This window comes from Olea europaea, chromosome 8, assembly GCF_002742605.1.
Source record: "Olea europaea var. sylvestris chromosome 8, O_europaea_v1, whole genome shotgun sequence".
NCBI lineage: Eukaryota > Viridiplantae > Streptophyta > Magnoliopsida > Lamiales > Oleaceae > Olea > Olea europaea.
This window is the reverse complement of record NC_036244.1, coordinates 8,384,579-8,456,667: the sequence shown is the minus strand read 5'-3', so window position 1 is coordinate 8,456,667 and position 72,089 is coordinate 8,384,579. Positions and strand designations below refer to the sequence as shown.

Below are 72,089 nucleotides of genomic sequence, written 5' to 3'. Positions count from 1 at the left end.
GTGTTACAGATCTCCAATATTTTGTTCTCTTAATAAAATATCCAGTCATCCATTTAAATGTTAGCTACTCACTTCATAAGGGAGAAATTCCATACGTGCTGATTTATCGAAAATATCGATACTTATTTCTTGTTGCAGGTCTTCAATATTCAGTCATATGTAATTTATTTCTCACAATCACAATTCATTGTGATTACTAAGTTATCAAAATTTAAATCTATTGACTCTATCAATTTATTTTTTCAGAATAAAAATTCAATTAAATAATATATCTTCCATAAATAATGTGCATTAATCATATTACAAGTGTTTACATATAAAATCAATTGGACTTAGAACATAATACTTACACGGCCATTAAGCACATTTTTGTACATGTTTATTGGAATTAAATTTGGAAATACTGCACTTATATTAGTTGGAATACGTCCTATAAATTTATTATTTAGAAATATCAAAAGTCTTCATATTGAGATTGATACTTGCCGGCAACTTGAGTTACTCTAAAAGCATTATCTCTAAAGTAGGCTCCTTTGAATCTAGTGTTGTTTTTCAAGAACCAAGTTGGCAAATTTCTGCACAAGTTGTTACGTAAGAGATCAAGAATTCTCAAAATGTGAGATAGAGTTATATGGCAATTTAACAAATTGAAAACCTCTTGTTGGAAGCTAGGGACCCAATTTCGTAACTCACTACAAAAAAATGCAGTTTCAAAGACAGAATTGTGTCATTGAAGTCCCAAAATCCGTTGGTAATAACCTTTAGAGATGGAATCCATCCGTCGGTAAATTCGACGATAAACATCTTGCCGATAATTGTAGTGACGGATTTATATTGGCCGTTGGTAATAGCGACGGGAAAAGTGTGTCAATGTCCACTAGTAAAATTTGTCGTAGTAATTGGTGACAGAAATTTCATCACTAATCCGTTTGTGATTGACGACTGTTTAATTACTTGTTCCTAAAATAGCTACACATCTTCTGTTCTGGTTTCCATCACTAACTACCAACATACTTCCTGCGGAACTAATTGTTCTTATATAGCTTCGAATCCTCCGTTTCTATTTCCTCGCTAATTGCCAACATATTCCCTACGGAACTAATTGTTCTTAAATAACTACAAATCTTCCATTTTTTCTGTCGCTAACTACCTACATATTTTGTACGAAACTATTTGTTCCTAAATAACTACGAATCTTCGTTTTTTTTTGGTCGAAAATTTGGATTACAATTTTAAAAAAGAAATCCATTAATTATTATATTAGTAATTTCTATTGTGAATTAAAACTATTAAGAAAGTTAAAAAATATAAAATAAAATCATAAATAAACAAAAATGAAATACAAATATTTTCATTCAATTAATTCAAGGTTCAAAGTCACAAAAAATTAGATTAGTTTTGCTTCCATTTCAAAAGTCAATTTTAAAATCATACGCCTGATCAATTAGCAAAAGGAAGTTCTACACACATTCGATGGTAAATTTTTATAAACAAAAGAAACATTTACTATGCCCAACCATTGAAGATCATTGTGCTCAAATCGACTAATCTCGTGATCGATTCCATTCTCCTAATGTTCGAAGTATGGCATTTTGAATTCAATGCACTTTTTTCTCTTCTTCTTGCCTATCATCTTCATTTTTTTAAGTAATCCATCATTTTCCCTTGTAAGTTTATCTATCTTCTTACAAGCAGAACGAAATTCCTCTTGTAAAGTGATGAAATCAGCTTGTGCCATCACATGGAACATTAGGTGAACCAGAGGAGGTGTCATCTTTGTTCAAAGATTTTCATTGAATACCAAGCCCGTACAAGCGACCACCTTTACAAGGATCTTGAGTTGCTTCACACCATGCTTCATGTCAATTTCAGGTTGTGACACATTCGAACCATATTTTTCATGAATTGTAGTGTCATATTTTTCCTGTAAAAGAAGAAGTAGCTCGACTTTATAAAAGGAAAGAAGGCATGAATTATTATATATTAGAAGCGAAATTAGTAACATTGCTCAGCCTGTTTTCAGTACCACAGTAGCTAATGTTGCTGTCCTTGCCAATGGCCAGAATGTAGACAATCCAAAGCCATAAAAATTGAAGGGTCATTCAAGCCAAAACCATCATGTTTTGTGCATTACCAATCAATTCTGGATACATGCTGATTTTCATCAAATATCAATGCCAAGGAATCAAAATGCATTAAATAATGCTATCAACAAATCATCCAAATTTCTTTAGGCCCAAAACCAGAATGGATTAGAAGTTATTTAGTGCTACGACAATATATAACTTCAGTTAGCTGGAAGATACAATATAAAGTTCTTAACTACACATATATTAGACCCTAAGAAAACCAACAATAAATAGAAACATGACGGAACAAATGAAGAGGTGACACTACTACTTCTAAGTAACTTAATGTACACGAGCTAATAATGAGCCCATGAAAACTCCAAGGTAATCATCCAACCACCATTTAGTGTCTAGGACTAGCTAGCTAATAACATGAAATTTAGAGTATAGAGTCTAAAGAAACTGAATTTATTTCTTCTTACTCACAAAATCCATGACTTTCTGTCTACGAAGTCTACTTCTCCTTTGTTTCGATGGTGTACACGTTCAAATAACTTTGAAGCAGTAGGTGGCTTGCCTAACTTCTCATGCTGAAAACAATCAATAAATCAAGAGTTCAGTTTAAAAGATCCTTGATTAGGAATGAATCAAACAGGACATCATGATTTCTCTATCATTATGTGGATAAAAAATGGCATTTGATTCGTGCATATGAAGTACTGATGTAGAAAAAAAGATTAGTTAAAATCTCTGTGCAAGGAAAAGAATTAGCTAACTGATTTCTACCATTGAAATTGATGATAGAATCAGCTAGTTGTTTGTGTCTCTCGCTTTGTAGGTACAATAAATCCTCAAATTTTTTCAAGACTCCTAATGGTGGGGTAACTGCAAGCAGTTATATAGCTGACAATAGTGTAAAAGTTGCAAAGTGAGTCAGTCTCTAATATACAAGCTCAATCAACTAAACATATTCTGTATCAAATCTAAAATGGAGTCAGCAATAACATAGATATAGGCTCCTCCACCACTAAGCTTTCAACAAACCCACCAATCGTGAAAGATGAGTTTGAAATAACATCTAGAATTATTGGTTTGTATCCTTCTGCTTTCAGATCTGTTAAATATGACCAAAGATGCACCAAACAGCGACTCAGTCGAGTTATGACTCATGACATGCAACCTACATCAAATTTAGCTCCAGTAAGGGGTTTGCACCAGGAGTTCCAAAGCAGGTCGTTCTTATGGGAAAATCAACTCAAAAACTAATTCATTTGAAAAAAAGAAGTGATGTCTACCTTAGTAATCTATACTTCTACTTTTAAACAAAAACTGAATTGAAGGAATTGATGGCTTAACATTATCTAAATCTAAGCCATGGGTGCTTTTAGCGGCTGGCATACTGATGTTATGAATGAGCTTGGTCCTATTATCACAATAGATTTTCAGATGATTGGAAAATGAAAATCTAACCACTTCAATTCTTATTTTGGTGTTGAATTCCATACATACTCCTCACCCTATTTGACTGACTGAATAGAAGCCTATCATAGAGCAATATTTGATTCAGCTGAAGTCCTCATAGGTAGTTTCAGGAATTTCAAACCAATAACATAGAAATAGAACTAAAGAAATAAAACTAACACTTCCAAGGCAAAAGAGGTCTCAAATACAATACAAGATTGTCCAATACAATAAAAGGGGCGTCCAACCGAACAAATTGTGTCCAACATGAGTTTAGGGAAGCACTCAATACTTCCAGCTTGATTAAGGAAACGAAAAAATTTAAAAAATTCAATCTTATCCAACAGATTACAAGGGGCAACACTCAGGTTTGGTTACGACATTATGCTGATTATTGGCATGGATCCAGCTGTTGTAGTAACTCCAATTCCAATTTTCTTGAACCATTACCCCGTCTCTTGAACCAAAACATCATGAGTTGGCATACAACACTACCCCGTCTCTTGAACCAAATAACTTCAGCCAGCTCATACTTAAGCATTCCAACTCTGTAAGCACTTTTTGCTCTTCATCAAGCACAGAGCTTTAATTTATATGGTTTTTTTCTCACTTTAATCAGAATTCTTTTTGAATTTTTCTTTTGTTGGTTAAGTTTTTGGTTTTTATAAAGTTGGTTTCTTGTTTTTTCCACATGCAATAGAAGTTTTAATCTCCGACGATAAATTATGCATGTTGTGATTTTTGTGCACATTTCAAGATCAGGATTTGTGGGTTTAGTGATGGGGATTGTAAGTATAAATGCACGATCTTGTGGTTTCTAAATATGGGTTTTTATTCTTTTTTTCTCTTTTCGTTTGTATTTTCAAGATTGGCTGGTTTTGTGAATTAATGTATTTGATTTCGTGATGACCTAATTCATTCTTTTGCTTCATGGATTTTAAATTTTCATAGCTAACTCTTTTTAGTATAATCTACATTGATTGATTTATGTCGTTGAGCAATTATGTCGTTTATATTCTGATATACCACACGTCAAGCATTGTATTGCAGTGGGTTACAGGATTCAAAACATCATGAGTTTCCAGTATGAGTTGGCATACAACACTACCCCGTCTCTTGAACCAAAACATCACCTAGCTTCTTGTTCAGCCTGGAATTTTCCCCTTTTCCATAAGCATGTCAAATGTTTCCTAAATTTTTGGCTATCAAATTCTGAATTTATTTGAACAGGTTTCTTGGAATGCAAGTTCCGCCCATACATTACACTCTTCATTCTCCGATATGATTCCTTGTATGTTGGGAACATTTCTTGCTTTTGTTTTCACAACCGCCCACCAATCAAATCTATTTCTAGCCTTCATTGAAAACATGTGTAATATACATGTTGAGCAAGTATAAACACGTCATTTCTTTGTAATTTCTTCTTATGATTAAGTTCGACAAGCAAACAGCATAAGAAGAGCATGAGAAAAATTAATAAATCTGAAACTAAACTAGTTAAATTTCCCAGGTTATTAAATAGACAGATTATTAAATAGTGAAAACAAGAGATCATCAATAAAATGAAGTAACTCTCTACTCACGATTTAATATTTTGTTCCCAGTTCCAGAACTATGCAAGTGTATATTGCACTCTACAAGGTAAAAATAGATGTCCATTCTTCCACACCACTACAAATTTCTATGCATTTTCTTTACTCAAATTTTCCCTAACACACTTCTTAATTTACTCACCTGCAGGGGCCGATCCAGGAAGTTCACACAGTTAGTGTACATCGAGATAACCTGATATTCCACTCTATAATTTCAGTATAGCCTATCAATCTTAAATTAACAATGGAGTATCTAATATGTCAGTCAACGAAAATTATGCATTCTAGTCTCATTATTCAAAGGTTGTACTTTGCCATTTACTAATCAGAAGCTCCATCATTTAAAGCAAGCCCAAAAAAGCCTGATCGTCCACTACAAATGCAAACTCACCGATTCAAATGTTGTATTTTACCATTTACTAATTTAAAGTTCCAACATTGAAGGTAAGTCTCCATTAAAAAAAACCTGATCTTCCACAACAAATGCAGCATAACCCAGTAATCCTAACTTAAAATCGAAATAGGATACTAGCTATCAACAAAAATATGAATTATAATGGATTATGCTTTACCTAAATATAAGTTCGCCCGACACCCAAGTTTCAGTCTTCTTCCCTCCACCACAAAACTCGCACAAATTTCAGCCAAATGCAGTCTAATGAAATCCCCAATACAGCTTTCTGGAAATAGCAAAAAGGTAGCAATAAAAATAATGGAGAAGAAAAAAATCTAAAAGAGTTAAATCTTATATGGCCTACCTCCGAACAATGAAGAAGGAGATTCCCAATAATTGATGATGTATCAATCAATTGAAGGCTGGTGTCGGCGATGCCGAGTATTTCAAGAGATAGAGACGAGAGCGAGAGAGGGGATGAGATGAGGCGTGGGTTTTGCCAGCTTGCTTTCATATTTGATTTTGATTTATTTTTAATTCTAAATCATTTTCTAACAAAAAATGTTGTAGGAAACATTTTACAGTTACATAAATTAATATGAATAGATTACAAACAGATATTTAGTGCATTAAAAAAAACAAATCTGTTGGTAAATTTCAATTAATTTTTTTTTATCCTTTCAATCAACAATTGGTAGGTTGGTAATTTATTATATATATATTTTTAAGAAAAATTACCCACAGATTAAAAACGAAATCTAAATGACAGCTACATTTTGCTAGAAATGTATATATATAAAAATAGAAATAATTGAAGAAAAACATACATAAACATAGAGAGAAACTTATATATGTCATGGTCCTTGCGGATATATAAACAAAACCTTTAGAGACTGGGAATTGAAAATTTTACCTTGTTGGGAAGTCGCAAAGATAAATGCTTTAGAGAAGTCACTACTCCAATGCTTTGAAGAAAGTTTGCATCCAGAGAAGAAGAGTCCAAAAATGATCCCTCCAAGATACAATTATTTTTCTTAACAAGAATAACAAACTGAATAATTGGTTGCACGCACTCTCTTTGACAAAATGTGATTCAAAAGTAATGCACAAATTCTATAAATGGACTAAGGAAAATGAATAAATAAAGAAGCTCTAATATAAGTCTTTTTATTAAACTAATGTTTGATACTTGCTATTTTAGAAATCAAATGCCATGTTACTCATTATTTTTCTCAAACAAAAACATTTAGCTGGGAAATAAATCACATTCCTATATACTAATGCAAGTACAGAATTGAAAGTAATTTCACATTTGTATGACTGAATATGAATACACATGGCCATCTTCACTCCCCACCATGCTGTTATATGTGGCTTCACTGCTTCGTAACTTCCGAATTATCAAATGTAGAAAAAAAAGGACAAATGATTAGACTGATTTTAAATATATATTAGTTATACAAGTTAGTATATTATATAATGATCTTCATGCAGAATTAAAGCAGATACCTTGTTTTGTCCAACACACATGGCCTCAAAAATGGATTATATAAGCCTCAATGGAATGAAACCATGCTTTTCTCCAGTGAGGATTTATGCATAGAACTATAGCAATGCAAAGCACTACACATAAATAAGATATGATGAAGCTTATGTAGAAGAAATTCATGTCCATGAAACCGCGCTCCTCACTTTCATCATCAACAGATGGCAAGACAGGTGTTGATCTAGTGCTAGTACATTCGTTAGGTAATGGACGGCCACAAAGATAAGGATTTCCTTGATAGCTACCTTCGTCAAAAGTCCCAAACTGACCTTCCTCTGGTATCGTACCTTTTAAATTGTTATGCGCCACACTGAAGACTTCCAAAGTGTTCAACTTGATTAAACCAGTGGGGATCCTCCCACCTAAGTTGTTATAGGAGAGATCTAAACTCTCGATCTGACGTAGGTTTGAGAAGGTTTCTGGAATTGTTCCAATAAGATAGTTGTGTGACAAATTGATCGAGTGAATCTCGCTTAAATTTCCAAGGCTGGCCGGAATTTTACCATGTAATTTATTAGAAGAGAGATCAAGTCTTGACATGTAGTTGAGGATGCTACCTTTGTAAGTATAAGAATTTCTCTTTGTCATGAACGTCGCTGTAATTGGTACAACAAATATACTGAGATCTCCAGTTCCGTTGTAAGTCACGTGATAGGCCCTTTCTAACTTAACCTTATACATGTAAAACAATGGTGTTGAATATGAAGACATCAATGGTTCTTCAAACCTTCCAGACTTCTCCCAGGTGAAGTTACCAAAGCACTGCGGGATTTGACCAGAAAGAAAATTAAAGGAAAGGTCTATCATCCTTAGTTTGTCCATCTCACAAAATTGGTGAGGGATTGTGCCTTCAAAATGGTTATGGTTGAGAAGAATGACACTCAGGCTTGATAGATTGCCAATCCATTGAGGGATATTTCCGATGAACTTATTCCATCTAAGATCCAATGACGTCAAAGAAAATCTATTATAAGATGCATATGAGAGTTCACCTTCCAATTGGTTATTGTTCAGATAGACATAACGTATCCATGATGAATTGAAGCAAGATGGGATTGAACCACATAACTTGTTCTCAGATAAATCTAAGAGCGTAAGATCATCGAGATTGAAAATTTCCACCGGGATTGGACCTTCAAACTGGTTGTTAGACAGAGAAATTTGATACAATGTTGTCATATTACCCATTGATGTAGGAATTCTGCCCGATAAACTGTTGTTACTAACGTCTAACACTACAAGAGGGATGGTAGACAAACTCTTTGGAATGGTGCCTGAGAACTCATTGCTATCCAGAAATAAATATTCCAAGTCCTGTAGGTTGATAGATTCTGGAAATATTTGTCCTTGCAATTTATTATTCGATAATTTGAGAAAATGCAAAGAAAAGCATCCCATAACTAGTTCTTGCGGTATTGTGCCTGACAAGTTATTGCTGGACAAGTCTATGTATTCTATAGATTTTAAGTCACCGAAACTAGAAGGTACACAACCATCAAACATATTTGTTGACATGTGTAATTCAACCAAGTTTGGAAAAATTGAAGTTATATTAGTTGGAACATGTCCATTGAACTTGTTATTAGATACATCAAAAGTCTCCATGTTGGGATTGGTTCTTGTCGGCAACTTGAGATGTCCTGTAAAAGCATTATCCCTCAGGGATAGTACCCCAAGTCTTGTGTTGTTCTCCACCAACCAAGTTGGAAAATTCGGTCCTATGTTGTTATTTGGGAGATAAAGAATTCTCAAATTGGATTGATAGTAAAGGAAGTTGGGTAATGATGGATGACCTCTTGAATTCGACATAATAAAAACCTCCACTTGAAAATTGGGAACCCAATTTCCCAACTCGTTGTCGTTTATTATTTCATTATTTTCCAAAAATAAAAACTTAAAGTTTGAATGATTAAAGAATGCCTTGAAAGAAATTGGAACTTGAAAGTTGTTATTTGAAAGGGAGAGATATTCAAGTGATGTGAGTTTGGAAAGTGGAGGAGAAGCGATATTTCCAGTGAATGTATTGTCTGACAGGTCAACCAATCTAAGAGATGTCATGTTTGCAACACATGAAGGAAGTATTCCTTCATACTTATTTCGACTAAGATCTAACTCTTGGAGGTTTTTAAGTTCACACAACCCTGCAAATCAAACGAATACAATTACTTCTTCAAACCATCAATGAAATAGGGAATATAAAGGCTTTGCTTATGAAAGAAAGCAATTTTTTTCCGTCTCTGACCTTACTTTCAATTAAGAAAGTTTCCTTTTTTAAAAGTGATTTATTTTCATTGGTAAGATGGCAATAAGTTAATTATTTTGAATGCAACTAATAACTTACTTATTTCCACTCTCACCAATAAAAAAAGCTATAGATTGTAAAAATATAATTACTTTTAAGTATGTAAGGTTAGCCGAACTTTTTTAAATTATATTAATTATGAAGTCCTAATTGACGAAGTTAAATACTTCGTTTGATCCAAAAGAAATGTTCTGGTTTATTTTTATTTTCCCAAATTATTTTCTGTATTTAATAGTGAGGTAATCAATATCTATTGTATTTTGAAAAATCGTATAGTAATTTTGCATCCATTAAAAGAGAATTGTGAGGTGACCTTGCATTCATTAACCAAAAGTTTGATTGAGATGCAAGGAAAGTTTTCAAATTGTGAAAATAGAAATAATTGAAGAAACATTTCGTTAATCAGCATGCGAAGTCATGAAAAACATTGTTCACCAAACAAGCCATTGACATTTACCTTGAATGGGAAGGGTGCCATTGAGTCTGCATCTGGACAAAGATAAAATCTTGAGGGAAGTTATTGCTCCTATACTTTGTAGAAAGTTCCAATCCACGGTAGAATTATCCAAGAACAATCCCTCCAACCGTCTTAAATGTCCCAACTCTTATACATGCAAGCAATGGAATGTGCATGAGAATTGGAGTTCATATTGTAATTAGTATTATTATTTATGGGACTAGGAATTACAGCTCTTTTGGCTTACCGTAAGATCCAATACTTCCATTTACAGAATTGCGCCGAAAATAGAAGTGCTTGAGGTAAGAGAATGCCCTCAAAGATTGCACCATATTGCTAATGTTGGAGAGATATAAGGAATCTAATTTTAGCACTTGGAGACTATGTATACTTTTAATGCCTGAAACGTAGAACTGTCTAGGGTAATATTCAAGTATAAGCGTATCGAAGTTCATTATTTAGAAAATATAAACTTGAAAAACCTAGTTGAGTACCTTTTAGAGTCGTGAAGTTGTCGACCTCGTTGCCACTTAGATCAAGCTCCTCCAAATTACTCAAAGCCCGTAAATCTTGATAGAGGTGGAGAAATAAACATGTACAAGCAAAATATGAAAATGATGATTGAGAACTCAGTTTCGATTGACTAAAAATAAGAAAAATAAGGAGCTCTAAACTATGGAACTAACCTTTCATTTGGATGGTTCCTTTTAGTTTATTGTAAGAGAAATCTAGAGACTTGAGTGATGATAGCCCATGAAGTGAGGAGAAAATGCTATTATTGAAGTAATTTGATTGTAAATTAAGGACCTTCAAATATTTTAGACCTGTTTGTATAACCAAATCCACAATAAGTTACAATATACTATATAATAAACCACAAACTACTATTTAGCGAGAGGAAGGACTTGGGAGCAAAACACCATGAATGCTTTTGCTCTTACATAATAAGGCACAAGTGAAGTAATGAAAGAAAAGGAAACTAAAAATGAACGAGGATAAAGAATGAAATGAGATGATATACCGTAAATGGTACCCAAGCTTCTAAGTTTATTTTGACTTAGGTCGAGCTCCTTCAAATTGATAAAATCATTCAGATCTATCGAAAAACACAAAAAATAAAAAAAAAAATAATATTAAAAGGTCCTATGACCTAAAAGCAATATATCAGGCTTGCGGAAAGAAAACTCACTTAGCACTAATAGAATGTCACCGTCGATAATCCCATGATTAGATGCAAAATTAAGAACTTCCAACTTGGTTAATCCGAAGAGTCTTTCACGACCTACATAATGATTTTTAGTAAAAAATAATTATATGTTTCATCAATGCTATTCAACATTGAAATGATGCCCAGAGACAATAATTAAACAAAAAGAAAGGTGTATTCCATAATGAAATGCTAAATAATATTATGGCTACTGTTCCATCAATCTACTAAGACTTGAAACAAAATCATAATGGACGAGAATCATGAAAATAATATTATTGCTTTTGTGGTAAGGAGTATTTGAATATTAAAGATGAAAATGTCTTATTTGTTGTACTTTCAATTACTAAGCATGCCCTTACTCTTTTCCATTGGAATTACTTAGGTTGATTTGCACAATTAATATATATCTCAATACGATTAACATATACAATAGTAATGCTAAACTTATTAGGAAGGAACAAATGACCAATGTTTTTATGTAATAGGAGAGCAATTTGCATAATTTTCAAGTTACACTACGGTAAGTAGATTTATCTAAAACGAAACCAAGATTTCTTTTTTACAGACAACTTAAATTAATGATAAAATCTCAAGTTAAGCTTCTGGCTTTTGTATTGTTTTTTTCGATGGACTCTGTTTTTGCATTCATAGAATTAATGAAAGTTGGAACTCTGTTAACTTGTCTTCACTCCAAAAATTCTTGAACTTATATGTTTCTTCATAAAAGCGTTTTACTGTTACTGTATTTTAAAATTATTTACTCTCTTTGCTTTTTTCTCATAATACAATAATAAGGTTAAATTGGTTGTTTGATCTGCTCTTCTAATAGAGAAAATTAAAGGTTTAGGAAAATCGCTTATCTGATTCTGCAACAAAAAAAAAGTTTAATAAGAACCTGTTTGGGCCAGATTTTTTCACCCAAAAAATTTATTTTTTGATCGTTATTTCACTATTTCAGTCGTCATATTTGACTTTTTCTTTCACAGGTGGACCCCACTTTTTCCTAACGGTCAAAAAATCAATTCTCAAAATCACTCCCAAACAAGCTCTAATAATAACTTGATTTATTTTCTAAAGGGTTGATTCTTCGGTAATTACATGATCTACAAAATAACCACCAGAATATGAAGTATATTGAACTTACTATTGCCGTAAATTTCTCTATTTGAAAAGCAGCCCCAAAGTCCCAGAAGCTTGAGTGAAGAAAGCTGACTAAGAGATGACAAAATTTTGCGATCAAATGAATTGTCCCCCAGATCAAGGGTCTCCAAATTTCTCAACGTTGACAATTGATCAAAACCTACAACAAAGCTCAACGTATCTATAATTATCACTGAAACAAAATAGGAATGATAAAATTGAAGCTACCTAATTAAGGAGAGATGTCATCATACCTTCATTCTCAATCCAACCAACTAACTGATTCCCCCACAAAGAGAGAATTCTGAGCTCTTGAAAGGGAAGAAATAGAGAGGCATTAAAATACCAATCTCCAGAGTTCAAATCCCTAGCACCATCAAGATTAATTTTGATTATTCGTTTAGTTGTGTTACTGCATTCAACCCCTTGCCATTGACAACAGTCAATTCCAATCTCATTAACCACCACCCATGAAGGTAGCGATTCTCCATTTGGAAAGTTTATATTTTCTTTGAGGTGCAAAAGAGCAACCCTCTCTTCCTCCCAATACCCTAAACAATACCGTCCATTTAGTAACAAAAGCAGCATCATCACTAACATTACCCGTAACTTTATTCCCATCTTTCTTAATTATGAACACACTAATTCTGGCTTATCTGAGTTATTAGCAGCGCTGTAAAAATTTCCTATATATGTTGCTTGGTGGATTTTTAGCCTTGGTAGCATCCCTTTTTAAAGGATAAACTTGGTGTAGAGTTGATTGACTGGAACTACTACTATTCATTTTTATGACTTTTTCAATGTATAAAAATATCGTCCCTAAGTTATTGTCCAAACTCTAGGAAATTTCCTATAAATTCCAGATAGCAAATAAGACATTTAGATTGATTGATTGATTGAATTTATTTTATTTTTTATTTTTTTTAAGGGACCACCAAAGGAAAATGGTGCAAACTAAAATGAGGAGACTATGACTTGGGATTACTAAAATGGTTAATTCGACGGAGACTTTGACAAAAGCAAGTTAGTTTCAATCTATTAGTAAAAACATTGAATTATAAAGTTTTAATAGACCAGTTTTTCCCTGTTAGATCTTTAATCAATCCCAAATCCAGTCACAATGTTAAAAAAACAACAGTAAACTAGCTCCCTTAACCAAATGCCATTAACAAAATATTGAAAATACGGTGCCTAAAACATTTTTGGCACAATTTTTTTGATATCATATATATTTACTCAGTGTTGAAGGTTAATTGAGAAGATAACAAATGCCTTTGAGAAGGTTTATCAATTATCGAAGGTTTCTCACGATATAGTATACTAATATTCGAATTGAAGTAAAGAAAAGTAATGAAATTTTAGTCAAATAAAAATCATAATTGGCCATGATGAAAATTTGAATTACAATCTCTATTTTTTGTCCTAATCCAAATAAAAAAGTTAGCCATCAATAACTTTAAAATCAATAACCAACTTAATTAAATACCCATAAATAATGACTTAAGTAAAAATAAATATCTTGGGTCTAACTTAACTGAATTAAATTTTACTTGACTAGAAGATTTTTAATTAATTATAAGCTACAAAAAGAGTCTAATATTGATGTAATAAAGCTTGTTTTTATCAAAAATCTAATTATTTGACACACACACACACACACACACACACGAATTTAAAATATATTTCACTTTAGTCCCTCAATTTTTTAAAAGGTGCCATAAGAATTTTGGGATGTTACCAAAATTAAAATTCATGATATTTTACAATCAAGTCTTGACTACCTAATGGCAAAATGAACAATAAATAATTTTTATATTCTACTATACATTTTTCTATCAATAATGTCAATAGTTAAGGGACCACCTAAGGAAAATGGTGCAAACTAATGTTAGATTAATAGAAATTTCAAGGCTCCATCACGTCGTTTTGTAAGTAGCGACATCAACATTAGAACAAAAGATGCAAGTTAAAGTTAGCCATCATTTTTATACTGACAACTATGTCCACCAAAATGAGGGGAATTTGACTTGGAATTTTTAAAATGTTAAAGCCATTTAATTTGACGGGAACTTTGACGGAAGCAACACGTGTTTCAACCAATTGAATTATTATCCACTCGTTTTTTCCATATATATATATATATATATACACACACACACACACACACATACACACACACACACACTTGCTCAATGTTTAGGGCTTAATTGAGAAGATAACAATTGCCTTTTGGGAAGGTTCATCAATCATGGACTGTTTCTCACGATGCAGTATACCGGTGTTACAATTATCTCTTTCTTTTCCTAATCCAAATAAAAAAGTTATCTATACATGTTCCATCAACGACTTTAAAATCAATAACCAACTTAATTAAATACTAATAAATAATAACTTCTTTAAACTTAAATATCTTGGGTCTAACTTATCCGAATTAAATTTTACTCGAGTCGAAGAAATACTTAATTAATTACAAGCTACAAAAAGAGTCCAATATTGATGTATTAAAGCTTGTTTTATAAAAAATCTAATTATTTGATCCAAAAAAAAAAAAAAAAGAATCTAAATATATTTGACTTTAGTCCCTCAATTTTTTAAAATTTACCATAAGAATATTGGGATGTTACAGAAATTATGATTCATGATATTTTACAATCAAGCCTTGACTAACTAATGCAAAATGAACAATGAATAATTTCTATATTCTACTATACATTTTTCTATCAATAATGTCAATAGCTAAGGGACCACCTGAGGAAAATGGTGCAAACTAATGTTAGATTAATAGAATTTTCAAGGTTGCAGCACATCTTTTTGTAAGTGGCGACATCAACATTAGAACAAAAAAGCAAGTTAGCCATCATTTTTATACTGACAATTATGTCCACCAAAATGAGGAGACTTTGACTTGGAATTATTATCCACCAGTTTTTTCCCTGTTAGATCATTAATCAGTCTCAAATGCAGTCTCGATATTAAAAAAAAAAAAAAAACTCTAAACTAGCTCCCCCTCACCAAATACCATTAACAAAATAATGAAAATATGTGTGTATATGTGCGTGTGTGTGTTGATCTCGAAAAATGTACCTTCAACGTGGCCGATCTCCGGTGGTGGGGGAGCCGGCCGTAGGCACTCTGATATATATATATATATATATATATATATATCATTTGGGAAGGTTCATTAGTCATCAACTGTTTCTCACGTTGTAGTATGGGTGGAAATGTGGTATTCTCCAAGGAAGCTTCTCAGAATGGCTAGATTGCATCATGAAAATGAACACCAAGATGGGGTAAAAAAAATTAAAAAGTATACCTTGCCATGTATGGCCAATAATACAATGTCAAGAAATTTTTTTTTATTGCATCTTTCTTGAACAAAATAATCAGCGAAAAGGAAAATCAAGAAAAAAACTCTTCGATCATCTGAAAAACACACCAACAGGAAAGAATAATTGCCATTTATGTAGCAACCAAAAATAAATTTTTATCTATTTCATGTTGACATGTTTCGTCAGTTGAGATACCAAGGGACAAATTTAAAAATTAATCTTAGTGTCAAAATTTTAACTTTTGGTCAAATAATCAAGTATTCTTCTAGCTAGAAATTTCATATTAATATTGGGCTTGTTTCGAAGCTCATAGTAAATGGCGAATTTTGTACTTGAGAAAAAGTTATTGGGAAAATTACCTAGAAACCTAAGTTTAAAAACTAGTTTTCATAAATAAAGGAGGTTAAGTTTAATTTCATAATTCAGGTGGTAATTAAGAATTATTAAACAAATATTATATTAAATTCATAACTACCACACACCACACCCAATTTGCTGTCTCTCGCCCCCCTTCTCTCTCTATGTTTTCTAGTTCCCCGACTCCGGCGAATACATCCACCACAATGGCGCCGTGAGAACAGCTGACGGCTACTCCACCTAAAGACATATCAACGCTGACTGTCGCCTCACAGCTATGGTTTGGATCTCCAGTAATGGTCGGGGCTGTTAAAGGGCTCGAAAAATTTGGGGAGGTGGTGAAGCCCTAATCATCCTCTCTCTCTAAATTATCTCTCCCTTCTCTCTATCACAAACCACCTTCGGTGATGCTCACGATGTCGCCACCATCAACGACGCTCACTATGTCACCACCATCGGCGACGCTCAGGGTGTCGCCACCGCCGACGACGCTCACGGTGTGTAGATCTGCGCGGTGTAGAGCATTATTGTGTGTTGTCTTCGTCGCCGATATGTGATCTCCGGTGGTTGTGGTGTCTTCGTCGTTGGTATGTAGAGCATTTATGCGGTGGTGTAGACTGAGATTTGTAGTCTTCTGTAGTTAACTCGATTTTTACATCATATTCTTGCAACTTGCTGGAAGATGTCAAGGAAAGTGGTGTAAAGACAATTAAGTGTTCTTGTTGTATATATGGCCTCAAATTAATTGGTCACAGCGGCAAATGAATCCAAGAAATTTCATCCCACCTCATGTTTGTCTGTAAGTGCACTTACACCTTACCTACAGGTGTAAGTGCGCTTACACCTTACCTACTGATGCAAAACTGATCTTTCTCTCTTTTTACAAGCAATCGAGTTACAGAAGATTTTCAGAACATTACATGGAATAACTTTGTAGTTTGCGTTTGAAATACATTAATAGAACACTATTTTATTTGATTTTAATTTATGCTCAATGTCTGTTTAATGTTTGAAGGAGCTTGCCTTGTTAGCATGAAAAATTACACCTATTGATGCAAGTCTCTGTTAAATTTCTAGGCAGAGAATAGTATTGTGTCTTTGGCACTTATTGTGTACTATTTTCTTAGTTCTTTTTTTATACTTTTCTTTATTCTTCAACGTTGTCTGATGTTATTGAATTTGAATCCACAATATGAAATCTTAAATGAAGAGAATATGCAGGAAAAGATTTGGAAAAAGGATGCTGAGAAGTATGAAAATTAGAGGACAAATGAATTTTTAATTAATTTGATAATCTACGACTGGCAAGAAGTTGTGACCAATAAATTTGAGAATTTGTGGCCGACGATACATAAGTTGTGGCCTATAAAATGTGGAATTTGTGACCAAAAAAGTCGTGATCAATTAATTTAATAATTTTGATCTATAAAAAAGTTTCAACTTAAAAAAATTGTGATTTGTGACTGATTGTGACCAATTCTATCTTGATTGTGACTTGATCACATTTCGTCACAGTTAAAAGACTGATCTGGTCATAGACAGTCACAATGAAGGTAAATTTGGTCACAATTAGTCACAGATAATACATGTTAGTGACTTGGTTACAGACAACCACAAATTAGACGTTCACAAATAGTCACACTGAATACAAATTTGGTCACAATTAGTCACATATTACACAACTAGTGACTTGCTTATATACAATTATAAATTAGATGGTCACATACAATCACACGGAAGATAAATTTGATTACAGTTAGTCACATATAACATAGATCTTGTCATAAAAAAAAAATTTCATCACATGTAACACAAGTCTTGTTATATGCATATTCATCCCTCTTGATTAGATCACAAATTCAATAAAACTAGTCACGGGTCATTGCCAAAATAAGAAGAAAGGGGAAAAAAGGTAGTTGCCGGAGGTCATCGGAATATTTGTCGTAGAGGTTGCCGGAATTGTGACTAATGAATAAATTGTGACATACAAATTTTTTGATTTGTGATAAAAAAAATAGTTTGTAACAATTAATTCAATAATTTGTAATCAAATTGTATATATTTATGACTTTAATATATTTAATTAAAAAATATTTTTGATTAATTTTAATAGTATGATTTTTGAAATTTCAAATTTTATTTCTTAATTTTGAAATTGATCATATGCAATATTCATCCTGCATGATTAGGTCATAGATCTAATAGATTTGGTTACAGCCTCACAGGTCACAAATCTAATGAAACTGGTCACTGATCATTATAAAATAAAAAAAAGAAAAAAGGTGTAGCGTTAGTTGTCGGAACGGTCGCCGGAATATTTTTCCGGTGCCGAAATCGTCGTCGAAATTCTCGTCGAAACCGGAGCGATCGCCGAAAAGGGTGGGTAGCCAGAATACTCGTCGGAGCAGTCGTCGGAGAGGTTGCCGGAGGTGGGTGGGTTGTCGGAGTAGTCCCAGGAGTTGAGGTGGGGTGGAGAGAGAGAATTGCTTGAATTTAAAATTGGTGTGGTTGGTGGGGTGGGGTTTTGTAGTAGATTAATTATATTATAATTAAATATTTAATTAATTGATTTATCACCTGAATTTTGAAATGCTTTAGAAAGTTTGTTAGTTTAGAAATATGATTTTTATATATAGGATTCATGTGTTCTTCCCAAAGTTATTTTGGATAAGTTAGGTCCACATTATTGTAGTGCAAAGGAAGTTATATTTTAATTATTGATAATTAAGCAATTAAAATTTTGGCCACGTGAATCACTATATAATTGGATTTTGACTTTTGAATTTGAATGGAAAATTAACATTTTGGCCACGTGAATCACTATATAAGTTAAATTAGTTTTATCAATTATCCATTTGCATTACTTAGAGTCCAAAAAAAAAAAAAACAATAAATGACAATTTTTCTGCTAGGATTCCGTGTACGGTTAAACTAGCTAACAAAAAAAAAGCGGGGCGGGGGGGTATAACTAACACATATCCGGATGTTGTTACTTGGAAATAAAAGTCTACCCTTTTAGGCTCTTTTTTTGTAGGAATTTCTATTACATTAGGATACCAAACCTTTTTTTTTTTTTTTTTTTGATAACCCAGGTGTCCCAACTTAGCCGGACTAAATCCTGGACCTCTAACCCCCAGCCCCTCAGTGACTAGTGAAGGTAAATCGCAGGTTGTGCTCTTGTTGGTTCCCAGGTTCCCACATGACTTTTACTCCTTCCCCAAAGGGACCCTCCTCCATGGTTATTACATCACCAAGCTGCTCCAACCCTTCCTCTGGTTATTACATCACTTGGCTGCTCCAACCAGGAATCGAACTCCCCACACTTGGTTCCAGAGCCCCCCAATGTGATTGTTCCGCCAACTTGGATGTGCCTTGGGGGGCATTAGGATACCAAACCTTTTAAATACATATACACGACAGAACCAAGAAAAAAGAAGAAGGGGAAAACAGTTTTACGTTCGAGATTTGGAGAGGAATTCCGTTCGACATCAACACTATCTTATCACTTCGAACTAAGGTAGGATTCCTACACAAAGTCGTCGATATATGAATCTAATTTTCATTTAAGCATGTCATTAGTTATATTTGCTCACGAAGTATATGAAGTGCTTTAGAATTTCTCTTCCATTTTGACGAAAAGAAAAGATTTATATACGTTTAAACTGATGATCACATAGACTCATCAGAACTTTATTTATATATGTTAGACTAATGATCGTAGAGACTCATCAAAACTTTAAGTAGATCGTTTGATTATCGATTTCCTTATTTATTGAGGCAACATGTAAGAATGCATGATTGAATATATGATTATTATGTTCATATAGTACATGTAGCCTACTGAGTATTTCTTTGATATGCTCACTCCTATTTAACCTTTTCAGAGTAATCGGAGTTTAAATGATGGTTCGTCATGGATGGCATGCATTATTTTTAGAGAAATTTATTTCTTATGCTTAAATGGCCACTTAATGTTTAATAATCCTTGGGATGTCCCAGAAACTTGTAGTTTAAAATTTTAAATTCATGTTTTGAGACAGAAAATTTTAAACGTTTGAACCGGTGTTTTAGAAAATTTCAGAATTTAGCCACTGTCTTTAAAATGGTGCTATGGTCGGTATATTTAGAATTTTAGCATGTTTTTAATTGGAAAATGATCCCTCATGAGTTATTTATCATGTGCAACTGAAAATAGGTTGATCAGAGTCCCGTAGAATTTACTATAACAATTTTAGTAAACTGTCACGGTCAAATCCAGGAAACGCAGACCAGCTTGTTCGGAAATAATTTCGGGTTTCAAACGTAGTTGTTGAGATCCCCAATTTTTATATGTTGTACTTATGTGATTTTTATACTTTCCTGTAAAACTTTATAAGTTTTAGGCGAGGTTTCCTAGGTCAATTTTTTTTTTTTTTTTTTTTTTTTTTTTTTTTTTTTTTTTTTTTTTTTTTTTTTTTTTTTTTTTTTTTTTTTTTTTTTTTTTTTTTTTTTTTTTTTTTTTTTTTTTTTTTTTTTTTTTTTTTTTTTTTTTTTTCAATCTCAGTGTGCAGGGGTAGAAAGTTGTCCCAGCTTGCTGTGTTTTATTGAAATCTCATTTCAAGTTGTTTCGTTCCTATATTTTCCTAAGTTTATATGTACCCAAAAAAAAAAAAAAAAGTTATGAGGGAATAGTTTGATTAAATAAAATTTGTTTTAATTTTTTTTTTCTAAATATCGTATTTTGGAGATTTATGTTAAAAACCTCATGCTTGGGAATGCATTGGAATATTATAGTCTGTGTCGTTACAATTTAAGTGTCCATTCCCAGTACAAGAAGCAACTAACTACTCTCATAGCTATTGCTACCAATTTAGGATGAACACTTACAACAATTGTTTTATTTTCCTAGTTTATAGTTGTACACATATTCATAACTAAACATAAAGTGCATTTATAATTTTTTTCCCCCTTCATTAGTGCTGTTAACAAAAATGCTCAAATAATGCATAGTTAATTCACTAATAGTAAGATATTTAAATTTTTGATTTTTTACAGTCAAATGGTTGTGTAGCAGAATTGATCTTCAATTAGTGGAATCCGAGCTCAGTATACTAATGTCACCCTCATCAAAACACTTAAGAAATCACGACCCATTCCCTTCAACTATTCCACACCCCGATTGCTTTTAATTTTACCTACTTAGGATATAAAAGAGACGGTGTTTTGCAGCCACACAAGTGGTGCCACGAGGGCAAAGAGAAGACAATAAAAGGCAAAGGCACAAAGAAGGTGATAAAAAGCAACCCTGATTTTCTTCTCAACAAAGGGTCAAAACACCCTTTAATGACAAAGCTACAGAGGGTCAACATATATAGGATATTTTAGGGCATAGTGATGGGCCAAGCCAAATATAGACACGATAAGTAGGTCAAATCTAGTAAGCCTTCCAATAAGTGAGGAACCGTGCCATGAGCAACTCTAATTAATTAGATTACTTCCAATGGCCTCCAAATAGTTTTAGGATCGAGTCATCAATCTTAGGTGTCAATATTTAATTTATCCAATATAGATTTAACATCGTTGCCCGAGATTTATTCGGTATCAAAACCCAATAAATCTCAACCTTAATGCCCAATAAATCTACAAGCAATCAAAACATATAGTCAGTACTTATATGATCAAGGTAACTAATAAAATTTGGATCACAAACCTTACCTCGTGTTTTGGACCCACACATACCATACTTGCTCCATATAATCACCAAGGCTAAGTTCAAGAACGTCCAAATAAAAACAAATATTCACAGTAATCAACTAAACAAATAAAAATATGATGAAGAGATAATATAGGATAACACACAGATCTTTTCGAAATAGTTCATACAGAACAACATATTAACACTAAGTTAATCAATAAACAGTCAAAACATATGCAATAATTGCATAATAACCCTACGAAAAGATCTCATCACACTTATCTTATCCCATTACGTGTTGCTTACACCTCAAGAATACATACCTCGTTTTATCGCTCATCATGCTCACTAGATTGATCACTCTACCTATGTCTAATTGGTAAGTCATGATAGATCCTAAGTCTAAGGGATAATCCTCTGGATCTCCACCGAATGGAAATGATAGAATTGTCCCTCTCACTCTTCACCTAATCAGGGTCTCTTTACAGATAAATGATTGCAACATTTAATCACCTCTCCAGTTGTGATGCAAATATTACACCCCACATCCTCGGTACATATCACAATGTATCCCTAGGCATCTATACTTTACCTCACCAATATGCACACAACACACATACTACTAATTCATCCCAACCCACTACATATGAAAACAATTGCATAATGTAATCAATTTACTCTTAAGTTCATGAAAATGCACATATTAAACAAATTGAAATGTAGCATATAATCATACAACAGAAGTAAGTAATCACACAACTACATAGAGGATTGTACATAGATGCATATGCAGCAACTAGGTTTATTCTCAATAAACCTCACTAAGGTCATCACTCGACCCTAAACTACATTTCCCTCACCTCTCATTTTACTCTTTTGATTATCCTTCTTCTTAGGACTTTCCCTAATGAAGTGTCTAAACTTTCCAAAGTTGTAATACCGTCTACCACTAGGCTTGTCCCCATCTCTTTCCCTTCTTCTCATTACCATCATCACTCAACTCACTACTCAATTCACTACTATTTTGAGTTCTACCCAAATTCATTGCTTAAGCTTCATTCTACTTCTCTCATATGTAGCTCACAACTTCTCTTATCTTTTTGTTCAATCTTAATCTCAATTTTCTTACTCGTAAGGAAATCTATGACAATTTCAAGTGTTAAGGTGTTCCTACCATACTTAATTTCATTGTTAACCTCTCTATATGAATCAGGAAATGAATTAAGAAAAATAACGTTTCAGACACCATTTTATCACAGCTAACAATGTCTTGAACAACCTTGTTGAGAACATCCAAATTGTCATCAAGATCCTTTGAATGATCCATTTTAAAACTAATTTTTTTTTTCAAGCAAGTACAACTTATTAAGAATAGACTTAAGCAAATATAAGTCCTCTAACTTTTGCCAAAGTTCTTTGTAGAAACATGTTTTCCAACTTTTCTCAAAATAGTGTTAGGTAGGTGTAATATAATTGAAGTGTAAATAAGTTTATCAAATTTTTCTTTTTGTGCTTTTGTCAAATTTTCAGAAAATTTGCCATATATGGTTTTGAAACTTTTTGTCAAACCAAAATTCCCTTTATCTTTTGTTGCCAAATTGAAAAATTCCCTTTCCCATTGAAACTTCCAACTTTGAAATGTGAAGACATTTTGAGAAAACCCAGACTACATAAATAGGTCACACAAAATAATCCTAAGGCCATAGTATACACCGTTCTAAATTTTCAGTGTTTTCATAATACTTACGATCTTAGATCAAGAGAATGTTCAAATGGGTCAAGTACAAGTGCTCAAACAAGATAATCAATGTAATATGAAGATATGTTAACAAAAACTTCAAAATTAGGCAATCAAACATCGAAGCAATTATTGACTTGCACAAAATACAACACCTCAAATAAAGTAAGTAATTCCTAAATTTCTAGCACAAGCAAGATCACCCATTCACGGTAGCTTCAATCTTAATGTCACCTACACGATGACGTGTTAATGTTGAAATTTAAATTGGGATAAACTAATATACCAGAGCGGACCAATCTGAGTCCATAAATTATGAGAAATATGAATTTATCAGTTTAGAACCACCACTAATCGTCCTAAAGTCTTCCATAATTGCAACAACTAATCGAGTAAAAGTTGATTCACAAATACACAGGGGCAAAATTGTCCAGATTTCACTGTATAACCTGAAATAGAAAAACTAACATAAAATCGTTAGAAATATTATGCCAGAAGAAATTTTCCAAGAATAATGTCGAACGCACTTTCACATGCCGTTGTCGGAATCTCCATGCACCATCTCTACTATTGACTGTCACCCAATATCGGCTCCACTTACAGATTAAGAATTCGAAGTTTATTTCACCAAAGAGAACCTGGATTGGGGGAAAATTAAGATTGTATGTCCAGTTTTTAGAGAATTTTTAGGGAATTTCGATCTAGCTAGTTTTTGCTTTAGTTCTTGTCAAATTTTGGTTTGAATTCCACCACCAACATGGCTCTGATACAACATATAAAGGACTGTCCATTCAGCCTTTGAGGTTTTGAGACAACCTAAGGCAGTCATGCGGCTAGCAAGCTAAGATATACAACAGTAGCACAATATAAAGAGGTAGATAGCTTGTCATTATACCTGCATAAAGGACATCGTTAGTGCATTTTTGAAATTATAGCAACAAACTTGCAATAAGCAATCTTGCCCACAGTATAGGTAGGGAAGTTCTCTAGGTCTATAACTCACTCCTCCACTCAATCCGCTAACGCCCTCGTAATGGACGAGTATTTTGCCCCTCCATACATTACATACTCCCTCTAAATAAGTAGGTCCAAAAATTCTTCCACAATTGTAGCATCATGCCCCCCCGATGTACAGACGTCTACAATATCCCCAACACCACTTCCAGCAGTACCTCGTACATGCCGCCTTCGATACCACCTTTACCTTATGCACCTCTACATTAGTTCTTGAGAAGGCGGCTCTTCTGGCTGCTGCGTCATCACGCATGTCAAAGTATACCCACAAATGTACCCATTATTCAAGTTCCACAGCAATGCCTTGATCACACCCTTGCAAAATAAACGTTCATGCAATAGGCCAAGCTGTATAACGCATGCCCCAACATCTAGCATCCTCAAAGCTATCTATCATCGATTCTACTTGCTTGCCAATTGGTATGGTACATGTTGGCGGTCACAAAATCTTTTCTGCAAGAACATATGCTGTTAGTCTTAGGTACACCAACTATGCAACGTTTGTAGCGAACCTGCTCTGATACCAAATATGGCAGAATTGATCTTCAATTGGTGGAATTTGAGTTCAGTATACCAATCTCAACCTTATCAAAACACCCAAACAATAATGACCCAATCCCTTCAATTAGTCTATTCTTGGTTACTTTTAATTGTACCCACTTAGGACACAAAAAAGATAGTGTTTTGTAGCCACAATGGCGATGCCATAGAGGTAAAGAGAAGGCAAAGGTACAAAGAATGTAATAAGAACAACCTTGATTTTCCTCTCAACAAAAGGGCAAAAGACACATTAATGACAAAGCTATAAGGGAAGAGCATATATAGGATATGTCAGGGTTTAGGATGGGCTAAAACCCAATATAGATACGATAAGTAGGCCAAGTATAGCAAGCCATTCAATAAGTGAGGAACTAGGCCATGAAATACGCTAATTAATTAGACTGCTTCCAAAAGCCCCCCTAATAGTTTCAGGATTGGGTCATCAATCTTAGATGCTGATATTTAATTTATCCAACATGGGTTTAACATCATTGCCCAAAATTTATTAGGTATCAAAACTCAACAGGTTGATTGACTGTTAAAAAGTAAAAGACGCAATTCTTAGTAGCTCGTAACCACATTTCGCAAAGTTGTGCAAATGGAACAAATTTTCACAATCCTCCCCACCTATCAAAGACTACATTTGTCTACAACTACAACGTTTCCACCATGAGAAGACTTTCATTTGTCATTTTATGAGTAGTAAAAATTTGTTTCTAATTTTGATCCCAACCTTCTGGTATGATGACGTAAGATGCTAAACTTAAGAATTATTTCTATTTCGTAAAATATGGGTCTATAGAGTTGTAGTGAAACAATGACTGTTACTACAATATGAGAAACAAAAGTATACATAATTGACTCAAGTCTTCTTTAACTTTACCACCAATATGTTCTATTATATTTGAAAACAATGAAGTTCGATCCAACTAACACCTAGGGAGTGAATATTTGTTTATATGGAATTTAAATTTATCAATTAATAAAAGCAACACATCAAAATTACTAATCAATCTAGATGAATTCACATGTACACTAACCTATGTTGAATTACCAAAGTTTAATAAATTGAAGAACAGTAAATAACATCGAAAAATTGTTGACGAAAAAACCCCTCGTGGAAATAAAAACTCCGGATCCATGCCCGTATGAATCCACTACAAACAAATCAACTTCTAGTACTGCCAAACTCGACTAACTCTAGTAATCTCTGATCTCCTGAACGTAATCAACAAAGCCTTCCTGGATTGCATGCTCTTGCACCAACTTTGACTTTCTAAATTCGTCTTTCTTGTGGATCTTTCAAGAACTCCTCGTTCTTCAACAATTGAAACTCCAATCACCTTTCTTGATATTCAAATTCTGATAGATTCTGTGGAAATAAATGTTTTGGTGTTCGGTTTGTATAGATTTGATGTTTTCAATAATATAGCTCAAGCAAGTGAGGACTGACAGTTTATGTAAGTACAGAAGTGATTTCAAGTTTCTTTTAATGTTCAACCCACCAATTTTCGAAGTGAGGCACAGATATTTATAGTTTGGGTGTCTTAGGTAGTATATGTCACTTAAAAATGTATAATATGGGTTTCTAGGGATGCACAATTGCTCGAGTGAGAGCTCAGCAACAGTAGGCAATAGACTAGAGAAGAGCTTACTGTTTTTTATGCTTGAGCAATAGCTTGACAACAGGCTAGCAAAAATTCGATAACTTTTTAGGCACAGATATTTATAGTTTGGATGTCTTAGGTAGTATATGTCACTTAAAAATGTATAATATGGGTTTCTAGGGATGCACAATTGCTCGAGTGAGAGCTCAGCAACAGTAGGCAATAGACTAGAGAAAAGCTTACTGTTTTTGATGCTTGAGCAATAGCTTGACAACAGGCTAGCAAAAATTCGATAACTTTTTCTTTGTTCCGTAGACGACCCCAATGCTTTCTAACTCGTTAATATAACCTACCACTTGACTCTTCAACTTTTTAAACATTTTTACAACTATGTTTTGTCCATAGACTGCCAACAATTATAAAACCTAACACACTCCCCTTTGACATTCTTTGACAAAACATACATTACAAATCAAAGACAACTAATCTGATCTACCCAAAACCAATTGACTCAACTGACTCTTGCTTTTTCTTTATCAAACTTGATTTTTAAATCACAACTCACATACCAAGTGTAAAAGCAGGTTAAAAAATAACATAAATAATAATAGTTAGGCCAATTATCAATATAATCAAAATCATGCCAGATAAATTAAGATGCAATATCAATGTCAGCCTATACACCAAAAACACACATTGATATTGCTAAACGTCATAACGTAATCTAGCTAGATAAAGAACAATACCACAAGTAGCATATACATCTCAAAATTACACTTATATTTTAAAAGAATAAACTAATCCCACTCCTCTTTTTGTCAGAAATGACAAAGGGATTCCTAACATCTAATCACCCGCAATATCATCTCCATCAGTGGCCTCATCAGAATTATCACCATCGTCCTCGTCATCCCTATGCTCACAAAACCATTGAATCCTATGTTGTATATACGTGATGGTGCTACGAAGGGTAGCAAACTCCATGGTGTGTTGCTCAGTAGTGGCTTGCAACTCTATGAACTTAGGCATCATGCAAGCCCACTGCTCAATTAACACAGCCATCTATCCTATAAGAACTACAGAGGGGTCAACAATAATAGAAGCAGATATAGGGTAGAATCAACAAGAGGCGGTGGAGCTAATTAAAGGATAATGGAATATTAGTAGAGGAATGAGGACTATCAGGATGAGACATAGGAATATTGAATAGATCAAAAGACAGTAAACTACCTATAGGATCAACCAACACAGTTTGATTAGCTGGCTCAGAAGGAGCTGAGGATGAAGGATCATGAGATCTACTCGACGATATGATAGTGTGGCCAATAGGTCGGGAAATCTCCTCCTGATCCCATTCAAAAAAGTAGCCCCAATAGACGTTACGAGGCGATGAATGAGACAGGCCTAGGGAAGATCAATCCTATTATCCATAACACTAAAAGTACATAGAATTTGATAGCAAATGAAATAGGGAAGGTCTATAGAATCACCATGCAGCAAGGAATATATAAATCTTGCCTTGTTCACGGGCAAGGTTGAGGTGTGGGAGACAGGCCTTAGATTTGTGCACACTATGCACAGTAAAATCTGTTGTAGGTAGGGATCCAGCATGGATTTCTATTTCACCCTCTCCCAATGGGTTGTTAAACAAAGTAGACTGGACAATAGAATAAGTCGGAAGAGTGTCAATAGACAAATAGGGAAATAATGGAGGAACAACCCAGGGAATGTGGATAGTGCTAAATATGGCATCTGAAGTGATCTTAATCATCTTACCCCGAAGAAAGACCCTAAAAGTCGACCCGCTAATGTCATGGATGTTCGTATAGAAATCCTGGACTAGGTAGAGGAAACAACTCTACTAGCATGGGCTCCAACCACGTGAAGTGAATATGACAGCTAAGTCAAGAGAAAGATTAGAGAGGATCAGCTTACGCTCTACTAGAATAGAACGCAATGAGAATTGTGTCCTGAATATATCCTGGATGGTAGGAGATATGAACATAGACCTACTATAGGAAGTCGACCCACTGGATATCGATGTAGAAGTCATCATTCTCTTATGCGGCATTTGTGATAAGTTTGCAACATTAACATATCAATAGATGTAAATAATGGCACTATATACCTCTTTGATCAACTAACTAATGATATGCATGGATGCACATAAAACAAGGCAAGTAGGTCATATATACGCTGCATGGTGCACATATAATCTACAAGTATCACATAAATTATCATAAGCATGCACAACGATGAAAAACGGTCCAACTTTTGCGAAACAATGCAAAAACTATTCAAAGTACACAAAACAACGTGAAACTGATCATGCACACAAAACAATGCAGAAACTAACCAATGCATGCAAAACGATTCAAAAACTAAACAATGCATACAAAATAATGCAAAAGCTAGGCTAGAGCACTTATGGACATGAATAACTACTTAAGCGATGTGAGACATGGATAAAGGGTGCACAATGTACGGACGAAGTTGACATGGTGCTCGAACGCAAGGGTGATGCGATGCCTAGACATAGGATGTAGTGCTCGAATGTGGTGCCTAGAGTAAAATAAAATGATGCCTAGACGTAGGATAATATGACTTCAAGACATAGGGTGATGAGACGTCAAACTTGGGTGATAGTATGTCAACATCAAATGCAATGAGAACCAAGGCAAAAGTACAATGTGATTGCCTAGATATGAATGTGATTGTGCTTGAAGTGTGTGATTAATCATGTGCCAAAAAGTGAACAACTCGGTAGAGTAGACAATACGTCGAACATGTGGTGTGCTTGCGAAGAGCATGGCATTCCAACCGAAATGCAGTTCACCCAACACCTCAACACATCAATCCACAACCCAACAATATGTACACTACATCTATCCATTTGCCATAAAAAATGAGTTCAAAAATAATAAAATTCAAACATGACTTATAGAAACCTAATACGCTAGTGAATGCTTCAAATTCAAAAACTTGGTTGTTTGTGATGCAATGTGAAAGAAGAACACAACACAATCCAATAATGATACCCATATGATGAATTAACTGATGCCAAAAACATAAAACAATAGAAAAATCCAAAAAATGGGTAAAAGGAGAAATCTAGGGTTTAATGAATTTCTTACCTTTAATTCAATGAAAAATGGGATTAGGCAATGTTATGAGCTCCTAAGAATGATGTCAAACATGTAAATTGAAGAGTTATATCCTAGCACGACCTTAGACAAGGTGGAGATTAAGAGAAAATGGACGGGATGTAAAAAAATGACTTTTGCTCTTCACGATGGCAATCAAATAAAAAGGTTCTCGCTCGAGCTAGAGGCAAGCGCTAGGCTAGCAACAGAGCCTCTACTTTTGACGCTCGAGTGAGCCTTAGCGCCAAGCATGGAAAAACCCTTTGATAAAAATAGCACCAAAATTTTGAAAATTTTGAAATATAGTGCTCATTTTGTGTACTTATTTTTTGTAATTCATGGCGCGCATTCCAACATGTACGATAACTTAAAAATGCAAATGGTCGCAAGTAGGGCATACCCAAGGAATAGAAAATCTTCCATACTCATATCAGATTAAATGGAGTAAATTGTATACATGGCCCATGGTTGAAAAGTCCCATTTATTCACCATAAGTAAGAGTCCAAACCTTAAATTTGTGAGAAAGGACATGCTAAAATCACTATTGAATGAGAATTCTCCTCTACTAATGAAAGTCAACTCCAGCACTACTAGGACCTTAAAAAATGTCAAATCGATTTTTCAGTGTATAAATATCACTCTCCCCCTATCAATAAGTATATATATTTTTTGAAGCTTATGTGTAATCCGATCTCCATAAAGCGACTAAGATGACTCATGTAAGAAGCTTTGGGCTGAGGCACCAAGTTATTATAACCATTTCAAGTGTAATTGCTTGAATCAAATAAGCTCCGAAGAAGAGTATAAGATAAAGCTCATTTTGTAATATATTTCAAATTTTTAACACCCAGTCAGCTTTTCTAACAAGGGAAAAATATTGGAGTTTTAGGTCAATCTAGTTACAGATCAATTCATGTTCGAGGTCGCCTCACCAACAATTGACTATCATCCTAAATCTCACATATGCAGTCAAGACTCACTTAAAAGGTCATAATATGTACTATGCAGATGGTACATGAAGAGAGCTATACCAAGTATTCCACATAAACCTAAATAAGTTGATGAAAATTATTTAACTATTCGTCTGTTGTATGCATACCCAATCACAAGATGCAAACTCGAGTAAATCGAATACGACACTACAGTGTTAAATTTTTGTGTGTGATGGAAATACAACAATGACAAAATAAAACACGTAGAATGAAATATATGCAAGAATGAATGAATGACATATAAACTGCATATGCATACACCTAAGTACCTAATCAAAGAGGTACATAGACTCCAATAGCTTTCCAAAGAGATTTGAACCTAAAACCATCAAAGGGCTTAGTAAATAGGTCAGCTAATTGGTTTTCATTAGAGATATGCTCACGAGATACAACACAGGTCTCTGCAAGCTCTGGAATGAAGTGATATCTAATATCAATATGTTTGGTCCGAGAATGTCGTACAAGATTTTTGAAAATATTAAAAACACTGTGTTATCATAAAACATAGTCATAGTACCCTATTTAATCCCATAATAACTCAACATTTGGTTCATCTAAAGCAGTTCAGTGCAGCAACTTTCTGTAGCTATGTATTCGAACTCGACTATGGATAATGAGATAGAATTTTATTTTTTTACTCTTCCAAGCTACAAGATTAGGACCAACATAGAAACGGCTCTCAAAGTGCTCTTTTTATCATTGACATTTCAATCCCAATCAATATCGAAATAGCTGGTAAGATTAGAATGTCTAGAGTACAAGATTTTGATGATCCGAGGTTCCATTTATATATTTGATGATGCGCCTGACTGCACTCAAGTGGAATTCTTTAGGATCGGCCTAAACCCAATACATACCCCCAACACTCAATGCTACGTTAGGTCTACACAGTAAGGTAAAGTAAACTACCTATCACACTTTTGTATAGTATTTGATCAATACTCTTTTATGTAGGATCATGACCAACTTGACACTTGTGCTCATGATTGTTCTATTGTGTTTCTAACTATCTAGTCCAAATCTCTTCATAAGGTCTTTAGCGCACATTGATTGAGAGACAAACAACCTATCATTAGTTTGCTTTAATGGAAACTAAGAAAGTAACTTAATTCTCCAATCATGCTCATCTGAAATTTTCATTTCATGCATTCTGTGAATTCATCAGCAAGAGAGTCAATGGGAAAACGAAAGATGGTATCATTGACATAAATTTTTGCTTAATGATGATTTCTTCAATGTCTTATCAATAAAATTCTGTTTGCACCTCTTCCAGAAAAATCATGTTCGACCAGTTATGCAATGAGTTTATCATACCAAGCCCTATGAGCTTGTTTAAGACCATATAATACTTTATTTGGTTTGTCGACATAATGTGGAAACTTAGGGTTGATGAACCCTTTTGGTTGTTAAACATAAACTTCTTCCTGAAGTACTCAATTAAAGTATTCTATTCAAGAAGACACTCTTGATATCCATTTGATATAGTTTCAACCCTAAGTTACAAGCAATAGCAAAAAGAATTCTAATGGACTCAAGACATGCAATAGGGGCGGATGTCTCATCAAAGTCAATACCTGCAACTTGAGTATAACCCTGGGCAACTAACCTAACTTTATTCCTAGTTATGGTACCTAGATCATTGATCTTATTCTTAAATATTCAAATACCACATATTGTTTCTCACAAATTAATTCAGTTCCTCATGCATTGCATTTACCCAATATTCATCACTAAGGGTTTCTTTTACTTTCTTAGGCTTAATCTGGGATACATAGCTCATAAATGCTAGGTTGTTTCTCGCAAAGTCTCTTCCTTTCATCTAAACCTCCAAAAATGTTGAACTTAGGATGATTAGCTTAACTTTGAATGAAGGTTCCCTATGAGTTTTTGATTTATCACAAGGAGATTGTGCCTTACAAGTGTCTAAACCTTTAGGTAAGTATGGAGGTTCGAGAATTGATTTTTCTTTAAGTTCAACTATTGTGACGGATCTACTCTCGAGAGATCTAATTCATCCCAATCTCCTTCTCACTAAAAGCATCATTTATTACGACATTTATGGACTCCATCACAACTCGGGTATTAGAATTGTATACACGACAAGCTCGACTATTCCTAGCGTAACCTATAAAGATTTCTTCATCACTCTTAGAGTCAAACTTTTCCAATTTCTCTCTATCTCTCAGAATGTAGCACTTGCTAAAAACATACGAAACTATTTGACAGTAGGCTTTTTATTCTTTTCGATCTCATATGGTGTCTTTCCAGCTTTAGGTAAAAGGTAAACCCTTTTTCACTATGTAACACACAATGTTAATGGCTTCACCCCAGGTGTTAGTCCCTTGCCATAAAGCATGGCCCTAGCCATTCTTGAAAGACACGATTTTTCTTCTCAACTACTCCATTTTGTTGTTGACTGATGGATGAAGAGAACTCATGTTGGATTCTCTCCTCTAAGTAGAAGTTCTCAAGGTTAGAGTTTTCAAACTCTTTTCTATGATCACTTCGAATTCTAGTTATTGTGAGATTTTTCTCATTTCTAATTCTTTTGTACAATGATTTAACGAGGCTACATATCTCAAATTTTTCTCTCAATAACTGAATCCATGTGTACCTAGAGAAATCATCTACCACAACAAAATATAATGCTTACTGTTGAGGCTCTCAGTCCTAGATGGTTCCCTTAAGTCCATATCGAGTAATTCTAAAGGCCTATTTGTCAAGATGTTAGAAGTTTGTTTATGATTTAGTCTAAGTTGTTTACCATGTTGATATAGTCTATATATAACATTTTCAATTTGTTCAAGAATAGGTAAACCATCAACAAGTTCCTTCTTAGCTAACTTTGACAAACTCTTATAGTTCATATGACCAAGTCTGTGATGCCAAAGTTTAGTCACATCAATCTTAGCACTACACTCATAGATGGAATTCGAAAGGACTCCTTAACAATTGTCAAAAGCCCTTGCCCCCTTCGAGGACAACGTTACCATTAGGGTCATAAATCACTTTTCCGGACAAAACTAACCTCATAATCTACATCACATATTTGACTAATTTTTAACAAGTTAGACTTCAAACCCTTCACGTAAAGCACATTTGATACGGGATATAGTCTAGATATATTGACGGCATCTTTACCAAGGATAGGTACAATAGCCCCATCTCCAAAGGTAACTATATCGTCATTTTAATAATCAAGAGTAGAGAACAGGGCTTTATTTCCAAACATATACCTAGAATATGTACTATCAAGATACCACATGGAGTTATTTTGAGCTTTATTAATTGCAACATGGGCAACATAACAATTCAGTTTTTCATCAAATCTAGGGAGATCGCTTTTCTTAGCACAAAACTTCTTAGAGTAGAGGTAATCGTAGTCAATTGTATCATCATCTCAGTTAGCTAACTCACATGATTTTTAAAGAAGTTAACTTGGCTATAGATATATTGACTTCTCATCATATTCACAAATTTATGACACCTAGGCCTTGTATGTCCCATAGTGCCACAATTGTGAGATGTAGGAATAAACTTAGGCTCAAAACTACGTGATTTCTGATGTTGCTTTCTAGGTAGGTTGCTCCTATGTGACCTAGCATGCCTCTGTCCTAAGACTTTCCTGTCCTGGGGTTCAGGATTGACAACATTATTAGGTTTGTTTGTAGCTGGGACAAAGTTGGTCTAGGATGTACTAGCAAAATTATTATCAGTTTGAATAAATCCTAGACCTTGCCTATTTCCAAATGGCTTATTCATCCCTAATAGATTATCAAGTTTCTAAGTGCCATTTAAAAAGAAATGAAATTGTGTAGTTGATTTTCCTATATCACTTGTTAATGTCTTAACCTTAGTTTCTAACTTTCCATTGTCAAGTCTCAACTCATTATATCAGCTATGACATCTCTTTCTCCCTCTCAAGTTCAATAACCTTCTTTAACACAGCTTTATTGACCTTCTTAATCTTAAGACTCTCCTTAAACAGCTATTGATGAGCCTCATGAATGTCTATCTCATCCCTAGAGTCTTCCTCAGTGTCCTCACTATGCTCCTCTTCCTCAACCTTCTCACTCTCCTAATCTGATTCACTCTTAATTATAGATGCAAATGCCATATAGTTCCTTTCATCCTCAATGCTAAAGGAATTACTCTGATAACTAGAATTCGTTTCATCATCAGTTAGTGACACTGCCAATGTGTTACCCTTTCCTTTATTTAGGTTCTTCCTATAGTTGGGACATTCATTTCTATACTAACCAAAACCTTGACATTTGTGACATCTAATCGATTGAGATTTCTTACTAGAGCTCCTCGCATTAGTCTTGTCACCCTTATCTTTCTAAAAATTACTAGTAACACTCTTCTTCCTCACTTGAGGTTTTCTCCTATTCCTACGGACATTTTGAAATTTCTTGACAAAGTAAGCTATCTCATCGTCCCTAAGGGTTTTTTCTATCAGTTGATTCATACTCTTTTTTCTTAATGATGATCAAGCCTATAGACTTATTTTTCTTCGACTGAGATATGGTGAGTTCATAGATTTGAAGGGATCCTGCAAGTTCCTTTATCTTTACTTTGTCTAATTCCTTGCTTTCTTCAATTGCAGCAATCTTGGGTCTAAATCTTTTAGGTAAAGATCTAAGGACCTTTGGCATAATTTTAGACTTAGGAATTTTCTCACCTAGGTTGAAGCTAGAATTCACTATATCATTTAACTTTGCATAGAATTCATCAAATGATTCATTATCCTTCATTCTAATCTCTTCAAACATATATGTCTACATTTACAATTTGGAGTTTTTTTTCACAGTTATGGTTCCTTCATTTGTGGTCTCTAAAATATCCCAAACCTCTTTCACTGTTTCACACATCAACACTCTCTTAAACTCTTCCTTTTCTATTCCAGTTGAACTAGTCCAAAGTGAAATGTCCATAGGTTAACTGCACTTAACACAATAGTAGAAGGGGCGGTCCACCATTTTGTACACTAACGCAAATGTTCTCATTTAGAGACTTTAAAAGGGCTATAATTCTAACCTTCTAGTATGCATAGTTATTACTATTGAAAAATGGAGGTACAGAAAAAGATTGACTCGTCTAGATTAAATTGGGGTCAGAAATCGAACTTAGGCTTTGATACTAAACACTAGGGGAGAATAGGTGTTTATGCAAAATTTATATACTAACTAACAAATGCAACACGTCGCAATTATTTATCAATTAAGATGAATTCACATGCATACTATTCTATGTTAAATTATGCAGTTTAATAAGTTGAAGAAAAGTAAATAATATAGGAGAATTGTTGACGGAGAAAACCCCTCACGAGATTAAAACTCCGAGCCCAAGCTAGTTGAATCCACTATAAGCAAATCAACTTACAATACTGCAAGACTCGACTAAATCTAGTTCCTTCTGACTTCCTGACTGTAGTCACCAAATCCTTCCTGGATTGCATGCTCCTGATCAACTCTCAACTTTCTGAATTCGTCTATCTCCAGTGAATCATCCAAGAACTCCTTGTTTTCCAACAACCAAAACTTCAGTCCACTTTCTTGATCTTCAAAACTCTATCAGATTCAATGGAAGTAAGTGTTTTGGTGTTTTGTTTGTGGGGATTTATGTTTTTCAATAATATGGCTCCAGCAAGGATTGAACAGTTTATGTGAAGTGAAGAAAGTGATTTCAAGTTTCTCTTAATGTTCAACTCGTTACTTTTTGAAGTGAGGCACATGTACTTATAGTTTTGGAGGTTATGAGTAGTATGGGCATGTTAAAAATCTTGAAAAATGCAAATAGGGATTCTCAAGATACACTGTCACTCGAGCGAGAGCTCAGCTATAGGCGAGCAACAGTAGGTGACAAGCTAGCGAAGAGCTTAATGTTTTGGATGCTTGAGCAACAACTTGGCAGTTGGCTAGCGAAAATTTTACAACTTTTCCTTTGTTACATAGACAACCCCAACGACTTCTAACTCATTAATGTAACCTACCATTTGACTCTTTGACTTTTTAAAAATTTTTACAAGTATGTTTTTGTTCATCGACTTCCAAAAACTATAAAATCTAACAATATTAAGCTCATATTTTATTCACAGCGGATCAAAGCATCATCTTCATACAAGGGAATAGCAATAGATAACCAAAAAAATTGTCAGAGGTGGTCAAGAACTCTTGACGGAGAACAAGTCTCACCCTTTAGTTACTCTTTCTTCTCTCTTGTTTGCTAAGTCTAAATGAATCCAAGTGAAAACAGTTATAATTAAAAGATCAAGACATATGAATTCGAAATTCGAAATTATATAATAATAAAGAGAAAAGTCTAATATAGATAAATTGGTCACAAAACTAAATCTAACCAAAGAATAGAATTTAATCTATGGTTCACAATTCTCCTACACTAGCAAAATCCTCACAAACTTTCTAGTCCAGTTAACATGAGCCATGTGGTTAAATAATCCACCTCATAGTTCATTGTTTTCCCATACGAGAAAACTTTCAATCCATGCCTTGTGATTCACTGTTTCCTCTTTCATATGATGTCATTGAAAGATAGGAACAATGTTTTAATTTGGAGCAAAACATGTCATTTAGACCTTTGTTACCAATGCTTTGCGAAACAGTGGCGGACCCACATGGGACATGTGGAGTTTGGATTTTTTTTCTCTACTTACCTACCCAGTTTACTTAATTACCATCCTGTAGCACATAACTCAATCCCAATTTCCAGTTACGCAACTAAACATACGTGAAAGTGACTTCAAAACTTCCTACTTCCCAATCCCAGACTGAGACCGTTTCTCTTCCCTTCTCTTTTCCTATCTTCACTTCATGGCACGAATGAAATAAAACCCTCTTCCCTTCTCTTTTTGCTGCAATCAGGTAACATATATCCAATTTCATGCATAATTTTCGTGTTTGTTATTGTATAAATAAATTTATGAAGATGCCTTGACTGTTTGATGATATATTCGGGATTAAAGAGTTCTGGTTATTCTTTTGTTTAACGAGGTTGTTTATATGGATATATTTGTTTTATTGAATAAACAAATATGGTTTTGAAAGGTTTTCTTTGTTTCGTATTGATTTGAAATGTGTTTTCGAGTCTTGTTTAACGTTTGTAGTTTAAGATTTTCATAGCAATAGTGGTTACATTTTCTAAATTCTTGGGGTTGTGCGAATCGAATTTTGTTTATTTCATTAATTGATTATCTTATAGAAGTGTGAAAGTGGATTTGAACTCGGATGTTTTTGTGTGTTATATACTATTGAAGGAATGTAATTATATGATGTGAACAAAATATCAGTTTGAGTGAATTTGTAATTATCCAGGTTGGATTTTTAATATAGTTTATTTCTGTGAAGGCCAATTATGTAACACCTCAATAACTATGTAGAAGTAGGAAGTTCAGATGGTACATGCCATTTTTGTCCAACTCTTACTGTTCTGCCAATGGTACTGTTACATTTTGAATGGTTTGCTGTCATTTTGTCCTACAGTAGCCGGAATCGCAAAATGTGTTGTTTTTGCATATTTCTCGACCTATTTGCATTTTGTCTTCATGACAATGTGTTATCAATGGTTGCTTTTGTGAAATTGGATAGTGTTTCAATAATGCCATTTGAGTTTCAATCCATGGCTATTCGATATAAAAATTTCCATTGTTTGCTTAGGTCAGTTACTAGATGGTTTTCTATTCTACATTCTTTCTTTTAGGCACCTTATCTTATGTGGCATGCTTTCTAGGGTTTTCCAATTTGATTTTTTGATGATTCCCTATCAAACTATTAGTGACTAGTGAATTACCTGTTGCTATGGTATTATTTCGTTCACTTTCCACAGTCATGGCTGGAAACGTGGTATGATTTGTTTATTAGTGTACTCTTCCTGCCTATGATCATAGAATTCATTTATTTCATTTTTCAATAGTGATGGTGATCATAGTACACTTGTTTGATTTTCTGAATTAATGATTGCAGACTCGGAAGAGATGGCAGAGAGGAATTTTTCACAAGTTATGATGAGGTGTATGAAAGCTTTGATGCTATGGGCGTACAAGAAAATCTTCTGAGGGGCATCTATGCTTATGGTAGATTGGGACAATTGTTTTATGTCATGCTGCATATTTTTCTGCACAATATTTATTCTCTTCTTCCCAAGAACTAGAATGAGAAAATATTTTCTAATTTGAGAACATGTCTATCGAGTTATTTTTCTATTTCATGTCCTACTTTATTAAGTGTCTCTGAATTGTTTGTCTTCTACATCTTTAGCTTCAAACGATGAAGTTGATTTGCCTATTTTTTTCATATGTCTACTTAATTTAATGATATATGAATGTAAACACTTGCAACTGTTGGATTTTACTTCTTTTCAATCTTATGCTTTGCTAATTTTGTTTTCCTTTTATTCTTTCTATTTGGAAATTAACGGAGCTTAAGGTTTTCTCTATTGTATTTAAGGTTTCGAGAAGCCCTCTGCAATTCAGCAAAGAGGGATTGTACCGTTCTGCAAAGGATTTGATGTAATTCAACAGTCACAATCTGGAACTGGCAGAACTGCTACCTTTTGCTCTGGAATTCTCCAGCAGCTAGACTATGGAACTGTTGAATGCCAGGCTTTGGTTCTTGCACCAACCCGTGATCTTGCACAGCAAATTGAGAAAGTCATGCGAGCACTAGGTGATTATCTTGGTGTGAAGGTTCATGCTTGCGTGGGAAGAACCAGTGTTCGTGAAGATCAGCGTATTCTTTCTAGTGGGGTTCATGATGTGGTTAGTACCCCTGGTCGTGTGTTTGACATGTTGCGAAGGCAGTCTCTTTTACCTGATTACATTAAAATGTTTGTGCTGGATGAAGCAGATGAAATGTTTTCAAGAGGGTTCAAGGATCAGGTGAGTTTCCTTTTGTTTTTATTTTTGTGTCATTTTAATGTAGGTGGCAGTTGAATTTTTTTATTCTCCATATATTTGCATTTTGGTGTATTTATTTCAGCTTGTTTTCATTACTTCTACACACGTTTGAAGCTCATATGAGTATCTGTTGTTTGCTTAATATAGACATTAAACAGAAAATCTACCTCAAGTTGTTTTCTGTTTTGTTTATGTGATTTTTCATGTGTTTGCTGTTCTCTGAATAATATTTTTAGCTGCAGTTTACTTGATACATGATTTCAATTATGCGCTGTCAAATGCATTATGAGGTTTCTAATTCAGTGTTCTATTCTTTTCAGATATATGATACTTTTCAGCTTCTGCCACCTAAGATTCAAGTTGGTGTATTCTCTGCTACAATGCCTCCACAGGCTCTTGAGATCACAAGAAAGTTTATGAACAAGCCTGTGCAAATTCTTGTGAAACGTGATGAGCTGACCCTCGAGGGTATCAAGCAATTCCATGTTAATGTCGAAAAGGAGGAATGGAAGCTTGAAACCCTCTGTGATCTTTACGAGACCTTGGCCATCACACAGTGTGTCATCTTTGTTAACACCAGGCGTAAGGTTGACTGGCTCACTGACAAAATACGAGGTCGTGATCATACTTTCTGCCACATATATCCATACATTTTGTTCTTCACGTTTTCTTATCGCCACTGATTTGTTGGCCTGTGGTATTGATGTCCAACAAGTGTCTCTTGTGATCAACTATGATCTTCTGACTCAGCCAGAGATGGAAGATCCACCGTAAATGGTACCCAAGCTTTGGTATTAATTTATACTTATATCCAAATTCTTGAAATTACAGAAATCGGTCAAATCTGTCCAAATACAGTGAAGTAAATTAGGGAACTACAAAAAAGTTACTGATACAGATATTTCAAAATATTGAAAGGAGATTATTCATTAATACATTAAAACTTGAAAATTAGGTGTTTAAACATAAAAAGCTTACTCAATATTGATAGATTACCACTGAATTCTATAGATAACTCAATTATCAATGGATTACTCAATTATCAGGTGTCATTGATATAATTACCACTGAAAATCAAGGATTTCAAATCTTATTAATTTGAGTAGCCAAAATTGTTAGAAAATGAAGCTCAACTGCAGCTTAATGGTCAACAATGTTAGCATCCATGTCAAGCCCACCTAGATGGCAAGTTGAACCACAGAATTTTGGAAGCAAGAGAAGGGAAGGTTCTGGCATTCTCTTATTTTAGCTGAATTAGTTGCAGCGATCCATTTTGTATAGCAACTCTGCTTCTCGTCCAGGGTGGGGGACAACCTTCATTCTCAATCCAACCATCCAATCGGTTCCTACTCAAACAGAGATTTTCTGAACTCTTGAAAGGGAAAAAATAAAGAGGGATTAAAATATCAATCTCCTAATTTCCAATCCCTAGCATTAAGGAAGATTAAGTTGGATTACTGGCCGAGTTGGGTTGCTACATTCAACCCCTTAGCATTGACAACAGTCAGTTCCGATCTCATTAACGACCCATGAAGGTAGCGATTCTCCATCTGGAAAGTTCATATTTTCTTTGAGGTGTACAAGAGCAACCCTCTCTTCCTCTCAACCCCCTAAACAATACCATCCATTTAGTAATGAAAGCACCGTCATCACTAACATTACCCATAAATTTATTCTCATCTTTCTCAATTATGAACACACTGAAGTTGCAAAAATCTCTTATATTGATTTTCCACTTTGGGAGTATCCCTTTTTAAAGCGGAAACTTGATGTACAATGGATTGACGAGAAACACTACTATTCATTTTATGACTTTTCCAGTGAGATAAAAATATTGTCCAAACATCGGGAGTTTTCCTTTGAATTCTAGTTAGCAAATAAGATGTGTTGATTTCTTCTTCTTCTTTTTTTTCTTTATTAGTATTATTTATTATTTTGCAGAAGAAATTAAGATTAAATATTGACGAAATGAATTCTACCATATATTTCTTAGTTTCTCATTTTAGTTTGCATCATTTTCCCAAAGTCTACTCATTTTAGTTAGCATCATTTTCCCAAATATTGAAAATACGGCGCCTAAAACAGTAAGCTCAATGTTGAGGAATTAATTGAGAAGATAACAAACACGTTTGGGAAGGTTCATCAGTCATCGACTGTTTCTCACGATGTAGCATGGGTGGCAATATGGTATTCTCCGAGGAAGCTTCTCAGAATGGCTGGATTGCATCATAAAAATGAACACTAAGATGGGTCACGTCAAAATCCAAAGCATCACTAGTTCAATTAGCTATATACTCTGTTCTTCCACCTCACAAGACCTGTTCTATAGGGGGGGGCTAGGACTAGCAAAAAGAAAATTAAAAAGTATACCTTGCCTTGCATGGCCATTAATGCAATATTTCAAAAAATAAAAAATGAAAAAGAAAAAAAAAATGTTATTGCATCTTCCTTGAACACAATAATCAGGGAAAAGGGAAATCGAGAAAATAAACTCTTTGTTCATCTGAAAAACACAATTAGAAAACACACTAACTGGAAAGAATAATTGCCATTTAAGTACCCAATCCCATGACAAGGAGCAACTAACTACCCTTGTGGCTACCACTACCAATTTGGGATGAGCATTTACAACAATTTTTTTTCCAGTTTATCACTGTACATATATTTTATAACTATAAACATAAAGTGCACAAATAGTTTTTTTTCTTTTTCTTCGTTAGAACTGTTAACAATAATGCTCAAGTAATGCATAGTTAATGCACTAATAATAAGATATTTAAATCCTAGATCTTTTACAATAAAAAAATTGGTTGATTGACTGTTGAAAAAAAAATTACATTCCAAACAATTTTTTCTCAGTAATGAGTGGCTCGTGGACCACATTTAGAAAAGTTTTGAACATCGAAGAAATTTCCACTATCCTCCCCACTTATCAAGAACTACACTTGTCTACATCTACAACTTCTCCCACCACGAGAAGACTTTCATTTGTCCATTTTAAGAGTAGTAAACGTTTATTTCTACTTTCTATCACAACCTTCTTGTATAACGACATGAGATGCAAAACTTATATCCATTTTGTGAAATATGGTTCTAAAGAATTGTAATCTAGAGTAACAATCACTAGCAAACACAGAATCCTGGGGTCATGTGACCACCAACCTTTGGATTTTTTTTATTTATTTTTTATTTTTGATAAAGTTCTGTATAGATTGAAATCTATATTTTAATCAAAATCAAAGGTAATAATTAATTTTAATAACATATTTCATGGGACCTGCAACTTTTAAATTTTTTTTACAAATCTATTAAAAACCTGATTTTAATTCCCACCAAATAGGGGCAAAATCACAATAAATTTGAATTTTCTCCCTTTTCTCTTACTCTCTCGCAACTCTCTCCCTCACGCTTTTTACCAAAACCTTGATACTTTCATTTTTAAAAATTTGTAATTAATTTCACTACCAATTATCACATCTACTACAAATCTTCACCCCCTTTCCAATTTTCAACAAATTAGAACTTGAATTTGCATTTTCTACTATCAAATTGTGTATATAAAAAGTATCTGAAATGATTATGTCCAATTGTGTTTCCTTCATTCTGGTTATATGTTTTTAATTTCAATTACTTGAATTAATTGTTTTAATTGATTATTTGTATCAAATACACTATGAATTCTTTAAATGTCAGTATACATGTATTTTCTTGTGATGACCAAAATATTAATGAATAAATGGTTTCTAAAGGTAAATCTGCCTTTTCCAAGTCAAGAATGAATAATTAAATATCCAAGAACAAAATAATCGATTTGTACATGGTTTGATTGCATCCTCTAACTCAAATGTTTCCGCCCCTGGTATCAATGATTGCTACAACTATAATACGAAAAACAAACTCTTACAGCTTACAAAATCGAGTCAATTCTTCTTCAATTTCACCATCGAGGTAGCGAAGAATTCTTGCCAGAGAACAAGTCTTGGGCCTTAGTTACTTTTTATTCTCTCTCGTTTCCCAAATACAAATGAACCAAATGAAGAGAATTGCATTATACCATGATAAAGAGTTAACGAGGCAAGTCTAGTACGGGAGAAATTGACCACAAAAGTAAATTCAGCCACTGAACTAATATAGAGTCCAAATTTTCTAAACTAGAACAATCATCATCAAGCATTCTAGTCCAATCAACATGTGTCATGTAGTTAAGTAATCTGCCTCACAGGTTTATTGTTTCCTCTTATGGCAAAACTTTCTATCCATGCCTTGTGCTTCATTATTTCCTCTTTCATATGATGCCGTTGAAGGATATAAACAAGTTTTAAATTTGGAGCAACATATGTCATTTATACATTCGTCACTAATGCTGTGCGAAAGAATGTTATCAGTTTGCAAGAAAGCCATTAGTCATTGGCTAACTATACACATTTGCCTCAACCTTTTTTTTTTTTTTTTTTTTCTTTCCCCAAACGCCCATGAGCACAAGCCCGTGGGCTGGCTCGAGCTCAGCCACACACTCCAAAATGGGGCTCAGGCCTAAAACGAGGCTGGCTCAGGCTTTTTCAGACAACGCTAAGGGCGGCTTGAGCCATTGAGCCCAGTAGCCTTCCCTATGTCAATGTTAGTGAATGCTGCTTTTTGATGAGCAGGAGGATGACACGATTGATTGCCATACGAATTTTGCTGTGTATGACACTTTTGTAATCCATGTGAGAGAAATGTCAAAATTAGTGTACAAAAGTACCATGCACGTAACAAAACTCTAGGCATATGTGCAGTGCAAAGCCTCTTACCTGTACAATGTACACAAGTGCAGTACTTTCCACAAAACAATTGTTACCCATGTGAAAGAGATGTCAAAATTAGTGTACAAAATGCTATACACACAGCAAAACTCTTGGCATATGTGCAGTGCAAAGCCTATTATCTGTACAATGTTTGTACACCAGTGCAGTACTTTCCACAAAACAACTTAATGATCAATTAACCTTAACGTACTGAAAGCAATATCCTTCCACTACAACCACCATGCAATAGTTAACAAAGTACATACATGCAAAGAGTTGATAACGAAATCCTTAGGCCCAAGCATATTACATTAAAAAGCAAAGTCTCCACAAACTGAATGACTTGAAAGAATCCATGCATAAACTTGAAGTTTCGGATCTACATACATTTGACTATTTATACGGTAAACATTGCTCACATAACTTGCTCTGGAGCAAAAGCAGAATGTTTCTAAAAGCTACAATTTAAATTAACCTTCCAAGTGCATCCATCAAGAATCGAACCAACGAATTTTCCCTGACTTATTGTCAAATATGCATGTAATATGTGAACAATTCTTTTGTACTTAGAATGCAAATTTAATTTCTTCATAAAGTTTTAGTTATTGCAACATGAATTTTAATATGAATACAAAAATGAAATATGATCACAGAATTTCAAATTTTGATCAATTTAGAAAACGGGATGCCATATTAAAATATCGTATCTAAACAGAATTTGAACATTGATTCATGCAGAAATAGACTTCAACATAAGGAAAATAATAGAGTCATACCCAGAATCCATTTGAAAAATATTTCAGATTCTAAATAGAAAATTAGAATATAGAATGCACAAGCATTAGTCTTAAGATTGTTGAACAAATTGGTGCATATTTAAATACGTGCATGTATTGCTGTGCAAAGTATTGGATATAGTTTTGACTTATTGAAACCAAGATATGCACATGAGAATATGCAAGAATTCGAAGGAGAAAAAATGAAGGTATATGATTACAAATCTCCTTGAAAAATATTTTGCCCATATACTGATGCTAACATGATCAAATGGATGTATATCACACAAGATACAATTCTTTTTATCAAAATCAATATATCATAATATTAATTTTATCGGTCGAACCAAAGTTTGACTATACTCTTCTAGATCAGATGATATATGGTACAAACTATCAAAAAAGAACTGAAAAATAATTAAGAATTATTTTAAAAGAGTTCGGAGAAAGAAGGAATTAAAGATCAATTACTTGAAATTTGAAGCAACTAAAATTGAATGAAATTTATAGATTTACTATGTATTTTATGAAGATGCACATTTTGGTATGTATTAATCTTGATAATTAAATAACTCTTTTTCAATTTGTATCATGATCCAGTAGTCTAGATCACTCTCTATCAAAAAGTCTTGACTTTTAATTATGCACATTTTTTGATAGTTGCACACTATCTGAAAAATCTTGACTATTTAATATGCATCCCTTGTATTAGAAAAGACACTACTAGTCATACCACCAATTAAAGATTTGATGAGGTTCGTGTGGAGGAACATGTACTTGAGTACATGGAACGCTTGGATGGTTGACGTTCGAAGAAATTGACATAACTTTCGCATACGGTGTCCGTTTTGGGCCCATAACCCTATTTCGGAAAGCTCGCGATGATTCAAGATGAACTCACTGCTTTCCTGTGATATATGATGGATTTTGGCTAATTGAATTCAATTACTAGGTCAAAACAGCATTTCAAATTTCTTAGTTTATTATTTTCAGTATTTGTTATTTTCCCTTTATAGCCCAGCCCATTAAGAGATTATTGGCCCAATAGGTTATTTGTTCTTTTCATATTTAAGGCTCTAAAATGCCTCCTAGATTTTTGATTATTCACGAAATAAGAAAAACCTTGGTTTTCTTGAGTTCAATCAGTTCGAGTTTCTACCATCGTGTGTTTGTAGATTTGATCTACGTCAAGATTCTAATCCATACTGTTAGGTCCCATATTATTGGCTATTACCATATCAAAAATTATAGTTAATTGAGTTATAATTAAAGTAAAAAATTGGGGTTTCATAGTATATGTCTTGAAAGAGTCGAAGATGAACCGAGGAGAAAAAGTAGCCACAAAATCGCTCACCATACGCGCGTTGGTCACTCGAGCATCTTATTCAGTACTTCGCCGCTCCCCTCAAGTGGCCATGTGACTGGTCACTTTCTGCTCAACCACCGCTCGAGTGGGAGTGTCATTTTGGTAGAGTCCTATTCGCTATTTTGATAATTTTACAATCACATTCCTCAAACACTTCGCATTATATACACTAAATCATTAGCCAATCCCAAAAGTGTGTTGAACAATTATTTCATACAAGAGAACATTCTATGAAGATCAATAATATATTTCATAATTATCTTAACTCAACCTCAAGATCAAACACCAAACATGCCTTTCACCAATAAACATTCAGATTTCTGAAGTATGGAAGAGATAGTTGTAGTTCAAGTTGTTCAGGAATGTGTTTGTTCTTGGTGATCTCACAGAGGAAAAAGAAGTCCAAAGTTCTGAAAACTGAAGGTTACACAGTTGAAGAGATTCTTTGGTGACTCACAGGTTGGTGGTCAAAGTCTGCTACGATTTAGTTGTGTCAGACCAACTACAAGTTATCTTTTCTAGTGAATCTTTTTGGCAAGGTTTGCCTGTAGGTTTTTGATCTCTGTGAAGAGTTATTCAAAGGGTTTTCATTCATTAACAATTCTGGTATTGTTTACTTTAATTTATGCTTTTGATCTATATTGCATGATTGACCCATAGGATTTAACTTGACATTAATCTTAATCATCTAGAAATAATAATTAATGGCAGGTTGGTTTTTATTGGTTATTCCACATTATAGACCTCTAGCAGTGGTTGGGTCTAAACATCATTTTTGATCGATTAATCATTTATTTTATATATTATAATTTTTCAATACCCATTAAAATCACTAATTCTTCTCTATTAATCATTAAATTAAAATAATGCCACACTAAAGTCTTCCAAAGATTTAAACTTTGATCAATCTGATGGATATTGTCCCTCCTAAGTCGTTATAAGGGATATTCAAACTCTTGACTTGAGGTAGATTTGAGAATGTCGTTGGAATTCTTCCACTAAGATTATTGTGGGACAAGTTTTGTGAGCGGATCTCCCTTAACTATCCAAGTTCCTCTAAAATATCACCATATAATTTATTGGAAGAGAGAACAATTTCTGACATTTGGTCGAGGAAATTACCCTTGTAAGATTACAAAGTTTTCTTAGTGGTAACGTTGTTGTAATCTGCCCATCAGTGAATTCAAATTCTTCTACTTTTCAAGAGATACACGGTGGATCCTTTCAAACTCAATCCTATCCATGTATGACCTGAACGTGACTATTGAAGCAAAGGTATCTCCTTGAAACTTCGTAGACTTCATCTCGTTTACCCATAGTGTTATGTTACCCAAATAGTGTGGGATTTGATTACAAAGGCCATTATAATATATGTCTATCATGCGAGGCCTCATTGGGTATAGCTGGTTAAGAATTATGCCTTCAAAATGATACCTACAACTAGAATAATTCTCAAGCTCGATAGATTGCCAATCCATTGAGTGGTACTTCCTATGAATTTATTCTTTCTAAGATCCATTATCTCTAGAAAAGAACTGTTAAACAGTTCATGTGTAAGCTCACTTGCAATTGGTTATTGTTAAGATAGACATAAATTATGCTTGATGTATCGAAGTAGGACGAGATTGAGCAAGATAAATTGTTCTCTAATAAACCTAAGAGGCAAATATAATCTAGGTTGATAATTTCCACTACGATTAGACAATCATGCTGGTTACTAAACGGGCAACTTGCCTCAACATTGTTATATTACCCACTGACGTTGTGAATTCCACCATATAAAAGGTTGTTACTAATGTCTAACACTTGGAGTGGTGCCTGAGAACTCATTGCAACCCAAATATAGTGAAAATATATTTAAAAATATTTTTTAAGACAAAAAAACCTTATATGTGAATAAAATAAAAATAATATCGGATTTTTTGTAATGGAAACAAGACCTGAAAGGTAGAAATTATTATTTAAAGCCAGCTATAGTTTTTCCTTCCAAATTTTGCGTGGAGCTTGGAAACCAATTTTTCTGTTTAAAAAGTGAAAGATTGAGATTTCAGCGTTGTTTTGTCAGAAAATGCTTCTCGATTGAAGATTGTGTCCTAATTTTAGATAGGTCCGACCCAAGATACTGTTTCAACCTATGGCAGATTCGTTTTGAAATTGTAAGTTTGGATATAGGTTTTTCAACACTTTTTCCTTTGTTCAATACCTTTATAATAGGCATTTTAGGAGCTTTTAGTCAATTTTTATAAGTTAACATTCCCTCATCACGATGTTCAAATATAATTACATCAAATTTTCAAAGCTTGTTGATGTTTATGCTTTGTGACATTTGTCCAATAATTCATTCTTCTGTCATGTGGACTCATGGATTTAGTGCATTGACTTCTAGAAGGATTTTATCAGAAATTTCACTGAGGTTTTCGTTAATACAGAGGCCATCTATACATTGTTGAAAATATTTAGACCAAATATGAGGAATTAAAGCAATCAACAATGAAAAGTAACAACTTACTATTTATTGGTTCTATATTTTTAAGGTTATTAATCTAATTAAATCCTAATCAAACAATAATCTCTAGATTAAAGTAGTAAAAGTGAATAACGCTACAAATTGATGCTAGAGGAAAACCCCTTGAAGACTTCACAAGGATCAAAAACTTTAGGGAAAACCTGGCCAAACAGATCCACCAGAAAAGTTAACTTACGAATGGTCCAAATGCTACTAAACTTTAGTTGACTCTAACCATTAACTTGTAAATCACTAAACAACCTCTTTGATTGTGCAACCTGCACTTTTGAAAACTTAGGACTAATTTCTCTCTACTTGATCACCAAGTAAAAAACTCATTTTGGAGTGCAAGAACTCTAAGCATTTCTTCTCAAAATTTCAGAATTATGAAGGCTTACAGGTGAAGATAAGATTTTTTTTTTTTGGTGTTTGATCATTAGATCTTTTTTGTTTCAATCTGTGGCTTAGGTAAGAGATGTAAGGATATGAATTTGATCTTCAACGAATATTCTCTTGATAAAATTAAGGCTCAACCAATAAAAATATATTTTGGATAAATATATGAATCAATGATCTTAGGGTTGATTAAACAAATCTTTGAGTATGTGTAATTGATCTTCAAATGATGATCTCTATAATGAAAATAATATTCAATCACACCATGAGACGAATTATGGCGTGTATATTTATAATGGGTAGTGTCAGAGGTTGAATATGATTAAAAAACAGCTTTAAACTGCGAATCAAACCCCTTTATGTCGCACCACTGGTTGAGCTTTGACCCCACACCTAGCGAAGGATGCCTCCGTCGTTCGAGCACCAAACAAGCAGCGAGGTCCCCGGTTTGAGTGTGTTAGGTCCAATATTGTAATTGGCAATTTTGTAAACAAAAGGGACTTAATTGATCACTTGTAAAATTCAAGGACTTAATTGCAATTTTGAATAGATGAGGTAAATTAGTGTTCGAATCATTGAAGGAGTCCAAGATGTCTAAAAAGATCACATATGACTATCGGAATGCAATTAGAAGTCTAAAGGTTATCAAATAGCCGCATAAATTATGTTCCAAATTCTCAGTGGTAACTTGCAATGCATTTTTCACATAAAAAAACATTGGCATTTGGATAAGCTAGAAGAATTAGACATTTGAGTTAGCTTTCCAACACAAGTTGAATCACCTCAATTGGACATTAGGAGAGAAAATTATGGTGAAAACATTGACGACAGCTTAGCTATTGCTTACTTTTTGCTCGAGCGAAAAAAACAGAATGGCTCTTACTCAATTTTTGCTAGATCCTCGCTCAAGTGACATTCTTATGCTGCAAAACCCCAAATTAGCATTTTCAATTGTTTTACTCGGCCAATACCACTAAAACATCTTCAAATATAAATACTCAACCTGTAGCACGAATTTTGGTATGGCTGTTCATTGTACCACTCTTAGAAAACATATTATTATCATCCTTTTGAAGATCCAAGAGCACGTCCAAGCATTGATTCATTTTATTGGGGAAAACATCAAAGGTCCGATAATCTAAAACACCTGTCTTCTTTAATCTTTTAAACATTTTTAAAATAAAAACTTATTTTAAAAGAAATGTTTCTAAAATAAAATAAAGCATATTTTAAAAAAAAGTTATTGTGAAAAATAAAAAAAAAGTTATTTTTTTAAAAAACTATTCCCTAAAAAATTAAAAAATTAAATAATTTTTTTAAAATAAAACAAAAACTTATTTAAAAAAGGTTTTTAAAATAAAATAAAATAAAAAGTTGAAAAAATGTTACTTAGACAAATAAAATAAAAATATTACTATAAAACAATGTTCCTTAAAAAATAAAATAAAATAAAAGCTCATATTAGAAAGCTCAAAAATGGTTTTGGAAATAAAATAAAAACTTATTTTAAAAAATGTTATCTAGAAAATTGAATTAAAATAAAATGTTATTTTAAAAAAAGTTCCATAAAAAATAAAAATAAATAAAATAAAAACTTATTTAAAAATTTTATTTTAGAATGAAATAAAAACTTATTTTAAAAAACGTTTATTTAAAATTTATCTTACATATATAATGCAAAATTACAATTTTACCCATTTTAAAAATTACTAAATATGTTGAAAAGAAGTTGGGTGACCATGGTGAAATGTTATATGATATTGGGTGATTATAGTGAACCATGGAGAAATAAAATAAAATTAGATGCCCATGGTGATACTAAATAAAAAAGTTGAGTGGTCGTAACAAAATCAAAATGGATGGTCATTATGATACTAAGTATAAAGTTCAATGGCCATTGGTGAATTTAGCATTCCTACATATGCAACAAGTTTGTCTATTTTTCATTTCCTTAATTTAATATAATCTGACTCTTTCTTTGATTTGTACGAGTTTGATTTTGTGTGGATATATAATAGTTCCTCTTTTGCTTCTAGATTTTTTGAATATTTGTCTTGGCTCTATTTTTTTTGTCCCTCCTAATAACTATGCAATTCCTTTCTTTGCCTTTTGATTTCATTCAACAAGAGTGTGAATTTGCCTATTTGACAAATGGTGTGATTTTTGAATAAAAAAGATGATGTAATTTTGATTGATTGGTCGATGCGAAGATGGGTCATTTCAAAGTGTTTTGGGGGGTTGAAGTAAGAAAGGAATATCGTAGATACATGGGTTCCACTGTACAAAAGTTGAAATTGGGACTCTAGTATGAAGAGATGAAACTGTTAAAAGAAATGCAGGATCATTCTGGTTAATATCTATTTTCCTACTCTAGTATTTTATATTTGCGTAGAATTGTTTAAGTAAAAGTGAATACTTTATGGATTCATGGTAAAGACTCTTGATTCATATTTCTTGTGATCTTTGAATGGTGAATTTTTACTATTTTAAATTGATTTATTACGGGGACAAGGAAGACACTAAATTTTGAGCTATGGCATACTAGTGTTGTTCCATTGGTTTCCTTGACTCAGGTTGGAAGCCTCATGCACTATTTTTCATTATGTAAGTTGGAAGAAGATGATGATATTGGTTTGTATGATTGTTATATGCTTTAGAATATGGAATAAAAATACTAATAATTTGGCTATGCTAAGGTAATAGGCGGTGAACGTATAAAAAGCTGAAGATTGTTGAGCAATAGTTCGATTCTACATTGCAGTCTTGACATGATTTCATGCACCAACTTTTTTTTTATGACCGTGGGAATTCGGGCCAGCTTACGCACATTTCGACTAATCTCACGGGGCTCTAAAGTTTATAGTCAAGTATTCATCTCAATGGTCCTGAGGAGACTCGAACTGGTGATCGTTGGAGAACAAACCCAAGGATTGACCACTAAACTATCCGTCAGGGTTAAACTTAGGAAATTGATGTAGATATTTCTTAATGAAACAAATACGTTCTGCATTTTTTTTTATAACGGGGGAACTCGCAGTCGCCATCCTTTAGGTGTGCACTAGATAAACCCTCGGGCTAATGCAATAGTTTGCAAATCATGCCAACCAAATAAATAGCACTAGGCAAGCCCGGTGCGACAGGCTTGACTGGAAAAGAGTTGATAAAGAGAATCGAACTCATGACTAAAGGTCTCTGTGCTCACCTATTCCACCAACCTGGTCACCCCATAAGTTGCATTTTATGTACCAATTATATGGTAAAGTTACTAACTTCGTTGTACAACCCATAACCCCATTGTTAATAGAGAATAATTATAATGAAGAAGATGAAGCTATTGAGGACTAAGAATACAACTTTGATGAGAAGCACAACTTTGGTGAGAATTAGCTGCACATTTAATCAAGGACTCCATTTTTCTACAACTACAACATTTTTCAAACATGAGAAGACTTTCATTGTCCATTTTAAGAGTGGTAAATGTTTTTTCTGACTCTCTATCCATGCCTTTTGGAATGATGACATGAGAAGCAAAACCTTAAAACTCATAGCTATTTCATGAATTATGGTCTATTGTTTTTTCTTATTGCGAAACTTTCAATCCATGCCTTGTGGTTCATTGTTTCCTTCTTCATGTGATGTCGCTGAAGGATATAAACAAGTTTTTAATTTGAAGCAAAACCTGTAATTCATACCATCAGTCACTAATGCTATGTGAAAGAACGTTATCATTTTGCATGAAAAATCATTAGTCATTGATTAACAGAAGAATACAATTTTTTCTTTGTTATAATATTTTAATTTGCCCAACTGTGAATCCGAATTCTTCTACTTTTTGTAGAGAAACATGATAAGCCCTTTCATACTCAATCCTATCCATGTACGACCTAAGTATGACGACCGAAGAAAAGGTACCTCCTTGAACCATTGCAGACTTCATCTCATTTACCTCTAGTGTTATGTTACTCAAATAGTGCAGTGACTGACCACTGAGGCTATTATAAAGTGTGCCTATCATACGAATCCTCATTCGGCATAGTTGGTAAGGAATTATGCCTTCAAAATTGTTGCCCCCAAGTAGAATAATGCTTAAGCTCGATAGGTAGCCAATCCATTGAGGGATACTATGAATTTATTCTCTAAGATCCTACAAAAAATAAAATCTCTGGGAACGAATAAAATCGGAAGGTAAAGGCAATATTTTGGTCACCAAAGACCGTTACCAAAATATTATGGTCCCTAATTCATAGTCAGTGGATGTCTTTGGTGACCAATGACAAGTGGTCACTGAATTGTATATATTCAATGACCAAAACAGTGGTCAGTAACATGCTCGGTTTAGGGTAAAAATTTGGTTAATTTGCATCCTTTTGCAATCAAGTGTTGGTCGGTAAAAGCATTAGTAATTAAAAATTACCATATTTCAACAAATAATATTTGGTTGGCGAAGATATACTAACAACGACCATATATTGGTCTTTGAAGAATAGTTGATAAAAAATAATACCTGTCACCGGGCAGAAGGCATTTACTGGCCAAAATCTAGTTGCTACATATTAATTCAGTAAAACACAATTAACAACCAATATTTGGTCTGCTAATATTTTGATTAATAGTTTAGGTAAACTTCGAGCAACCACATGTTATTTGCTATAACTTATTAATAGTTTTTCAATTAATTAATATAATAAAGAATGCATAAGAGAAAATAACTAAATTAAAGAAATTAACAATAAACATACAACAGTAACTACAAAAGCATAATTACTACCAAGTTTGTTGTGATCACTGCAACCCACCATTCACAAACTGAAAAAAAGCGGGGTTTTTTCCCCAGGCTATCAACGACAACAAAGTGGTTGTTGCAGGATATAGCTCCACTGACCAAGTTCAATTTGGTCATTGAAATACTCATTAATTAACACGCAAACAAAGGCAGGATTTTAGGCAGGATCAAATAATCCCGCCCTAATTATTAGCGACGAACCAAATGCACTCTAATTTTCTATAATAATTGTAGAAAAAAATCCAACTTGAATACAATTGGCATGAAAATGATCTTTTGAATCTTAAATAGAGTTTATTCGGAACAATTGAGAATTAACTAGAGTGCATATGAACAATTATAAGAATTAATAAAGCATTTAGAAAAAATTCATAAATTTTGGGAGTTCAATTTTAGATTAGTCAGTTCATGTCTTGGGTTTATTCGTTAAAATTTACTCAATCCAACCCAACCCAACCCAACCCAACCCAATAAATAAAAAAATATTACAGAAAAATAGTACTTAAAAACCTAAAAATCAATTTCAAACCATTCAGTTTTCAATTTTCTTCTGTGCCTCTCGTCTCTTCCACCTCTCATATTCTCTCGCTTCTGCTCGTGCCTCAGTCTCTCGTCTCACTTTTTTGACGTGATTTTTGTGCTAAATGCTTGAATTGAAGGACAAGATTCCCAATTACAAGGTTTGCTGAACTTAAAATTAAAGTTGTTGTTTAATTATCCAACTTGAAGGAATTGTATGGAGTAAGCATATGGTATTGATTTTTTTCCTGTATAGTTGGCAATCCCATTCTTTAGAATATATTATATATCCCTTGAAATTTGATTTTAAAAAATGCATCTACCGAGAGAATATTCAATTGATCACTAGAGGTAACCTGGTTATTGTTTATATCATTAAATCCGTATAACAATTACTCACCGACAGCCGGAAACAATTCTATATTTTATTAATTCATTTGTCCATTCCAGTTTTACATTAGTTTGGACGTCAAAATTCTGAATAATTGAATTAATATTTGGGTTCTGTGTTTTGCTTTCGGGGGTTCTTAGTTGTTTGGGGAAAAAAAATAAAATTAAAAACTGTTGTATATTCATTTAGCTCACTTTGGTTTAATTTGTTCATTTTGTTGTTGTTGTTGTTTAAGAAAGTTGATTAATAATATCTAACAAAGATAGTAACTGATATTAATTGGTTAGCAACATTATATCATTATGAAGTTGATTACATTTTAATTATAGTTAGAATACCTTGTGAAATTAATTGATGTTAGACTAAATAGATACATTACTGGAGACAAAAGAATGGCTTAAAATGTATAATTGTTCCTTTTTTCTAGACATGGTTAGTTGCAGGAATACTATGTACAAATGCAAAGTTATTTGATGATAAACTAAAAATTATCGGCAAGATGATGCTATGAATGAATCCCAAAAAATTTGTAAAAAATAAATAAATAATGTTCCATAAGTCTGGTGTTTATCTTCTTATTTTATCATCGCAAAAAATGCGATTTGTTCTAGATTGCAATATGCCTAACGAATATGGAAGATGTAAATATGAATACCATGAGAATGGTTTAATGCAAAATAATGCACTTGCAGTACATTATGAGTAGATACGAGATTGCAATTGGAAGTGCACGAATATGATAAATGTTATTATCAGTGTTTGTGCATTGTGACTATTATTCTTTTGTATAGTTTGGAGCTTCCAACCACACGTCTATTGAAGTTTGTAAAGCACATATTCTTTAAATTCAGTTTATTTCATGGTGGTAATAATAATCTTTTTTTTCTCATGGTAATACTAATGCAAGTTAACGTGTTTTGTTGTTATTTGCAAAAGCCTCAAGTAAAATGGACACGGGTGCAATATTCTTGCTTTCTTATGGTGCATTAATACTTTTGTAGTTTTATTTGTTTGATTAGTACTTTTTGGTGGAATATGTTGGTTGATATCAATATGTGTGAAGAAAATGACATGCCAGCTCAATTATATGACACATATATGCTATCAAGTCTTCCTCCACATCCACTATCAACATTAGGAAAGTGAAAATTTCATGGAATAGCTTCATGTGTCTGTGATTTCTTTGCATTATTGGGTCCAAGGGATGATCCAAATGTTAGGCGTAAGTGTAACTAGTGTGGAGTAGATTATGCTTGTGGCTATAAGTATGGCACAAGCACTTTGGGTACCCACTTCATGAATAATTGTAAGAAGTATTCTGGTCTATTGCAAGACAAGAAGCAAAACATCATATCTTTTGAGAATCGAAAAGAGGGTAATGGGAGCAATCTTATAGCTATTGGTCATAGTAAGGAAGAGGTCAAAGTTGCATGTGCTAAGATGGTAATACTAGATGAGCTACCTTTTAGGTTTGTTGAAGCTCGTGAATTTAAACTCTTTTGTAGTGTAACATGTCCTCAACTTCAGACCCCATCGCATAGGACTCTCATTATATACATTTATCAATTATATTTGAATGGAAAACTTAAATTGAGAGATGTCTTTTGTTTCCAACTATTACACACCAAACTAAAGTCATCTAAGGAGTTTAACTTGATCAAGCCAGTGGGGATTGTCCATCATTAGTTGTTATAGGAGATATCCAAACTATTGAATTGACGTAGATTTGAGAATGTTGATGGAATTGTCCCACTAAGATTGTTGTGGGACAAGTTTAGTTCACAAATCTCCCTTAACTCTCCATGTTCATCTAAAACTTCACCATATAATTTATAATTAGAAGAAAGATCAATTCTTGATGTGTGGTTGAGGATACTACCCTTGTAAGAATACAAATTTTTCTTTGTTGTAATGTTACCGTAATTTGCCCATCCTTGAATCCGAATTCTTCTACTTTTTGGAGAGACACATGGCAGGCCCTTTAGAACTCAATCTAATCCAGGTTGTCTTTTTTTTTTTTCTTTCTTTTTTTTTTTTTGAAAGAGGCATCCCATCATGTATTGGGCTTTCATTCAATCCTCTTCGTTTTTTATAACCAAACTTTATTATGGTTTTCCTTTACTCATAAGGGAAGGAAGTACGCGGCTTCTTTCTACAATGTAGAAAGATTCAATTCGAAACATTACCATTTTCACTTGATAGTTGTCCCCCAAGTTTTTGCCAAGGCATCCACCATTATCTATATTCTCTAGAGAGAGATGAAAATGAGGTAAACTCAAAATTGCCTTCCTCCAAATCCATTGTTAACGCTGAAGAGGCACCAACCCAACAATGACCTGAATGTGACTACTGAGGAAAAGGTATCTCCCGAACCATGATATACATTATCTCGTTTACCTCTAGTGTTATGTTACCCAAATAGTGTGGCATCTAACCATTGAGGCTATTATAAGATAGGTCTACTTGCTAACCCTTATTTGGTATAATTGGTAAGGAATTATGCCTTCAAAATGATTGCCTCCAAGTAGAATAATGCTCAAGATTGCTAGATTGCCAATCCATTGAGGGATACTTCCTATGAATTTATTCTCTCTAAGATCCATTGTCACCAAAAAGAATTGTTAAATAATCCATGGGTAAGAGCACCTTCCAAGTGGTTATTGTTAAGATAGACCAAACTTATGCTTGATTTATTGAAGCAAGACAGGACTGAGCCAGATAAATTGTTCTATGATATATCTAAGAGGCCAAAAGTATCAAGGTTGATACTAAAGATTTCAAGTCTCCGTCAATATATGGTATAGTTAGAAATTTACTTATACATGCACAATGAAATTTAAAAATAATTTTAGTTCCCTTCAAGGATCTTCTTTTTATGTAGATAGATATCATGATTAGAATTTTACATATAGCAAGGCCTTCTAACCCCTTTGAGAATTTTGATAATAAACAATTGATATCTTTGTACCCCTTTGTGAGTCACGATCTTTTCATACCACATTTGTCTAATTGTCTAGCCTCTGATGATAAGCCGCACAGGAGAACAAACATAAGAGATTTTGATTTCTCTTTCTGGTAATTATAAATATATTTTTATGTAGTTTACCCACCATTAAACATAAGCTAGTCAAATATTTAATCCAAAAAATTTGTAAATGCATCATTTGAAAATATTATTTCAGGTTTTACTAGGTAACGTTTAAAACACCAAAAAACTATCTTGATTATGAAATATATTAAAAATTACCATTTTCCAAAATTAGAACCCAAAAAAAAAAAAAAAAAAAATCAACTAAATAATACTGAAAATACTATCTTGTAACTGAAATGTTTTAATACTCCATCCTTCGTGCCTCCCATTAAACACCTCTTCCTAAAAAGAAAAACACTTCAAAAATCTGATTTGATTGAAGAAGAAGAAAGGCTTTCGTTGTTTGACCACACCGTGATTGCTACACTCGACAGGATCATAGAAATTGCCGTATCTACAACCGAAAATCTCTATCTCCAGGGAGATATTTCACACTCTGAATCAGTATATTTACGAAAATATCTCAAATTTGGGATATGTTTTTCACCTAGTTTATATGCCATTTGTACATTTGGAATTTTTTTTAGGGATTTGTTTATATACACAAACTTTCGTTGAATTGATAGAAGAGAGAAAAAAAAAATGATTGCCTAGAAATTATTCTAAACATTGTGCAAGTTTGGTGAAAGATTTTAGAGTTTGAGTGTCATACATTGTTCTTGCGATATTTTTTCATGTCTGGGTATACACAACTCGTGAAATCTATAAAATTCGAATACATGGTTCGAAATCCCTGATACTAGAATGTATTGACATATGTTTTAATTTCTGATATGTTGCAAATTTACCATGGAAATTCTCCTGCATATTGACCAACACCATGTGCATGTTTCAGATATGTAGTAGACATTATACATCCATTTAGCCTGATACGATTATATGATATTTGATTTCGAATAATTTTCAGCTAATATGTATAATACAGTCATCCCTGTTATTGTATCGCAAGCAGAGATCACGCAAACGTAGTTGTAATAAACGGAATGAACACATTTGGGCTAATCACACCATTTGACACGAGCATGTTTATAGAAATCAAAATGTATTAGATGTAAAGGCGTGTTTAAATGAGTAAAATATTTTACCTAATTTAATATTCTTTTAATTTAGAAATCTTCAATGTGTTCATTTTATTAACAAAATACATCATTTATTGAAATAAAAGATAACATAGTATTTTTTAAATATTTACTACAAATAAGGTGGGTGGCGTAATTTCCACATATTTAATTAATCTATTTAGTTAAACTTGTTCTATGAGTTAATTAATCTAATCAATTAACTGAAGTCCATATCCATTAATAAACAATCCAAATAATTAATTTTATAAATGTCCAACACTTTTCAATTATTTAATTTATAATATCATTCTACTAGTTCTCCCTTTTATGTGGAATTCTAAGGAGTTCTGATCATGATATCGAATGACATGAATTATTATTTTGATATAATTAAAATAAGAAAAAATAAACTTCTTTTTAATTTATCATTAATTTTTCTAGCTTAATTAATTCATAGTCATTGTTCCACAATATGTAAGGGCATTACACGTGATGAAAATATCACATGGTACAAAAAAAATCAAATTTGTCGGTTTACCATTAGATTATAATCCCTTTGCCTATGTGATTCGATCAATTGTGAGATATGAAAGTTTGCGAATGTCGACTATAGATCATATCTTTTATTCAACTCTTAAAACAATGATAATCGAAACTCTTTTCAACTTACATACTTACCTTGGACAATTATTTCGATATCAACTTAACTGAATGGAACATAAATATAATCTCTTACTATCTAAGAGTATCGAATTCTCTATTGATCATTCACAACATTTATATGATTTTTAACATACCTAAACGATGTCATATTGGTGACTCCTGGTAAAGCAACATCCAATGTTACACCCCACTCATTATGGTCAAAGTCAACAAATTATTTAATCAAAGTCGAGGAAAAAATTCAATGGGTCAAAGTCGGTCAAAATAAGGATTTAAGTTGAACAAATAATTTCATGGGACTTAATTTTTAATTACTAATACATGAAAAGGGCTAGAGATAAAATAAAATAGGAATTAATGGACTTAGTTCTCTATTACTAAGGGCTAAAAGTTATATTGTAAGAAGACTAAGGATTTGATTTTCATTTACATTGTATTAATCTTTTAAAATAAAAGGAAAGGGGTTCATTTTACAAAGGAAGAAACTAGAAGGAGAAAGAAATCAAGAAAGGGAAAAACGGGAGAAGAAAAGGAAAGAAAGAGAGAAAAAAGAAGTGCTGGTTTTCATAATATTTTGATTTCCAGAAAGTGCTATTTCTATTAATGGTTTCGGTGATACTTTCCAATATACAGAATTTGGTGCCACATTTCAATAGTCTTGAAATACAGTGCTGGTTTTGATAATATTTTGATTTTCTTGGATTTTTAGTATGAGAACCAAATTAAGCGTTAAATACTGGGAATTAGCTGTTGAAATAACTTATATAAAGGTGGATATGTTATTAGTGACTCTAATTGGTATTATGACATTACACTGATAATAAGACTCCAAGTTCTTATTAGTAAATTATTATTTCTATTTCTAATGGTAGGAAAAATGCTCAAAGCACTTTAGTGAGGAGGTATGATATCTTGGGACGAGTGCTTTGGTATTTGAACGTGAGGAGGTGATGAGAATTTTGAAGTCACGATCGATCTACAAATTGTTGAGTGGAAAAACTTATATATTTTCAAATATTTATGAAGTACTTATACTATTATATTACGTGTGATTATGTGAATTATTTGTTTAGTTACATTATTGATACGGAAATGTTCTTCCACTGTGATATATATGGAATTCAAAGATTGTATATGGATTAATTGTGAACTGGAAGGTGATACATGTGATATCAAGATCGACTAGAAGAGTACCCATGATTATATACTTTTTTTAGTTCACAGAGGAGCCTTGGCCATATTCTATCTTACACAGGTCTTGACTGTTTACATACAGTTTATAGAAGGGCCTTGATTGTGTTCTAGAATTGATCTTTGAAATCCGCTTTTTCATTCAGGAAAGAGGCCAAAGGCTCATGGCGAAAGCGCTTGGCCCGAGGAGCGGATTACAAATTTCAGTCAAATAGTACATTTTTTGGTGGATTACATGTGATGGGATGAGATGATATTTTGCAAAATTATGAGAATATCTCATTTTTTGGCTATAACTATATGAAGTTATTCTATGAATTATTAAATGACATGAACTCGAGTTTCGATAAATATGTACAAATGAGAAAGTATAAATATTTCAAAAATTTCACTCGCTAAGCTATTAGCTTATATATTTTCCCATGATTTTTCTTATAAGTAGCAATTGGTTCTTGATGGCTTAAGGAGCCCGATGATTTCGGAGTTAAAGCTAGATGGCATATTGAGCCTTTGTTTGGCCCCATTATTTGGATTTATAATGGGGGAATGGTATTCCTCTGAAAAATGAATGGTTGCAAAAGAATGAAAAATTTTCGATTTGCATGTAATTATTTTATTGAACATTATGTGGTTGAAAATAAGAGAGAAAAAAATTTAAATTAAATTGATGAGTTTTAATGGAGGCTAAACAGGGGTTGAGTGATATGAGTCATTTTAATAAAGCATGAAATAATTATTTTGGGCCATTGCATTATTTCTTATTGATAATTATCTTATTTTGGATAATAATTATTAGTGACTCATAGTCAGCCTTGGTGGTAGATCTGATATTTAGTCAGCATCTATCATCGATGCAGGTCACATTTTGGATACATTAGGGTGATTCAGGATGACCGACACCACCAAAATATGACTGTCTTCATATAAGTCACTATAATGACATCAAGTCTAAGGACCTATTACACTATTGAACATTGGAGATTAACCACCGATTCTCGAATGGTTATCCACGTGAAATCTCTTAATAAAATATCCACATATCCATTTAAATATTAGCTACTCACAGCATAAGTGAGAAATGCCAAACGTGTTGGTTTATCCATAGTATCGATATTCGTTTCTTGTTATTATTTACTACTATGTATAATTTTAAATTCAGTCATATGTAATTTGTTTTCACGGTCACAACTCATTCTGATTAACACGTTATCAAAATTTAAATCTATGAACTTTATTAATTTAATTTATCAGAATAATAATTCAATTAAATGATATATTTTCCATAAATATATGGAAAATATTGAAAGTGTTTATGTATGAAAGTAATTAATTTAATTTAATCGTATTGAAAGTGTTTATGTATGAAATCGATTGGACCTTTGACATAACATTTACACAACGATTAAGCATATTTTGGACATGTTTATTGGAATTAAATTTGGAATTATTACACTTATATTAGTTGGAATATGTCCAATAAATTTATTATTAGAAATATCAAAAGTCTCCATATTGAGATTGGTACTTGCTGGCAACTTGAGAGTTCCCCTAAAAGCATTATCTCTAAAGTAGGCTCCTTTGAGTCTAGTGTTGTTCTTTAACGAATTGGCTAATTTCTCCCCAAGTTGTGACGTGAGAGATCAAGAATTCCCAAAAAATGAGGTAGAGTTAGATGGCAATTTAACCAACTGAAAACTTCTTGTTGGAAGTTAGGGACCCATTTTCATAACACAATACTTGCTATTACTTCATTTTCTTTGGCAAATATGAAACAAAGACTTGAGGGAGTAAATAAAGCCTCAAAGAAAATGGGCATGTGAATTTTATTTGAAATGGAATTGTTTGACTGGTGTAAGTTTCGACAGCAAAGACACATCAATATCTCCACAGAACTTATTCCTTGAGGCCTTGATCATTCGGAAGAGATGTCATGTTCTCTAGACATGATGGAAGTAATTCTACATAGATATTTCTACTCCAATCGAGCTCCTCCAATTTATTAAGTTGACAACACCCTGTTAAATTAATTATTAACGAACCAAACAAAGATAAGGAAAATTGGGATTGATTATAAAATTTTTATTAATGAAGTTAGCTTTCCTTCCAATACAAATTGACGCTCGGATTCATTTTTGTTTGTCCTTCCATATTATTTTAAATTTGCTGGTAACGTGAACAATTATTTTCTTATGGTTTTCTTAATAAATCTAGTCATAACTACCTCTTTTGGTATATCTATATATGCAGTACAATTCCATTCTGGAATAAAGAAGGACTCCTGATTAAGGGATATCACCATATTCAGATCAAAACCATCCCAGAGGTTATTCTAAATAAACCAATTGAAGGACAACGTGAATGTGTCAATGAAAAGACAATGCATGAATGGAGAAGTCTAAAACATAATTCCATGAATTAGCTTCACTTTTAATAATTTCCTTATTGGTTATCATGGCTACCATAATATGGCTATACCATGCATCAATAAGTTTGTCAGGTTCTAGAGTACAACCTAAGTCTAGAATTGTAACTTGCAGGTTACTTTTTTTTGGTATATCTTCAGATTGTAAAAGATTCTGATCTGAATATTCATTTTTAGGATTAGGTCTAGGAATGTTATCCCCTTCAATCCTTTTTCCATCTCCTTTCGGATTATAACTTGTTGATTCTTGGAAATTAGTTCCTTGTTCAGGTTTAGGTAGAACTTTTACCTTTTGCTACTTCGTTGAGATTTCAATTTCTTCCATCTCAATTTACATTTCCAGATCATCAATCTGATCTTCAATGTTTGTCATTTTTACCTGTAATTGCAAATTATCTAGTTAATGTGTCAGCTAAAGAATTATTTTTCCCTTTAATAATTTCAATTTTAAATATATATATGCATGCTTCTAGTATGAAAATATATATATATATGAAAAGAACGACCACTTAGCATTAATCACACCTTTTTTTTTTTAATTTCTTTGTAAAAAAAATAAGAAAAAGTTCAATTGAATAGAATAGAAATAGTGAAATTCAAATCAGGTAACAAAAATAATTGAAGAAAAACATACACAAACAAAGCGAGAAACTTATATATGTCAAAGTTAAACTCATTGGAAGGTGAGAAATTTACCTAATTGGAAAGGGTGCCGTTGAGTCCACGCCCAGGCAAAGTTTGCATCCATAGATGAAAAGTCCAAAAATGATCCTTCCAAGGTACAATCACTTTTGATAACAAGAACAAAAAACTGAATTCTGAATAATAGGTTGCGAACTCTCTCTTCGACAAAATGTGACTCAAAGTTAATGCGCAAATTCTATGTATGGACTAGGGAAAAAGAATAAATGAAGAAGCTCAAATATAAATCTTTTAGAAATCAAATGCCATGTTGCTCCTTATTTTTTATTTTATTTTTTTATCTTTTTTGCTCAAACAAAAATATTTAGCTGGGAAACAAATCACCTTTCCATGTATTAATACAAGTACGGAATTCAAAATTATTTCATACTTCTATGATTGAATATACACACATGGCCACTTTGCATACACACATGGCCATCTTTGCTTCCTACCATGCTGTTATAATTGCCTTCACTGCTTCGTTACTTTCGAATTATCAAATCTAGAAGGAAAAATGACATAATTGATTAGATAGATTGTAAATCTATACTAGTTATAAAAGTTAGTATAGTATATGATGATCTTCATACAGAATTAAAGCAGATACCTTGATTTGGAAAATGGGAATCCTGTCTAGAACACACGGCCTCAAAAATGGATTATATAAACCTCGATGAAATGAAACCATGCTTTTCTCCAGTGAGAATTTATGGATAGAACTGTAGCAATGCAAATCACTACACATAAATAAGATAAGATGAAGCTTATATAGAAGAACTCCATGTCCATAAAACCGCGCTCCTCACTTTCATCATCAGCAAATGGCAAGACAGGTGTTGGTCCGGTGCTAGTACAGTTGACACGTAATGGATGGCCACAAAGATAAGGATTTCCCTGATAACTACCTTCATCAAAAGTCCCAAACTGAAATTTCTCTGGTATCGTACCTGTTAAATTGTTGTGCGCCACACTGAAGACTGCCAAATTGTTTAACTTGATCAAACCGGTAGGGATCCTCCCACCTAAGTTGTTATAGGAGAGATCTAAGCTCTCAATCTGACGTAGGTTTGAGAATGTTTCTGGAATTGTTCCAATAAGATAGTTGTGCGACAAGTTGAGTGAGTGGATCTCACTTAAATTTCCAAGGCCATCCGGAATTTCACCATGTAATTTATTAGAAGAGAGATCAATTCCTGACATGTAATTGAGGATGCGACCTTTGTAAGTATAATAATTTCTCTTTGTCATGAATGTCGCTCTAATTGGCGTGAAACCAAGCTTGCCAAAAATTTCGGAGAAATACTGACTTCTTCCGAAAGTTATGTGAGAGGGCCTTTCTAACATAACCTTATATAAGAAAGACACAATTTTTCCATTGTACATATAGATTGATCTTTCAAACACTCCAGAATTCTTCATGGTGATGTTACCGAAGCAAGGCGGGATTTGACCCGAAAGAAAATTAAAGGAAAGGTCTATCATGCTTAGTTGGTCCATCTCACAAAATTGGTAAGGGATTGTGCCTTCAAAGTGGTTACCTCCGAGAAGAATAATACTCAACATTGATAGATTGCCAATCCAATGAGGGATACCTCCAATGAACTTATTATGTCTAAGGTCCAATAACTCCAAATAAGAGCAATTATGAAATGCATATGGGAGCTCACCCTCCAATTGATTATTATTCAGATAGACATGATCCATCCGTGATGGATTGAAGCAAGATGGGACTGAACCACATAACTTGTTCTCAGATAAATCTAAGAGGTAAAGATCGAGATTGCAAATTTCCTCCGGAATTGGACCCTCGAGTTGGTTGTTAGAAAGAGAAATTTCCCTCAATGCTGTCATATTACCCACTGATGTAGGAATTCTGCCCGACAAACAATTGTTACTAATGTCTAACGTTGAAAGATCCATGGTAGACAAGCTCTTCGGAATGGTGCCTGAGAACTCATTACTGTCCAGATATAAATATCTCAAGTATTGTAGGTTGATAGATTCTGGAAATATTTGTCCTTGCAATTTATTATCCGAAAATTTGAGAAAATACAAAGAAAAGCATCCCATCACTACTTCCTGTGGTATTGTGCCTGATAAATTATTGCTGGACAAGTCTATATATTCTATAGATTTCAAGTCACTGAAACTAGGTACACAACCGTCAAACATATTTGTTGATATGTTTAACGCAACCAAGTTTGGAAAAATTGAAGTTATATTAGTTGGAACATGTCCATTGAACTTGTTATTAGATACATCAAAACTCTCCATGTTGGGATTGGTGCTTGTTGGCAACTTGAGAGGTCCTATAAAAACATTATCCCTCAGGTTTAGTCCCCAAAGTCTTGTGTTGTTCTCCAGCAACCAAGTTGGAAAATTCGGTCCTATGCTGTTATTTGAGAGATCAAGAAATCTCAAATTGGATTGATAGTAAAGGAAGTGGGGTAACGATGGAGGACCTCTTGAATTCGACATACTAGAAGCCTCTAGTTGAAAATTGGGAACCCAATTTCCCAACTCATTGTCATCTATTATTTCATTATTGTCCAAAAATAAAAACTTAAAGTTTGAATGATTAAAGAATGCCTTGAATGAAATTGGAACTTGAAAGTTGTTACTTGAAATGGAGAGATATTCAAGTGATGTGAGTTTCGAAAGTGGAGGGGAGGCAATATTTCCGGTGAATGTATTGTGTGAGAGTTCAACTACTCTAAGAGATGTCATGTTTGCAACACATGAAGGAAGTATTCCTTCATACTCATTCCAACGAAGATCTAACTCTTGGAGTTTTTTAAGTTCACACAATCCTGCAAATCAAACGAATACAAATACTACTTCAAAACCCACCAATGAAATAGGGAATATAAAGGCTCTGCTTATAAAAGAAAGCAATTTTTTTCAACTCTGGACTTACTTTCAAGTGAGAAAGTTTCCCTTTTTAAAATTAAATTTTTTTATTGGTGAGACAGAAATAAGTTAATTATTTTGAATGCAACTATTAACTTATTTCCACTCTCACCTATAAAAAAGCTATAGATTGTAAAAATTTTATTACTTTTAACTATATAAGGTTAGCCGAACCTCTTTAAATTATATTAATTATGAAGTCCTAATTGACAAAGTTAAATACTTCTTTTGATACAAAACAAATGTTCTGGTTCATTTTTATTTTTCACAAATTATTTTCTATATTTAATAGTGAGGTAATCAATCAAAAAGAGAATTGTGAGATGACCTTGCATTCATTAACCAAAAGTTCGATTGAGATGCAAGGAAAATTTTAAAATTGTGAAAATAGAAATAATTGAAGAGCAGCATGCCAAGTTATGAAAAACATTGTTCACCAAACAAGCCGTTGACGTTTACCTTGAACAAGAAGGGTACCATTGAGTCCGCAATTGGACAGAGATAAAATCTTGAGAGAAGTTAGTGCTCCAATACTTTGTAGAAAGTTCCAATCCACAATAGAATTATCCAAGAACAATCCCTCAAGCCGTCTTAAATGACTCAAGTCTTATACATGTAAGCAATGGAATGTGCATGAGAATTGGAGTTCATATTGTAATTAGTATTATAATTTATGTGACTAGGAATTATAGCTCCTTTGGCTTACCATAAGATCCAATGCTTCCGTTCACATAATTGTACCGAAAATAGAAGTGCTTGAGGTAAGCGAATGCCCTCAAAGATTGCACCATGTTGCTAATGTTGGAGACATATAAGGAATCTAATTTTAGCACTTGGAGACTATGCATACTTTTGATGCCTGAAACGTAGTACTCTCTAGGGTAATATTCAAGTATGAGCGTATTGATGTTCGTTATTCGGAAAAATATAAACTTGAAAAACCTAGTTGAGTACCTGTTAGAGTTGTGAAGTTGTCGACCTTATTACCACTTAGATCAAGCTCCTCCAAATTACTCAAAGCGCGTAAATCTGGATGGAGGTAGAGAAATAAACACGTGCAAGCAAAATATTAAAATAATGATTGAGAACTCAGTTTCATTTGACTACAAATAAGAAAAATAAGGAGCTCTGAACTATAGACCTAACCTCTAATTTGGACGGTTCCTTTTATTTCATTGAAAGAGAGATCTAGAGACTGGAGTGATGACAGCCTATGAAGTGAGGAGAAAATGCTATTATTGAAGTGATTTGATTGTAAATTGAGGACCCTCAAATATTTTAGACCTGTTTGTATAACCAAATCCACAATAAGTTACAATATAATATCTAATAAACAACAAACTGCGATTTAGTGAAAGGGAGGGCCTGGGAGCAAAATACCATGAATAAGGCACAAGTGAAGTAATGACAGAAAAGGAAACTAAAATTGAATGAGGATAAAGAACAAAATGAGATGATATACCATAAGTGGTACCCAAGCTTCTAAATTCATTCATACTTAGGTCGAGCTCCTTTAAATTGATAAAATCATTCAGATCTGTCGAAAAACACGAGTAAAGATATTAAAAGGTCCTATGACCTAAAAACAATATATCACGCTTGCCGAAAGAAAACTCACTTAGGACTGATAGAATATCATCTTCGATAATCCCAGGATTATATGTAAAATCGAGAACTTCCAGCTTGGTTAATCCAAAGAGTCTTTCACGACCTACACAATGATTTTTAGTAAAAAATAATTATATGTTTCGTCAAAGCTATTCAACATTGAAATGATGCCCAAAGACAAAAAGACTAAAAAAAAAAAAAATGATGTATTCCATAATGAAACACTGGATAATATTATGGCTTCTGTTTTATCAAGCTATTAAACATTGAAATGCAATCATAATGGACGGGAATCATAAAAATAAAATTATTGCTTTTGTGGTAAGGTGTATTCCAATATTAAAGTTGAAAATGTCTTATTTGTTGTACTTTCAAGTACCAAGCATGCCCTTAATTTTTTCCATTTGAATTACTTGGGTTGATTAGCACTATTAATATCTATCTCAATACTATTAACATATACATTTAGTAATGCTAAACTTATTAGGAAGGGGCAAATGACAAATGTTTTTATGTAATAGGAGAGTAATTTGCATAATTTTCAAGTTCCACTACGGTAAGTAGATTTATCTAAAATGAAACCAAGATTTTCTTTTTTACAAACAACTTAAATTAATGATAAAATCTCAAGTTAAGCTTCTGGCTTTTGTATTTTTTTTTTTTTTCCATGGACTCTATTTTTGCATTCATAGAATTAGTGAAAGTTGGAACTCTGTTATCTTCTCTTCACTCCAATAATTCTTGCACTTATATGCTTTTTCACAAAAAATTTTAGTGTTACTATATTTTAAAATTATTTACTCCCTTTGCCTTTTCTCATAATACAGTAATAAGGTTAAGTTGGTTGTTTGATCTGCACTTCTAATAGAGAAAATTAAAGGTTTAGGAAAATTGCTTATCTTATACCACAAACAGAAAAAAAAAAAGTTTAATTATAATAACTTGATTTATTTTCTAAGGGTTGATTCTTCAATAATTACATGATCTACGAAATAACCACCAGAATATGAAGTATATTGAACTTACTATTGCCGTAATTTTTTATCTCTGAAAAGCAACCATGAAGTCCCAAATGCTTGAGTGAAGAAAGCTGACTAAGAGCTGACAAAATTTTGCGATCAAATGAATTCTCACCCAAATTAAGGGCCTCCAAATTTCTCAACGTCGACAATCTATCAAAACCTACAAGAAAGTTCAACATATCTATAATTACCACTCAAGCAAAAGGGGAATGATAAAATTGAATCTACCTAATTAAAGAGAGATGGAATCATACCTTCATTCTCAATCCAACCAACCAACTGATTCATCTCCAAAGAGAGATTTCTGAGCTCTTGAAAGGGAAGAAATAGAGAGGCATTAAAATACCAATCTTCAAATTTCCAATCCCTAGCGTCATCAAGAATAATTTGGATTACTCGTTTAGTTGTGTTGCTACATTTAACCCCTTGCCATTGACAACAGTCAGTTTCAATCTCATTAACCACCCATGAAGGTAGCGATTCTCCACCTGGAAAGTTTATATTTTCTTTGAGCTGCAAAAGAGCAACCTTCTCTTCCTCCCAACACCCTAAACAATACCGTCCATTTAGTAGTGAAAGCACCATCATCACTAACATTACCCATAACTTTATTCCCATCTTTCTTAATTATGAACACACTAATTCTGGCCTATCTGAGTTATTAGCAATGCTGTAAAATTTCTAATATATGTTGCTTGGTGGATTTTTAGCTTTGGTACGTAGCATCCCTTTTTAAAGGAGAAACTTGGTGTACAGTTGACTGACTGCAGACTAACAGGAAACTTCTTATAAAAATATCTTCCCTAAGTTATTTTGAAATTTCTAGATAACAAATAAGGCGTATATTTTTTCTTCTTCATTTTTTATTTTTGGGTAAGAAATTAAGATTCATCAATCAATTCTTGACTAATTAATGGCGAAATGAATTCTACCATACATTTCCTATCAGTAATGTCTCAAGCTAAGGGACCACCAGAGGAAAATGGTGCAAACTAAAATGAGGAGACTTTGACCTAGGATTACTAAAATGTTTAATACGTCGGAGACTTTGACAAAAGCAAGTCAGTTTCATTCTAGGGGTAAAAACAATGAATTATTAAATTTTAATCCGCTAGTTTTTTCCCTGTTAGATCTTTAATCAGTCCCAAATGCAATCACGATGTTAAAAAAATAAAAAATAAATAAAGCATCCTCCCCTCACCAAATGCCATTAGCAAAAACTGAAAATACAGTGCCTAAAACATTTTTTGCTCAATGTTGAGGGGTTAATTGAGAAGATAACAACTGCTTTTGGGAAGGTTCATCAGTTATCGACTGTTTCTCACGATGTAGTATAGGTGGCTATATGCTACTCTCCAAGGAAGCTTCTCAGAATGGCTGGATTGCATCATAAAAATGAATACCAAATGGGTAAAAAATAAACATAAAAAAAGTATACCTTGCCTTGTACAACCATTAATACAATGTTTCAAGAAAAAAAATTGTTATTGCATCTTCCTTGAACAAAGTAATCAGCGAAAAAGGAAATCGAGAAAATAAACCCTTTAATCATCTAAAAGCACAACTAGAAAACATACCGAAAGGAAAGAATAGTCTCTCCTTTCACTCCTGGCTTCGTCATTTAGTGGAAACTAGTTTAGTTTGCCATTTAAGTATCCATTCTCAGGACAAGGAGCAACTAACTATTGTCGTAGCTGCCGCTACCAATTAGGGACGAGCATTTACAACAACTTTTTTTCCTAGTTTATAACCGTGCAAATTTATAACTAAACATAATGTGCATTTATAGTTTTATCTTTTTCTTCGTTAGCACTATTAACAAAAATGCTTAAGTAATCCATAGTTAATGCACTAATATTAAGATATTTAAATTCTTGATTTTTTAGAATCAAATAAAGGGTTGATTTACTGTTGAAAGAAAAAGACACAATTTTTGTACATTCCAGACGTTTGCTATGGACCACAATTAGCATAGTTGTGCAAATTGAAGAAATTTACACAATACTTCCTACCTATCAAGGACTACATTTGTCTGCAACTAAAACTTTTCCACTATGAGACGAACTTTCATTTGTTCATTTTAAGAGTAGCAAACGTTTGTTTCTACTTTCTATCCCAACCTTTTGGTATGACGACATGAGATGCAAAACTTAAGACTTATTTCTATTTCGTGAAAATATGGTTCTATAGAGTTGTAATGTTGTGTAACAATGATGGTTACAACTACAGTACGAAAACAAACTCTCAAAATAAACAAAATCAACTCAATTCTTCAACTTTACTACCCATATGTTCTATGATGTTGAGCTCAGATTTTAGTCATAGGGGATCAAAGCATCATCATCTTCCAAGGGAATGGCAATGGATAATAAAAAAAAAAAAAATTTGTAGGAGGTAGTCAAGGATTCTTGATGGAGAAAAAGTCTCACCCCTTAG

The 72,089-nt window shown here is 33.3% G+C and overlaps 2 protein-coding genes and 1 pseudogene across 12 annotated transcripts; 1 reads left to right on the top strand and 2 right to left on the bottom strand.

Annotated features, from left to right (window-relative positions):
- Nucleotides 1–1,335: 1,335 nt before the first annotated feature.
- Nucleotides 1,336–12,921, bottom strand: LOC111398733 (LRR receptor-like serine/threonine-protein kinase GSO1). 7 transcript variants are annotated; one of them, XM_023025796.1, is made up of 12 exons: nucleotides 12,426–12,921; nucleotides 12,176–12,331; nucleotides 11,011–11,103; nucleotides 10,843–10,917; nucleotides 10,508–10,645; nucleotides 10,316–10,390; nucleotides 10,069–10,221; nucleotides 9,822–9,968; nucleotides 5,881–9,203; nucleotides 5,695–5,802; nucleotides 2,027–2,659; nucleotides 1,336–1,924 (listed from the first exon to the last, which is right to left on the bottom strand). In XM_023025796.1, the coding sequence occupies exons 1-9, from the start codon at nucleotides 12,790–12,792 to the stop codon at nucleotides 7,051–7,053; spliced, it is 3,357 nt and encodes a 1,118-aa protein (XP_022881564.1). In that variant the 5' UTR covers nucleotides 12,793–12,921; the 3' UTR covers nucleotides 1,336–1,924; nucleotides 2,027–2,659; nucleotides 5,695–5,802; nucleotides 5,881–7,050. The 7 variants fall into 7 exon arrangements, with proteins under 7 accessions (XP_022881564.1, XP_022881566.1, XP_022881565.1 ...); XM_023025798.1 differs by having other exon boundaries at nucleotides 2,552–2,659; XM_023025797.1 differs by having other exon boundaries at nucleotides 1,336–2,154; nucleotides 2,556–2,659.
- Nucleotides 12,922–37,331: 24,410 nt separating this feature from the next.
- Nucleotides 37,332–40,278, top strand: LOC111398735 (annotated as a pseudogene).
- Nucleotides 40,279–63,393: 23,115 nt separating this feature from the next.
- Nucleotides 63,394–70,402, bottom strand: LOC111398732 (LRR receptor-like serine/threonine-protein kinase GSO1). Of its 5 annotated transcripts, XR_002703385.1 has the most exons (11): nucleotides 69,908–70,401; nucleotides 69,658–69,813; nucleotides 68,642–68,734; nucleotides 68,486–68,560; nucleotides 68,170–68,307; nucleotides 67,978–68,052; nucleotides 67,730–67,882; nucleotides 67,483–67,629; nucleotides 64,721–66,923; nucleotides 64,126–64,615; nucleotides 63,394–63,808 (listed from the first exon to the last, which is right to left on the bottom strand). XR_002703385.1 is itself a non-coding variant. In XM_023025792.1 (10 exons), the coding sequence occupies exons 1-9, from the start codon at nucleotides 70,269–70,271 to the stop codon at nucleotides 64,762–64,764; spliced, it is 3,363 nt and encodes a 1,120-aa protein (XP_022881560.1). In that variant the 5' UTR covers nucleotides 70,272–70,401; the 3' UTR covers nucleotides 64,114–64,615; nucleotides 64,721–64,761. The 5 variants fall into 5 exon arrangements, 1 of the variants encoding a protein (XP_022881560.1); XR_002703386.1 differs by having other exon boundaries at nucleotides 64,126–66,923; nucleotides 69,908–70,402; XR_002703387.1 differs by lacking the exon at nucleotides 68,170–68,307.
- Nucleotides 70,403–72,089: the final 1,687 nt, after the last annotated feature.

Bases quoted from the DNA above. Each gene is read 5' to 3' on its own strand.
- LOC111398733 (XM_023025796.1), bottom strand. From the start codon at position 12,792: ATGGGAATAAAGTTACGGGTAATGTTAGTGATGATGCTGCTTTTGTTA. The intron at 11,104-12,175 runs GTAAGTTCAATA...ATCATTATGTAG, and splicing joins TAGAGAAATTTACGGCAATA to GTCGTGAAAGACTCTTCGGA. The intron at 9,969-10,068 runs GTAAGCCAAAAG...TGCATGTATAAG, and splicing joins TGGAAGTATTGGATCTTACG to AGTTGGGACATTTAAGACGG.
- LOC111398732 (XM_023025792.1), bottom strand. From the start codon at position 70,271: ATGGGAATAAAGTTATGGGTAATGTTAGTGATGATGGTGCTTTCACTA. The intron at 68,053-68,169 runs GTTAGGTCTATA...ACCTCCATCCAG, and splicing joins AGGAACCGTCCAAATTAGAG to ATTTACGCGCTTTGAGTAAT. The intron at 67,630-67,729 runs GTAAGCCAAAGG...TACATGTATAAG, and splicing joins CGGAAGCATTGGATCTTATG to ACTTGAGTCATTTAAGACGG.